General features: G+C 36.2%; 1 protein-coding gene across 2 annotated transcripts; it reads right to left on the reverse strand.

Annotated features, from left to right (window-relative positions):
• Window positions 1-5,975: 5,975 nt before the first annotated feature.
• On the reverse strand, window positions 5,976-60,196 carry LOC113118443 (protein jagged-1b-like). Of its 2 annotated transcripts, none has more exons than XM_026287605.1 (14): window positions 59,634-60,196; window positions 54,466-54,783; window positions 25,206-25,263; window positions 20,605-20,859; window positions 18,403-18,463; window positions 18,127-18,257; window positions 15,469-15,588; window positions 14,850-14,963; window positions 12,568-12,678; window positions 10,555-10,668; window positions 10,229-10,275; window positions 9,950-10,117; window positions 8,508-8,658; window positions 5,976-8,427 (listed from the first exon to the last, which is right to left on the reverse strand). In XM_026287605.1, the coding sequence occupies exons 1-14, from the start codon at window positions 59,859-59,861 to the stop codon at window positions 7,988-7,990; spliced, it is 2,316 nt and encodes a 771-aa protein (XP_026143390.1). In that variant the 5' UTR covers window positions 59,862-60,196; the 3' UTR covers window positions 5,976-7,987. The 2 variants fall into 2 exon arrangements, with proteins under 2 accessions (XP_026143390.1, XP_026143389.1); XM_026287604.1 differs by having other exon boundaries at window positions 12,568-12,681.
• Between the last annotated feature and the right edge of the window lie 3,917 nt (window positions 60,197-64,113).

Genomic DNA, 64,113 nt, shown 5'->3' on the forward strand with positions numbered 1-64,113 from the left:
CTATTCACCTACTTTGAACTATTAATGTGTTATATATATATATATATATATATATATATATATATATATATATATATATATATATATATATATATATATTCCTGTGATGCAAAGCTGAATTTTCAGCATCATTACTCCAGCCTTCAGTGTCACATTTAACATCCAGTCTATCACATGATCCTTTAAAAATCATTCTAATATTCTGATTTATTATGAGTGTTGGAAACAGTTCTGCTGTCTAATATATTTGATGAATAAAAGGTTAAAAAGAACTGCATTTATTCAAAAAAAAAAAATAAAAAAATATATATATATATATATATATATATATATAATTATAATAATATATATTCTAATAATATATTTGCTTTACTATCACTTTTTATCAATTTAACACATTCTTGCTGAAAAAAAGTATAGATTTTATTAATATATATATATATATATATATATATATATATATATATATATATATATATATATATATATATATATATATATATATATATATATATATATATATTAGGGGTGTAACGGTTCACAAAATTCACGGTTCGGTTCGGTTCGATACACTGATGTCACGGTTCGGTTCGGTACGGTTCGGTACGTTTTAGATACAGCAAAAAGAAAAAATTGGCAGATAAATTTCCTTGATTTTTATTTAAATGTTTTATTTATTAAAACTAACAAAGTATGTGTTTTTTGTTTTTTTTTTACATTGAACAATGATGGAGCTATTCTTTACCCATCTTCTATGGTGTTTTCTTAGCAGCATACTGTATAAAACAAAAATAGCTCCTTATAAAGATTTTTTACAAATTAAATGTAATATTGTTGTAGTAGTTATGAACAAATACAAAGATGTAACTCTTTTTATATTGAACTCTATAACTCTTTATATTGAGTGTGTTTTTACTCAGTTGGTTCTCTATTTGGGCTTATGTTTTTTGGAACAAAGCAGGAATTACGGTCTGGCTGAAATGGGCTCGTGAAGGAATATTGTAATGGGGCTCAATTACATTAAGCATGTTCTTAAAACCTGCGTTTTCCACTACAGAGTAAGGTCTCATATCCGCGGCTATAACGTAAATGCACCATTCGCTGCGGTGATGTCCGTATACGGAGCCCAGGACGTCACCTGTAGGAGAAAAAAAATCAATCCGTGGCGACGATTTTGCAATCCGTCCCCTCAGTTTATAAACCGTACTCACGAATTCATAAACTGTTCACTCGATTTAACAAATCGTGCCCACCAATTTCCAATCCGTGCACTCAGATTTTGTAAACCGTATCCTCGGTTTTTGAATCCGTACTCACGAATTCATAATCCGTGCGCACGCTTTCGCAATCCGTTCCCTCGGATTTGTAAACCGTACTCACGGATTCATGCAGCAAACTCCTACGTGTTAACATACAGTTTTATTGAATATTATTATGTGGAATAGGTTTACAGCAAAGTGTCTTAAGTGATTCTCTATCAAGTGTAGTACGAGGTGGAATACAAAGATTTAATAAGAAAGATGCGCATTAAAATCTTGTTCAATTGCTGATAATCTATAATAGCACTTGATTATTATTGTGCAATAAACCTGGCATTGTGACTGACTCTGGAGTAATTTTTTCCTCTTTTGTAAGTTATTTTGGATAAAAGATTCTTATGCATAACCTGTTTAATAATATATAATAATGATACAAATAAAAATAAAGTTATTTTTTATAATTTTAATTTGTAGGCTAAATAAATGAGTACAAGACAGTAAAAATGTTTGTCATAAAATAATTTGTGAATTGCTTTATTTTTAAATAACCTTTGACAGTTTTGGAAATGCTTGTGTACAATTTTTTCTTAACATGAAGACTTATTTTTGTGATTTTATTATACTAAGCTCCACCCACCTCACCCCACCTGCCGGAGTTAGATGCATGTTTCACTGTTAAGTGTAAAATGCGTGTCAGTTTTCAAATCCGAGGGAACGGATTGCGAAAGCGTGCGCACGGATTATGAATTCGTGGGTACGGATTCAAAAACCGAGGGTACGGTTTACACAATCTGAGCGCACGCATTGGGAATTCGTGGGCACGGTTTGTTAATCCGTGGGTACGATTTGTTAAACCGAGTGAACAGTTTATTAATTCATGAGGATGGTTTATAAACTGAGGGGACGGATTGCAAAACCGTCGCCACGGATTGATTTTTTTTCTCTCCTACAGGTGACGTGCGGGGCTCCGTGGTACCGAGCCTTCAGCGCGTACTGAGTGAGCGAGCGCCTGACTGAGTAGCCTAACATAAACATATAAGTGTGTTTTTTTTATTCTTCGGGGGTGTCAGGGGCGTTGCCTGTTACGTCGTTTGGGTTATTGGGCTACCTTGTTGAACGCATAACATTATATTTCACACACCTTTTTTATTTTCCAAATTTAATTAATTAGTCCAACGAACCGTTCGGTACATAATGCGTACCGCGTACCGAACCGAAAGCCTCGTACCGAACGGTTCAATACGAATACACGTATCGTTACACCCCTAATATATATATATATATATATATATATATATATATATATATATATATATATATATATATATATATATATATATATTACATGATAAAAAAAGCTAAAATCTTTGTTATTTCTGTTGTTATTCTTTGTACTGTTAATGTGTTTTATTAAAGCGTGATCATAGTCTTTCCTGTGAAAATACTTCAGATCAAACAGACATAAAAATGGTGGACTAAATCAACCCTTAAGCTTTTAATATTCTAGTTAAAGATTTCAACTTGTCTTGCCAGTTCTGTAGAGCTCAAAGGCTCTTTCTGAAGCAACCCAATACAATGAGAAAAACCCTGACGGCTTTCCATGTACCTGGAGAACAGTTCTCCTCGAATAACACATTTCATAAAGAAATCGTGTCATTACATATATCTTGGTATTTGTAATGCAGTGTCATTCTCTGGTAAATGAGAGTAATATTTCGGAATATATTAAACTGTTAAAGTTTCACACCCTGACAGACATGCTTTTATCTTGTGGGAATGAGAAGGAAATGTAATAGTATCTTTTAAGGTTAAAATACCTCAGCCAACCACTAAATGTCACTGTGGAGCTGTGAAATACAGCTGCCTTCACATCTACGCCTCACTGACAGTAACTACAGCACAAATGCTCACACATGAAAAGCTTATTAAATAGAAAGAAAACATGCCTTATAAATCCATTTTCACAAAGTTTTCATATAGTGTGTTACGTCTGCATTGTAAGTTATGTGGATATATCCATTAATTGTACTTCTTTGTCTGTTGCTTCGGAGCTTTGAATCCTTTTCTATTCACTCTTCATGTTTAATGATTTTTGCTGGTCTTATTGTCAATTATTAATCAGTACACACTATCCCAAAGACAAAAAAGCATGCTCTGCCTCTGAGGACAATTTCTTTTTGGCTGACATCTCCCAGCCCTCTTATTTTTCTCAAATAACATTGTATGATGCATGAGATAAAGCTGTGCCCTACCTTATTTTAAATTGAATATACTTTTTTATTCAGAAAGTGTCATGTTGTGGGACAGTTAGTTTCATATGCTGCAGTGTCATTAGCAAAAGAAGACAAAACTCTTTGAAAATCTGAATCGATTAAACTAACCTTACATGATACTTTCAGGGTTTGAAATTAACTACCAGTTTTTCAGAATTTATGCTGAACCAGATTTTCTTAATCATGCCTTAGATTTAAATATTTTTATTATTATTAAGTTTTGAAACACTAAATGGCTTTCAGTTTTACAATAAATCATTGTTTGTGGATAGGATGAAAATAAAATGGATAACACTTTATTAGTTGCGTATTAGCATGCATATAACTAGACCATTAGCCATGTATTAATGCTAATTTAGCATATAATAATGCCTTATTCTACATGACCTCATTCTACATCCCTAATTCTACCCAATACCTAAGCTTAACAACTACCTTTTACGACCTATTAATAAGCAGCAAATGAAGAATTTATAGAGGTAAAAGTCATAGCTAATCATTAATGTATTACCTATTCTAACAAAACTTCTCTGACTTCTCTAATAAAATCACATTTATTTTATTGTAATTTTCAAATATGGCTTATTCTAAACTGAATGTATGATTGCAAACGCATTGAAAAACATAGACTTACTGAAATCGGTGTATTGAAGCCCCTCTTCCTTTAAAAAAAAAAACTTTCCATTGATGTATAGTTTGTTAGGTTTGGATAATATTTGGCCGAGATATAATTATTTGAAAATCTGGAATCTTAAGGAGCAAAATAATCAGAAGTTGTCCAAATGAAGTTCCTAGCAATGCATATTACTAATCAAAAATTAAGTTTTGATATATTTACTGTGGAAATTTACAAAATATCTTCATGGAATATGATCTTTACTTAATGTCCTAATGATTTCTGGCATAAAAGAAAATTCGATCATTTTGACCCATACAATATATTTGTTGGCTATTACAAATATACCTGTGATACTTATGACTGGTTTGGTGCTCCATGGTCAGATTGTTTCTTTGTTATGCTGATGTTGGAAGCTCCTGGTTGGACAACATCATTTATGCATCATAACCCACTAAACTGGCAAGAGTGTTCATATGCATTTTCTGACATGGTTGAATTTCACCTGCTTTCTTTTATTTCAAATTCTGGATACTATTCTGTCAGATTCTGCTATTCTGCTCTTGTGACTGTGGTTTACCACATCGTTGTCTCTTTTAGGGCACCTAACCGAACACCCCATGTCACTGTTACCTCATTCTGTTAAAGACAATTGACAGCTAAGACAGGAAAAGGACGAATTCAGATGCTGACCTGCTGGTCTTGAGTACAATATGCAGTCAATGAGGGGAGGGCTGGGTATCCTGTGACACAGCAAGTGTGGAGGGAGGGGGTCCCTGCTTTGTCCCTGTCAGTGTGCAGAAGACAGTGTGCTCATTTATGTGTTTTAAGAGAACTGAACTTCCTACATTTCCTCACGGACGGGTGGGAACAGGAAGGTAGAAGTTATATCCGCCCATTCCCTGTCTGTAAGAGGTCAAAGTCACATTTGTCATACCCACGAGTCTGGCACTCTCACTTTCTGCTGACCTCTGACTCACTTTACCTATATGCTAATAGACTATAATGCACATTAGTACACGTTTTATGTCTGTATCCTTTTCACCTTGGTGAGTAGTGAGGATAGTGTATTGCTTATTTGGACCAATTTGCAAAAACAAATTCAAAAATACATGTTTGTATTTTAATTTTTTGTTTGTGTTACCGTTTCACGAAGTGTTAGACCATTTGACTGTTTTTACTTAGTTTAGTGATAACATTTATCACGATAATTAAAAAGAGAAAAAATCTAATTTAAAATCACTAAAGTGATTTAAAGTGGTGATAAGTGATTGTGTAAAACTTTATGTACTGCAAGTGTTATTTTGTTGTTCTGTTAAAACGAAATATTTACATTTGCAAGGAAATACATTTTTACAACAATTTCATGTAGATTTAAAAATAAGTATCATGATTTAAATCTTTCTGTGATTTCAAAAATGCCTTTGATGTCAATCATTTGATGTTTATGTAAACAATTGCTTTTTTCTTTTTTTTAAATACTAAGTATTAATTTATTTATAAATATATAGGTTGATTGTACAATTCATTTTTATGTTGGATTAGATACTTAAACTTTAAACTGAGTCAAATTGTTTAACGTATTTGTAATTTAACTTATACAATTTCTGACTACTTTTTTGTTTGTTTTTTTAAGTACCACATTTGAGTGATGAATCCATAAACAGTTCATTGAATTTAAGTAACTAAGCAAAAAGTATTGTGTTAAATCGGACATACTAATGCTAAGTAGCAGACTGGAACAAAGAAAATAAAAGAATTGGCGCTATAATATTGGTAGTGAACATGAAAGTGAACACTGACTCACTGACACATATAGTAAACTGCTGTTAGGAGCAGGACACTGTGACCAAATTTCCTTTTATTTACTTCACACAGCTTACCAAATGGCAATTAGACAATAAAGAAGCATCAGTAATACAGAACAAGATTACCAAACACACACACACACACCCCGATATACTAAATGCTGTACAGCATACACGCACTGAAACACATGCTTTGGTTAATAAATGCACTTTAATTCCACTTAAATTTTTGATCTTGTGGCAAATACCATCTTGAGTGGAAATAGTGAAACCAGGAAATTAAAGTGGGGATATTTTGCAAGTAGTCGGCATAGAAAAATGGCAAAAAAAAAACATTATGTACAAAATATGTACAATGGCGCTATATACATCCAAGTAAAATATAAAAATCATACATCTTGTACATCTCCAACATGACAATTTTTAAAGATGTCAGCTGGCACTTTTTCAGTCGGTGGTGCTATCTTTCGCCATAATTCCTTCAAATGTCAATCACAGACACTAATATACTGTTTTTACATGAGTAAAAAAAAATAAAAAATCAGGGAGTTCCAATAATGTGCATGGCTTTGTGGAAATTTATGGCAAACACAGTCATACATATAGACTTACAAGCTCACAAACACTCGCACACTAACAATCAAACAAATGTGTACAAATATATTGGGCACAAATGTAAACACAAGAAAACACAATTAAATATCCAGAATTCAAAGAAGTTGAATTGCTGGCCTTAAAAACACTTGCTTTTCTTTCAAACACATTTTTCAAGGAACCAGACAGGGTCCACAATTAATGCTTGCCAAGTGCAAAATGTGGGGGTAAATAATGTAAATATTTTAAACTGATGGAAATTACGTGAGCGATTAAAATCAAACGGTCTAAAAAATAAGCCTCAAAAACGCAATTTATGAAATGACCAAAATTTTGTGATGCTATATATGGCCCTTGACCACAAAACCAGTAATAGGGTTAATTGTCTGAAACTGAGATTTCTACATACCTTATTTTTCGGACTATAAGTCGCACCTGAGTATAAGTCGCATCAGTCCAAAAATACGTCATGATGAGGAAAAAAACATATGTAAGTCGCACTGGACTATAAATCGCATTTATCTAGAACCAAGAACCACGAGAAAAACTTTACCGTCGACAGCCGCCAAAGGGCGCTCTATGCTGCTCAGTGTACACTACAGGAGCAATGAGCCACATAGAGCGCCCTCTGGCGGCTGTCGACGGTAATGTTTTTCTCTTGGTTCATGTCAAATTAATTTTGATAAATAAGTCGGGCAAACTATGAAAAAAAGTGTGACTTATAGTCCGGAAAATACGGTACAAGGTTTCCATTGATGTATGCTTTGTTAGCATGCTTTGTTGAATCTGGAATCTGAGGGTGCAAAAAAAATCGAAAAACTGAGAAAATCACCTTTAAAGTTGTCCAAAGAAGTTCTTAGCTGTGAATATTACTAATCAAAAATTATGTTATTATATATTTACAGTAGGAAATGTACAAAATATCTTCATGGAATTAGATTTTTACTTAATAATCATAATACTTAAAAATCAGTAATTTTGACCCATACAATGTATTTTGGCTATTGCTACAAATATACTTGAGTTACTTATGACTGGTTTTGTGCTCCAGGGTCACATATTTTGTAACTTTAGATTTTTATGTGCAGTATCATCTCATGAAAAAAAAGTTAAATAATACAAATGGGAAAACGTATATCTAAAAACATATTCTATTAGAATAAAGGAATTTCATGAAAATAAATACAGTGTCATGACTGATTAAAAAGGTTTATGGCTATTAAATATTCTCAGTTTACCCACCATTGGCAAGTGTGTTAAAATTTTGGACCCTGTCTGTCAGTTTCTTCAGCCCGTGACTGTGCCAAAATTCCCTTCCCAGTTTCAACCCCCTCAGATCTCTATAACTCCGAGGTCAAGGTTCACCAGCAGAGGCATCAACCACGACAGATCCTCCGAACTAAGAAGTCAGGTTCCTTCCCAGCAGTCAAAGTGCGGTCACACCTCCAGTTCCTGGTTCTCTGCATAGTGGAAACGGTTTAGTTTTTCCCGTTCGCGGTTGCAAATGTCCAGCTTGGGCCCGTGGGCTTGTTTTAGAGCTGGAGAGGGCGCAGGTGAGGGATGTGTAAGCTCAATCTCTTCACTGCAGAGCACTGGCATGGGCACAGTGGGCACTGAGGTGGGCACCGTTTGGGCAGGAGGCAGCAGGGCCACGCTGTGGTCGAGGTTACGGATGAGAGTGCAGAACTGCCGCTGGTTGTTGATGGCGTTGTCCTCAGGTGCTGAAGTACGTAACTGCGCTTTGGTCCGGTGGCGGCGGTGCAGGCGGGACAGCAGTAGAGCACACACAGAGCAGCTGCCTGCCACAAGCAGGGCAAATACCCCCACCAACACCATATAAACACTGAACCCACCTCCACCTGGGTCTGACACTGCACCTGAATATAAAGAAGAGAGGCAAAGATCATGCTGAAGAAGTGCAAGTCAACTTTTCATGCTCAATATTTATGCTCCTAACCTTGGCAGTGGGGTTCATGGCATGGATCCTTCAGGCTCTGGCAATCATTTCCAAAGTAACCCTCAGGACATGTGCACTTGTAGCCCCCTTCTGTACTATGGCATGGCACCCCCTTGGGGCAGGGGTTGGGATTACAATGATCAAGTTCTACCTAAAATATAAGATTTTCTGGGTTTATACTGATTGAGTCTTAATACTGATTGATTTAGAAACTATACACAAATCACAAATTTACTAATTAGATTTGCATTTCCATGCAAAGTTAGCATTTGGAAGGCAGTAAAATCGAAATGGTAATGATCAAATTTTAGGTGTAGCTATAGATGACTACATAGATGCAAGAATTATAATTACCATTAATATTCAGTATGCAAATATATGCCTCTGCCTGTTTTCCAAGCAATTACAATGAATCTCAAGCCTTAAAACTACAAGATGAGTAAACCATAGCATAATTGTCTATTTTTTTCAGTGCATCGGCCTAAAAGTTAATAATTTGATGCATTGATTTAAATAAGTGTGCATTATTATTATTATTATTATTATTATTGTTATTATTATCATTATTACCACAATAATTATTATTGATATCACTGTGCCATATGATAAAAGTGTTATCATAATCGCCATCCTTAGCATTACTATAAGTATATATATTTTTTTGTATTACTCTATTACTATTATATTACTATTATTATTATTATTACTATTGTTGTTGTTATTATATTAATATTGATATAACTATTGCAAGTGTACTTTCAATACAAAATATTATTATCATCACCAAATTTAGTATTACTATTATTACTGTTATTATTGTTGCTATTATTATTGATATAAATGTTGTTATTATTATTATTGTTATTATTGATTTTATCAATATCAACATCACCGTCACCACTAAATATAATTATCATTATTATCATACATGCTATTACTATTTAAATACTATTTAATACTTCTACATATTACTATTATTATTTGTCGTTGCTGTTTTTTTTGTGTGTGTGTGTTCTGTTGTTGTGTTATATGTTTACCTTATGTATAATAAAAAAATAAAATAAAAAATAAATAAGTGTGCATTGGATAAAAGTTGTCATTGTTTCTAACATACTTGCATCAGTAAAAAAACATTTCTTTATTTTTCATTATTAGTAGATGCACTGTAATTGTATTATTTAGGAAGTTACCAATATTTTAGATTGATTTCTCCTCTCTAAATGGTTTCTCAGGTGCATTCCCTCATCACTGATGCTTTGTGAATATGAGGTATCACAACACTGCGGAGTTAACCAATACTACATTCAGTTTGACATTTCACTCTGGAATTCGCCAAATTACTGATGTCAGTCGCTTCCAGCTTCCAGTTCATGTGGATGTTAAGCCTTTTCCGCTGAAAGAACTGCTTATAATGTGGTGAAGAAAAAGCAGCAAGATCTCACCTCACAGTAGGTGCCAGTGTATCCCAGCGGGCAGCTGCAGAACATGTCTCTGCCACCCTGACGCTCCACACACTGCCCTCCATTTACACAAGGGCTGCTGTCACAGGCGTTTACTGCTGCCTGGCACAGTTTACCAGAGAAACCCGGCAAACACACACACTGAGAGTCCTGCACATAGCACACACAGGTTAGCTGTACTGAAAGACTACTGCTTAAATGTCAAAGAAACTTCACATCCTGAAAGTGCAAGTAAGCTTATCGAGGTGAATCACTTCTTACCTTACAGTGTCCTCCGTTCAGACAAAAGCCCTGGCAGCTACTGTTCCCTGTTGAATAGATGATATTTTAAAAAATCAATAGCCAACCAAGTGGAAACCCACAAGTTTCACTGAAGAAAGAGACTAGCTAACTACATTCATCAATAAAGTATGAATCTACAATGATTGTGTGAGCAGACCGCGGTGGGAACAAACTCACATCCAGTTCACCCTGAAGTCATTTCCCACCAGCACTGGAACTGTCATGTTTGATTTAAAGCTAAATCATGTTGTTTGTTGTTTTGTTTTGTTTTTTCTGGTTCTGTGAAAACCATATCTAATACTCACGGATGTCACAGTTTGGTCCCGACCAACCGGGAAGGCAGTCACACAAATATCCTCCAATCAGGTTTCGGCAGGAACGGGCATTGACGCACACACCAGTCTCACATTCATTAGTGTCTGAGGAAGAGGAAGAAACCATAGTGATGAAGTAAGCTATATTTAACACACCATACTACCATTTTTGCAGTACATAAGTATAATTGGCATAGTATGCAAATTTCATGAAATGCAATACCCAGATGACCTTTTATTTGCCAAATTGTGCAGGATACAACAGAACATAATGAGCTGGGTACATGTATCCCACACTGCCATGCACTCAACAATTTACAGTATAACTAATGAAGTGAGAGTAATATTAAACACACATTTTTGCCTTTTTTTCTGAACTGACAAGATATTTTATGTACAAAACATTTTTATTTCCTCAAAAAATTTAATGTGCATATAATGAGGTTTCACATGGTATTTAAAAAGAAAGAAAGAAAAATAATAGGTAGCCGGGAGTGACTTTACTATGGTTAAAAGATTCAATTGGTACAAAATTAAGTAGAGTTCAATAAATAATTGCATGTTAATTATAATTAATGAATACAAATAAGAGTTAATTGGCCAAACTTGTGGCTAAAATTAAATAAAAAATAATTAGCTTGACAAATTAACAAACATTTCAGTTAATATGCAGGCATATGCATCAACATAGCTCATCCAAGCAAATTTTTGTAGTAATAATAATGATATACACTACCACTGAAACGTTTGGGTTTGTTAAGATTTTGAATGTTTTTAAAAAAGTTTGAAAAAAAAAAAAATAAAGCAAACGAATATTTTTAAATAATATTAAATTATAAAATAACTGTTCTCTGTTTTAATATATTTTAAAATACACTGTATTTCTGTGATGACAAAGCTGAATTTTCAGCAGTTATGACTCCAGTCTTCAGTGTCTCATGGCCATTTAGATTCTGATATACTGACTTGATTACTAACCATGTTTAAAACAGTAACGGAAACATCATTGTGATAACTGATGCATTTTATTCAGTATTCTTTGACGAATATAAACTTCAAAAGAACTGTGTTCTTTACTGTCACTTCTGATCAATTGAATGCATTTAATTCACAATTATAAATTTATATATATATATATATATATATATATATATATATATTACTGACCCTAAACCTTTGAGTGTGATTGTATATTTTTAGTAATTAGGACAATCTGACCTTTAGGTTTTCACTTAAATTGTTCCTAATAAAATACTTTAGTAAATATTGCTTCTATCCACAGCTGCCATCTCTGTACGGCTCCGTTAAAACACACATCTCACTCTCAAAGACAAATCTCTTTGTGCTGATGCTAACGGCTGTTTTCTGAGGAGTCACTTTGACACATGACTGCATTTCACAGAGCATCAACAGTTCAGAGAGACTGATACACTCCAGAGAGCCACAGCTGATTTGGGCCCCGGGGCAATGGAGTGTGAGAGAAACTCTCCCAGCAGTCAACAAACATCAGCGACAGACCCAACCACAGGTCCTCTTCAGTCAGCAATTAAATCCACTGCACACTGTAGCATGAAATTGTCTGATGTGGTTTAACGGATAATGGTCGGTGGAGCACTGATGCTGCTGAATCATTTCAATGTGGCTTGTGCTGATATGGAATTTATAAACATAAGGTGTGTTTACTTTCCCCAGAAAGCTGAGTATGATTCGGTGGTTTCAAATGGCAAACATGGTGGTGGTCTCATGGTTTCTGTAATATTTTTACATGGTGACTTTCTAGTCCATATACCCAGAGAGCGAGGTGAGGAACCCGGCATAAACAAGAATGAACAAGTGTTCACATTGCAGACAGGTAAAAACAGACTCTGACAAGTTTAGGCAGGTAGAGGCAGGTTTCGTCAGGTGAGGCTGTGGATGGGTACGAGCGTAAGGCCGAGTTAGGCATGTGTGGACATGTATGAACAGCTCAGGACAGGTGAAGAGTAAGAGTTTTTTAATGCTTACCGAGCTGGCAGGTTCTGCCGGTCCAGAATGGAGGACACACACACTGGAAACCCTGCGTCGTCTCTTGACACGTGGCTCCACGCCCACAAGGATTGGAGTCACACTGCAACACTGCTGCAGACCAAAAGAACTTGTTCTGTATCATCATGTGATTTTACTGCCTTTAAATTTACTGATCTGTCCATCCATCCATCCATCCATCAACTGTATATACCCATCTTCCTGTCTGCCTAACTATCCTGCTATCATCTATCTATCTATCTGTCTGTCTATCTATCTATCTTTTTATCTGTCCAGCATTCCATCCATTCCACTGTTTCCGTCCGTCCTCCTTCTGTTCATCCATTCGTCTGTCCATCCCTTGTATCTATCCATTCTTCTGTCTGCCTATCTATCTATCTATCTATCTATCTATCTATCTATCTATCTATCTATCTATCTATCTATCTATCTTTGTATTTATCATCTTTCCATCTGTCTGTCCATCCAATCTATTCTCATATCTAGCCATCTATCTTCTTGTCAGTTTGTCCATCTGATCATCCATTCATCCATCCGTCTGTCTAGCTATCTGTCTGTCTGTCTCTGTCTAGCTATCTGTCTTTCTGTGTCTGTCTGTCTGTCTGTCTGTCTGTCTGTCTCTGTCTATCTCTGTCTGTATCTATCTATCTATCTATCTATCTATCTATCTATCTATCTATCTATCTATCTGTCTGTCTGTCTGTCTGTCTGTCTGTCTGCCTCTATCTATCTCTGTCTATCTCTGTCTGCCTCTGTCTATCTGTCTATCTGTCTATCTCTGTCTATCTCTGTCTATCTCTGTCTGTCTGTCTGTCCGTCTCTATCAAATTCAAATTCAAATGAGCTTTATTGGCATGACTTGCACAGTATTGCCAAAGCATTGTACATTACATGAATAAGGAATAAACAATTATATAATACATAAAACAAAAACAGATTCGTAAAATAATTAAGTATATGTATACTTTCTCCTTTTTTCTTCAAATGAGAAACAAGTAAAAGACAACAACAAATAACAAAAAAATTAAATAAAATAAATAATAATAATAACTTATGCATAACAGTACATGTAAGAAATGCTCTTGCTTCAGTTTTGTCCACTGGCTGACAGTCTTAGTTTGTGACAGGCTGATACATATCTTGCTGCTGTTGTGATCAATATAATATAATCGTCTCTATCTATCTGTCTGTCTCTGTCTGTCTGTCTCTGTCTATCTCTGTCTATCTTTCTGTCTTTCTCTGTCTATCTATCTGTCTGCCTGTCTGTCTGTCTCTGTCTATATATCTGTCTGTCTGCATGTCTCTGTCTATCTCTGTTAATCTGTCTGTCTGTCTCTGTCTATCTGTCTGTCTGTCTCTGTCTATATATCTGTCTGTCTGTCTGTCTCTGTCTATCTCTGTCTGTCTGTCTGTCTATCTATCTATCTCTCTGTCTGTCTCTATCTCTGCCTATCTGTCTGTCTCTGTCTATCTCTCTGTCTGCCTCTGTCTATCTATCTCTGTCTGTCTGTCTGTTTCTGTCTATCTATCTGTCTGTCTATCTGTCTTCACATCTTTCTTGTCCCTTATACAGTATGTCTTGGATAACTAAGTTGCTTTGTTATTGTTTTAAAAACTGGTGATTTACATCTAAATCACTTCTAAGTCAGTTCCTTCTAATCCCACATTCTAAAACGATTTTGCTTTAAACTGAAATGTCTTTCATGTATCTGCTCTCATGTCAACCAAAACTTGAATGGATTTATCCCTGTGAAACATTTTTGAAAATGCCAAAATCTTTCAACAAACCGTTTTACTTTATTAAATGCATTTATTAGATTGCAATTTAAAGCCAGGTCTCCTTGCATACTAAACACATTTTTACCACTAATACTGTTGAGTCTTAAAAATAGTTTGTGTTCCATCAATTTAAAAACAGGCCATTTTTGGGGTGTATTAGTGTCAGCCTTAATTCACTTAATGAATTAGGCCATGTCTAAACTGACAGGACCATGTAAAAACGCTGCACTGGTCTTAAAACAGTCAACCAATGTCCTCAAACCTGAGTAGCTCTTACAACCTGATCTCTGAGACACATTATCACCTGTGCATCCTAGATGTGCGTTTGTGTGATTGCTGATTGTTCATGCTCCAGTTAAGGAGCATTATTTTGGTGGAGATCTGACTAAAATTGGCTGCAGCAGTAGAGGAAATAGCAGCTGCCTTTGATTGGTGCTGATTGCAGTCTGTGGAGGTGTGTGTGCGTTTATATGCTTAACTACCGGAGGCACAGGAAGGTCCCGTCCAGCCCGGCGCACACACGCAGCTAAAGCCTGTTGGGTCTTCAACACATGTTCCACCATTCTCACATGGAGAGGAGAGACAGGCGTGCTCCACTGTAAATGGAATCAGAGGAAATGATACACGCTTACAATCCCCATCACATCTGTGTCTTATATCCTGTGCTATCACCACCTGTATCAAAAGTGCTTACTGTATAGCTAGTATTTGTTTGGAGCAGAAAAGAATCACTTCAACACTGAATAATAAGAGTGTGTATTTTAGGCTGTTGTTGTCTGTATTTGTCATCTTACACTTGATGCTTCAAACTCCAGAGCAGTGTTGCTGTAAATTTATCTCTTATCAACACCTCACAGAGCTACATCAGAGATCACGTTAACACACTCAAATTATCATTTCTGAGGAGATAATTGGTCAGACTCATGCAGGGTGGCACAGCAAAAAATAAGAGCTGATAACATGCCGTGCTTCGTCTAAGAGTGAGCTTTGACTATAACATTCTGCAGATTTTATTCTCGCACAGCACATCTTTGAGGTGTGCTTGTAATAGTCTGTCAGGGTTGGCAGACTTTATGGTTGTGTTTTATAGAGTCATCTCACCGATGTCACAACTGCGGCCACGGAAACCCTCCTGGCACACACACAGATACTCGTTGGGTTCAGTGTTGGTACATGTACCCCCGTTCTTGCATGGCTGATGGTTACCACAATAATTCAGATCTGCATGCAAAAGAGAAAGAGACGTTTATGCGGTTAGGAAAATCTGTCAATTTATTATATTAAAACTGATGTGGTTTAAAAAGGCAAAATCAAGTCAAAAAAAAAAAAAAAAAAAAACCTAAATCAATATGAACTTTTCTGAAAATTTCATTGTATTGTATTGGTGCTCATATAAAACATTTATGCATTAAGAAAAAAAACTGTGCTTTTGTAAAGGGTTTATCTGAATGGTGTACATTCACATAGGTCGAACACTTTACTGAATAGTTTTCAATAGTACTAGAAATAGTATTTTGCCATGATGAAATGATCTGTCGTGAGAATCCTAGTTGTGTAGTGTAGTGTTGTTTTGTGTTATGAAGAGCAAAAATTATGAACTATGGAACACACTTATTATTGTGCTTTACCAGCAGAGCCACTTTACTCTCAATCTGTACAGCGGTGACTGCTAAATTTTCATTTTCCATGATCCAATCAATTCCGGATAAAATCAAGTCTCGTCACACATTTCTTCTTGGTAAATATTCTTTCACCAAATGTCACATTTTGGTAATACACTGGGTTGTTTTATATTGACATAAGAAATCAAAAACTAAATTGTGGTAAGGACAAAACCAATGCAAATTTATCATCATTTAATGTTTCCTTGCAGCTAAAAAGAAGAATAAACAGCCCTCCAACAAACTTGGCCAAATTAAAACCACATGATTCAAAGGACTGTATTCTTGCTCGAATTAAACAAAAACACCTACACCCACAAACACAAACAAATCATTATATTATACAAATGATTTGTAAGAACTATTATTATTAAATTTGAAACTAACTCAAAAAGCTATGTGAAAGCAGACGGGATCCAATCCTGATCCACATGCCACCACTTCCAGCGATACAAATATACCAACATCTATAAGATAATAAGAACACGTGACCTGCACTTTCACCCCTCTTTCCATCCATATGGCACTAAAATTTACATGTACCACTGGGAGCTGTTGCTTGAAAGAAAAAGATTTTCTAAACAATAATTTCAAGCTCAGACTCATGGGGTTACACAAAATGCCTGTTTGGTCTAGACACAAATTGAGTTTGACGTCTCAGACTTTGTATGAATGTAGTTTACATCATAAATCATACAAAATCTAACCAAGAATTCCTGCGAGGTCATGCTTGAAGGGATGAGTTAAACTCAAATGGATTGTTTCCTGTAGATTTACCCACAATAAACAAGCATGCTTAACTGGAAGAATTATAACCACAACATACAAATAGACACACAAATGAAAACCAGTGCTATGATGGAAAATGATGAAGCCTGCATACTGGCTCCTGAGATCTGAGTTTAGAGGAAATGTGTTTGTATGTGAACGCCATTGAGATCAAGCTTGTATCTATAGTTTTATGACCTCGCTTTATCTTTCTGCAAGACATAGTCCTTCGTGTGTGTATTTCTGTGTGTGTTAGGGTGTGATAGTACCATTCACATAGCTGCTGAATGGCAAAAGCCTGTTTTGTTTACCTGAGACTATCGGTTTACACCTCTACAAAGCCCTGACGAAACCCCTGCTAACCTGGATCTATTTCAACAAACCTTGCCTAGTCAGTAAGAGGTTAGCATGTCTTGGAATCAATTAATCTATTGACTTTTGGGCATGTGTGATAAAATATAGTGTCCGCTTTTCATTTTATTAATGCCATTGAAATATACAGTATATATATATATATATATATATATAAGAAAGAAATAAAGATGCATTAAATTGGTCAAAAGTGACAGTAAAGACTTTTTTTAAATGAAAATAAAAAGGATTTCTGTTTCAAATACTGTTCTTTTAAACTTTCTCTTCAGCAAATAATCATAAAATTCAATTTATTAAGCAACACAACTGTGTTCAACATTTATCATAGTAGACTGGAGTAATATCTGCAGAAAATATATTTCTAAAATGTCTTAAAATAGAAAACAGTTATTTTGGATAGTAAAATTCACAATATTACCATTATATAGTATTTTTGATATTTTTGCCTTGGTGAACATGAGATATTTCTTTAAAAAAATGAAAAAAATCTTACAACCCAAAACTTTTGAAAGGTATGTATATTTAAATTATTTCTGACTGTCAGATGAAACCATTTTGTGATATTTTGGGTCTTTGGTCTACTAATTTTAATAATATTTTTTTTGGTAATCAGTCACAGTTGTTCAAACATTTTAATAATGCTTACACAAGTCCATTTTTTACTGTTTATATATATATATATATATATATATATATATATATATATATATATATATATATATATAAAGCATCATCTCTTCCATTGTGAACAGGGTGTGAGAAAAGTGTAGAAATCTGCTTCTGTCTGCTGTCTTTAAATATGTGCATATATTACAGCTACAGCTAAGGACAACTAAGTGTCATCCACATATTTTTTTCCCTTTAAAAGCAAATCGTTGTGTTGCACGTAAGATAGAATAAGAAGAGCCATTTTTGCACACACACACACACACACCAGCATATTTCCTTGTCATCTCACCTTTGTCACAGAGCAGGCCGCCCCAGTTTGTGTCACACACACACTTCCAGGGTTCAGTGCAAGTGCCGTGATCACACCCAGGAAACGTCTCGCACTCATCGCACAGTTCACCCCTCCAGCCATAATGACATCTACAGAGAGAGAAATTGGTTACAGCAGACAGGAAGTGAGAAAGAGACACAAACGAAAGCAAGTAGGTGCTGAAAATGGCATGCATCAGTGTTTGGTGGAGCTTGTAGAGAGGGTGTGATATTTCTGAAATCTGAACAGACTCACTTGCAATCTCCAGGCAGATCGCAGGAGCCGTGTTCCAAGTGACATCCCTGCTTACACACAGCTACAAGGATAACCATACATGCAAACAGAAGATTGATTCAGATTAGTGATGTGATGACTACAATTATCCACTAAAGACATCTTACAAGTGCAGGATCATTTTCATTACACACAACTTAATTAGATTTTTTTTTATATGGACACATAATCAATTGCCAAATGCAACAGGTCATGATGTGATGCTCCTCTAACTCAGCTGTTAACATAGTGCTAGCTGAATGTTTTAATTTAGGATATGGTAGTATTAGGGCTCTTCCTTGATCATCTCAGGGGAGACGTTTCTCCCTTAAGTCTTTCTCTGCTGGAAAACGGATTTGGCCTCAATGGAATGTTGGGAAAGCATGTGAATAAATAACCCTGTGGTCTAATTGTCATGTAAGGACAGAGTAAACGCCGGTTCACACAGAACGCATTTTTGCTGTGAAAATGGTGAGACATAAGAACACCTACTGTATATTTGCATTATAAAATAATAGAATAGAATGGAAAATAGAATGGGATAATTAATCAGTTTCACTTCTTGACATTGTTTTACTGAAAGTCACACTTTATAAACAACATTCTGTAAAAATTGTCTGAGTGAGCAACCAAGGTGGGTGGAACTTAAAGGGCTAGTTCACCCAAAAATGAAAATTGACGCAAGATTTACTCACCCTTGAGGCATCCTAGGTGTATATGACTTTCTTCTTTCAGACAAATCCAATCTGAGTTATATTAACCCTTTAACGCGTGTGATCACACAGGTGTGATTAGAACTTTCAGTGCTTCACGTCATCAACTGCTTAATTGAAATCCGCTTCCGCGCTTTGGCTGGATGGTATGCGCTGAACGCTGGTCATATTATCACAAATATTCAGTGTTTTCAACCATATAATGCTTATTTTCTGTTTCAGACATTTAAATACACATAAGTACTAGCAAAAACATACATTTACAGTTTGTAAAATACACGCTGTTGTCTATGGAAACTTATATTGACCCTTACAAATATAATCTGACTACATGATTTTACTGATATCATATACAGATTGTGAAGGTAATTATAAAGTTTACTCTGCCCTTCTCAGAGTATACCGTAGACCTAATTCAATTTGCTTCGGAAGGAGAGGATAAATTTGTGGGCGGCACCCATCACCTGGTATAGATCAACTAACATATTAAAAAATCAATATAAAAGTGTTTCAATTACCACATATATTTACTTGCACATATTTCAAAATTGGAATATCAGATATACCATAATATAGTGAGCATGTTTGTGAATATTTTGAATAAAACAGGTCACAGTATAAGCATGACGCGTCAACATGAAAACAATAAGGCGGTGCACTCTAAAATAACGATCGCCTGAAAAACTCACACCGGGGTCTCGGCTAGAATATTTTAAAAACGTGCGAAAGGGTTAAAAAATGTCCTTCCTCTTCCAAGCTTTATAATGGCAGTGAATAGGTGATATTCATTAGAATAAGAATAAACTGTGTGCATTCATCAAACAAATAAAGTGCCTCATGACTCCGGTGGGTGAGTAAAGGACTCCTGTAACGAATCAATGTATTTTTGACTAGCTATGCTAGTCTCGTGGAAACCAACATTTGTTTACAGAAGCAAAGGAAGCAAAGTTTCCTTACTTTAGCAAAGGAAACCCAGTCTTCTCTTGGCTTAAATCGAAATCCTCTAACATTTTTCTTTACAAATCGTCGTTTTGTACATCTAATTTGTGACCGGCATTTTGTTTTGCTATCTCCTCTTTGCTTCTGCATTTGTCACTTCTCACCGACACATGCGCTACGCATACATCCTATATCATATGAAAAGCACTTTCCCTTGAACAGGTGTATGACAGTTTTTTTTCTTACGAAAAAAGCATGGATTCACTACTGGAGGCCTTTATTCACCCCCCGGAACCATGTAGAGCAATTTTTATGATGGATGGACACAGTTTATTCTTATTCTATTGCACTATTGCATATTAACACCCATTCACTGCCATTATAAAGCTTGGAGGGACATGTTTTAATTTAACTCTGATTGGATTTGTTGGATTTTTGGGTGAACTAACCCTTTAAACAATCATGAGTTATATTTGTGTGTGAAAAGCCTTTAGACTACAGTACATAAAGACAATGTGCTGAAGCCACTCACCCTGTCTGCACTCTGCTCCAGTCCAGCCCTCCTTACACACCTTAGTACCAGAAGGATCACAGTCGAAATGGCCAAAAAAGTCATCTCGTGCTCGACAGAGTTTGTTGCAGAGTGGGCCGTAGTAATTGTTGTCGCAGCGGAATCGTAGGCGGTATTCCAGAGTGAATGTGCGGCCGTGATGTCGGAAGGACTGCCACTGCTCACCTGGGTTCAGCATGGAGGACAGGAGCACTCGCTCTATTAATTTCTCCCTGCCTGTGGGGGCAACAGACAAAGTAATGCATATATGTGTATACAGTTTACATAAAGCTTTCTCATATTTTTTCCTGCCCAAAAGGACATTGCTAAGCTATCAGATGATATGTGTCCGCAAAAGGCTCTTAAAGGAATGTTTAGGGTTTTGTACAATTTAGGATTCAAATGTAAATGTAATGTTTTGTGGTGGTGCTTAATTTGACTTGCCCCTTGTTTTTTTTTTTTTTTTTTTTTTTTAAGCAAACTAAAACTTTTTGTTGTAGTAAGGCACTTAAAATAGTAGACGTGAAACACAGGTGTTTTAATAATAAAAATAAAGAAATAAAACAACATTATACAGTACCATTTGAAAGTTTGCAATCAGAAAGATTTGTTAATGCTTTTGAGAGAATTCTCTTATGCTCACCAAAGCAATTATATGATAAAAATACAGTAAAAACAATAATATTATAAAATATTAATAGAATATAAAATAACTGTTTTGTATTTTATTATATTTTAACAACTAATTTATTCCTGTGATGCAAAGCTGAATTTTCATCAGCCGTTACTCCAGTCTTCAGTTTCACACGATCCTTCATTAATCATTCTAATATGCTGATTTATTGCCTAAAAAATATTTATTTTTTTATTTTTATCAATGTTGAAAATAGTTGTGCTGCTTAATATTTTAAGCCACAACATATGTTTGTCAGAATTACCATGATATATCGCGACAGATTATTAAAAAGTTCAAAAGAACATAATTTATCTGCAATAGTAAAGTTTTGTAACATTATAAATGCCTTTACTGTCCTTAACTTGAATGTATCTATGCATCTAAAAATCATATTTAGTATTATTATTTAGCCTATTTTTAATCTTACTGACCCCAAACAATTGACTGGTGGTTTACATATGATCATGAGATTCCTATGAATCATATGATGGTCTTTGTGTTGTATCTATTTTTAGCTTCACACATTCTGTTGTCATGACAATTTTACACTGGTGTCCAATTTAAACTTTACAGCTAATAATACAAAGGCTTATGTTGAAAAAATAAAGTATGTACTTTGTGTATTGTACAAAAATATTCAGAATTGTGTGTTGTGTGTACCCCTGGAACTGTCTTTATTAACTTCAATTTAAATGTATTTCTATGATGTTGTTGTCTTTTTTTAATTAGTCAAAATTATTGTCTGTGGTAATGAACAAATGCTGTTGACAGAGTTTGAGTTGTGCATCGAGGGTTGATGAGACATTAGATTTGTTCATCTATCTCTCCCTTTTGTCCCTGGTGTACAAGAGGTTTCCCGCAGAGACTGCTAGCCTGCCTCATCTTGAATACTGTTACATAGTGCATTATCTCACAAAGCACTGCAGAAAGAAAGGCAACTTGCCTAACATATGAGATCATCTGGGCTTAAATACAAAGGAATGAAAACAGTGAAGAGTAAAGGTGTTCAAACATAGATCAGTTTTCCTTAGCAACCCCACACACCCAATAAAAATAAACATATCAACCGCATACAGTGACCCCCTAAAAGTACTTGGACCCTTAGGCAGGTTCACACACAGATTTGGACTGACTGTCTCGTCCTCTTCTGTTAATGGACTGCAGTGTAAGCACAGTCAGTAATTAGTGCTGTTTTCTATTTAAATATCATTCTACCACAGTCCATTAGAGATGTAAATGACTACAGCAGAGCTGCACTCATGCAGATAACCTTGAGCTCAGTTTATCACTAACATGTTAAGGCACATGAATTTACATGAACATAAGTCTGATCAACACACTCTCTCTCCCAACTCGTCACATATTGACGCTTGGTCATTTTTCAAAGCACAGGATCCTCCATAGTTTTCAGTTGTTTGTTTTAATTTAATGGTTTTCATGCATTTGTATTAAAGAAAAATAATTTTAGATAAATGCATACTCTCATTGGAGCACATACAGTAAGACTTGGAATATTAATTTTTTTTTTTTTATATATATATATAAATTATGATGTAGTTGTATCTGCCTGTTATATATTGTATTTTATTGACAAATGGTAGGATTAGGGGCAGGGGTTGGGTTACCTGTTCATAAATGTGTAAACAGTGAAATATAAATAAAACTTTTGTGACTGTTTACATTGAAAAATCACACCCCAACATATACAGTATGCAATAATGGCAATATTATTGCCCAATATATAATTTAATCACAAGTCTTTTGTTTCAGCATATTGATGCTAAGGGTTTCTTATTTAAAGCAATGGAGGACCCTGCACGGTGAAAAAGTATGCTTAAGGGGTACCCTGTGCATCAAAAAGCAACGCCAATGTGTCCTGACCAATCATCAATATATGACGAGTTGGGAGTGAGACTGTCATGGTCTGATGTCTCATTCGGAGATGTAAGACGTAAGATAACTATCACACAAGATCCATCAAACCCATAAGAAAGAAATTAAACACTCATTCTCAAAACTGTGATCAATGATTTTGGATTTAGAGTTTACTTTTCTTACATACTTTTTTATGCAAAGAAAACAAAAATAAACAATTTATTCCACAATTTATACCCTCCAAGCTACATCTTCCATCTACCCTAAAATGTAATCAAAAAAGTTCAGAAACCCAGCTCCTCAAGTTGACACTGGACAGCATCTTGTTGTCTTCAAAGCCATATTTATCTTTAGATTTCTGCATAGACCTGTGTTTGCCACCCTCATTAATTCCAATACATTCACGAACTGATGGGCGGGGCTTAACAGGCAGCGATGTAGTAGCAGGAGTTGATCTTATTCTAGACGGAGGTGGTGTTTAGCCGCACTAGTATGCCATAAAGTGGCACATCCCACAACCTGTCATTTTGGTAGACTGGCTTCAATATAAGCTGTTTTGAGACTAATGAGAAAGTTTTGAGTTCTGAAACTTATAGGATGTTTTTATAGTAGCGATAGATCAAGGGAATTTTGGGGTGGGTCCGTTTTCTATCACATTCCGGGGTGGGGGTTGGTTTCTTTTGATCATTTCTCAAATCATGAGGCCCCCTCAAAGCACTGGACCAAAGGATGACCCTGCTCATGTTATATAAAAACACTGTATGTTCATGGCTAATACATACCAGATATATATATATATATATATATATATATATATATATATATATATATATATATATATATATATATATAAATATATATATATATATTAAATTACACTTTGAGGGTTACCCCATTTTAGTTATTTTACCATGAATAAAAAAATATAAATTGCTATTTTCCAGCATATTTGCTCAGTTATTCTGTATTTTATTTCCAGAATTTTTCTAAGAAAAAAAAGAAAAAAAAATAGCAATTTAAAATAATTTTTCATGTAATTCTTAATGGCGCACAATCCTGGAAAGAAGATGTTTTGAAGATGATGAAATAAATGAGAAACTGAACAACGTGTCCTTGCCCCTCTCTTTCTTAAGTCTTTTTCAAGGACATAATGGGTCAGGACGGACTTTGTTAAAGCTTGTTATAGCTATCTGGCACTCTAATACATGGATGTATAATAATCCAGAGTTGGCAGGAAAAAAAAACAGCTCTACAATTCCAAACCCACGTCATTTCAACTCCGGGATCATCCCACCTAAGCCTCACCTCACCAGAGACAAGCTATAAATCCAATGAACGAGAGAATGGATGGGTAAAGTAAATGAAAAGACATGACAGGAGCTGGAGGGCAGTGAGAATGTGAGATTTAGAGAGAGGAGAGAAACAGACAGATTTAAAAGAGAAACGAAGAGTAAATTACAAGAAATGACAACAAGAAATCAAGAAAAAAGACAGAAAGTTTATGAGAAAGACCAAAAGAGGAGATGAGAGGAGTAGATGTGCCTGCATATTTGCGAAACAAATTAAGTTTGGTTACTTATGAATATGAAGTGGCAATATCCAAGTGATTCAAATGTATCTCAGTGTTGTCTGAAGCATGCACATGTGTGTAATTTATTCATTAAATAGTCAACCATTATTGTGCATGAGAACATAATTGGTGCGTGTGATTGTGTGTGTGCAAAATGCAGCAACAAATTTTCAGTCATGGAGCTTTTCTTCAATTATAAGGAGAAACAATCAGAAAGCAACACAGGAAATGAAAGAGTCATGGAGACTGACCCCGTGCATTACTCAGTTCTCTTGTAATCCCCAGAAGACAGCATGAGGGGTAAATGCGGATTGGCTGTCTGTTGTTGGTGATGTCCTTCTTTTCATTTTTTCTTTCTCTTTGCTATTATATTACAAATCGTTTCTGTGAGGACACATATGATCCCTGGATTTTTATTTTATTTAGTCACTCACACACACAGACACACACGTATCATCATACCTGCCTCTGATGTTTCATTGTCATGGTCCAGAGCTTCGATCACCAGAGAAAACGATTTCTAGACAAAGGAAAATAAACAAGGAAATGCATGTCAGTGCTTTTTATACCGCAACATGTACAGAATACACCAAAAATGCAAAAACAAAAAATTAACAAATGCAAAAGAAATAATACATAATTCATACATCAATCATATAAAAATTCTAATTTAGATTGCTTAGAAAAGTAACAGTGCAGTCTGCAAACTAAATTACATGAATTGAGCAAATAAGGGAGAAAATTATGTGCCAAAGCTTAATACTTAGCTTGTGAAAATGAAGTGTGCTTAATTGTACTGAATATGCACTTGTGGTGTATTTCAAATCAACGCAACTGTAATGTTCCCAGACCCAGAAACATAGTAAGGACATCGGCAAAACAGTCCATGTGACATCAGTGGTGCAACTTCAGTTTTGAAAAGCTACGAGAATACTTTTTGTACGGAAAGAAAACAAAAACAACATAATTTATTCAACAATTCTTCTCCCCCGAATTACGTCTTCCTTCATTTTGAAGAGTTCCCTAAGTACGCAATCAAGAAGTACTGTTGAATAAAGTCATTATTTTTGTTTTCTTTGTGCACAAAAAGTATTCTCATAGCATTACAAAATTGAAGTTGAGCCACTGTTTTACCAATGAATTTCCTATGTTTCTGGACCTGGCAACATTACAGTTGCTGTCTATGGAGGGTCAGAGTGCACTCCGATTTCATCAAAAATATCTTAATTTGTGTTCCGAAGATGAATGAAGGTCTTACAGGTTTGGAAAGAGTTAATTTGGATTAGTAATTAATGACAGAGTTGATGGCGGTGGGGTTGAATAGGTTTATATCGATGGCTTGAGAATCAATGGTCACTATATATAGGAGCTATTTCACTGTGTTATACAGTGGGTAAATAATTGAGAAAGTGATGTTCATTATAAAGAAAACACTTTAGAAATATTAGAAATTGCATAATCCAAATTTCAATTTTTTTTCTCAAAAACACAATCAATCATGTACATACATGCATCTTACAGTGAGATTAGACTGTATCCATTTAGATATTTACAAGAAACTGAAAAAAGCACAAATGTCAGGGCATGTCAAAACACACACACACACACACGCATATATATATATATATATATATATATATATATATATATATATATATATATATATATATATATGTGCTATCACTTCATGCCTGGCGAAAGGCATACATAGGCATATGTAATCGGTGGCGTGACAAAGCAGGATATTTGTGACTGAGTGAACATACAGCCACACCGAGGTCTTACTCAGCCCATATCCATCCCAAACCACCTCCAGAAAATTCCCCACAGCATAAAAACAAAGAGTCACCAGCAGCTGATTTTTGGGGCTTAGTGGGTAGCTCCGTCAAGTTTGTCTCAACAAAGTTGGACCAACAAGATGTAAAAGCTGCTGAATTTGCTCCCATGGCAGGCAATTTTTTTTGACATAGTAGCTATTCTGACATTCTGACACTTTTATGAAATTGTACACACTAACTGGCTCTGCGGACGCAGCCATCTTTGATTTGGGACAACTATTCTCTGTCTCGCTGCCATAGTTTGACCAAACTGCCCATCACATTCATTCCCTTTAAATAGACTCCTAATTATTTGCTGCCTAATGGTTTGCCAGTCCCATCAGTTTAATGACAGTTTTATTTTTTGCATAAAAACACTTCAATTAGATGAATACTAATTGAACACTGGGTGTAGTAGAACTTAAGACTTGTAATATTTATTTGGTTCTGCACGTTTTCTTGCCACAGAATTTAAATTGTAGTGACTGAAATGTGTAGAAGCTTTTTGCACAGTGGTGGCCACTAGTGGAGTGAACTGTGAACAGTGATATGGTATAGCTAAGAGTGGTCCAGACTACTGTTTCGAACGAATGACTTACAGAAAGAACGACATAGTGTTAAGAAGGTTTTCGTAAAAACGCAGCCAGAAACAATTTATAAGAGACATGCCACTTCCTCAATTCTCAATACAACTATATAAGGAAAACCCGTAATGGCAAAGATGGTGGTTGTATGCACATGTCCCGCCCCTCCCTCTGGAAAGCCAATTATCTGCTTTAAACAGTCAAGCCGGGAAACATTTAAACCTATCGTCTGGTTCCACTGACGTATGCGCACAGTTGAGGAACCCTTGCGCATGCGTAGTAAAGGTATAACCTGTGGGGAAAAAGTCGTTTAAAACCTTATTTTGGGGCAAAGTCATCAAAAAATTTCAGCGATTTTTATCATATTTCACTGCTGTTTCTATACGTGCTGTTTTTATGTCCCGGTGACCAGTGAAAGTGCAGTTCTGACTCTATCCCGAATCATTTAGATAGGAGCTTGGTCTTGTTAGTCTGAAATAGCTGCCCGGAGGCGTTGCCAAGATGGCGGCCAAGTGGCACGACTTGCCTAAAAGGACTTTGACGCAGCCCAGATGTGTTGGTGATGTGCTTTACTTGCTGAAATTAGTTACTGTATCTCATGGTTTGAGCTTTTCCTCTGATAGCTACATCTCTGAAGTCCTGTGGGGGAACAGATGGTGACTCTAAAAACAACAGAATACCCAGAAAACAGAAGAATGTCATCACTGATTCGCAGCAGCACTGAGACCAAGCTTCTATGCAGACTAAGTACAGTACCAATCATCCCCAGACAACTGAGTCACTAGTTCTTAAGCAAATAGAGCATTTCAAACACCATTGATCAAGTGGCTGCAAAATCACAATGTGATTTAAAATGGGAGCTGACACATTCATGAGAGCATCAACAAGACAGGGACAAAGAAAAAAAAAGAGAGGACAATTTTCTTCTTCCTCTATGTGTCCCCTAAATGAATAATTCAAAGCTACACTCTCGTTCTCCAGTGAGAGGTCCAAACCCTGCCATGCAAATGACACAGCTGCAGCATTCTGGGTAGCGAAACTCTAAAAGGCAGCGTGGATGTACGGTCACGCCTGTCTCTAAGTGGCCACCACAGAGGAGAGGAGTGGTGGAGCGGAGCGATGGATGGAGAGAAAAGACATGAGAGGTGTAGGAACGATTGGCAGGAGTGAGGGAGCTTGATAAATTTGCTGTTATAAGGGTTGAGAGAACATGATTCAGTGATTGAATGATTCCATTAGCATTTCCACTCTTCTCCATGGCAGGTGCTTGACTAGCACTATATTTAGGTATTTTTGTATGAAAATATAAATATGTAGCTTAGATGTATATGTTTCTTGCAAATACATTTAGTTAAATAAGGTTTAATCAGAATACACTGCTATTTTGACATGATTATCTATGCTGAAATGTGTTTCATCCCTGAATGGTGTAGTAATAGTTACTCACATTCAACATAATGAGGTCAAGTGACAATGTAGCATTTGAAAGGTTTCTCATGGAAAAATGCCTACTACTCACTGTTTTAAAGATTTATTTAGTGATTCACAAGTCCACACTTACATATAATTAGCTGAAGTATTGTAATGCATATTTGGTGTGCTGTCCGGGGAAGGGCTCCGAGCTCGGGAATGGCCCAAACCTCTTTCCCCCACTGAATAAAAGATAAAAAGGTAAATGCGAGTTTTTACTTTTTTTTTCAGAATTGCATAATACAAACTCACAATTCTGACTTTTTTCTTGCAAATGCAAGTTTATATCTTATATTCCGACTTTTTTTCTCTGACTTAACTCGGAACTGAATTTTATAAAGTCAGAACTAACAATTCTGAGAAATTGTCACGATTGTGAGATAAAAATATATTTCTCAGAAATGTGAGTGTAAATCTCGCAATTGCAAGTTTTTATCATGCAATATTGACTTGCAACTGTAAGTTTCAATTTCACAATTTTGAATTCTGAAACGTAAGTCCTCATGCTCATTGGCTGCTAACAGATAAAGAACTACTAAAAAAATACCTTCAAAAATAGTAGGCATTATGCACAGTGTATACTATTCAATGCAGTGTTACTGCTCCACCTACAGTGAAATCTCATTGGTCTAAAATCCTGCTCCGCACAATTATAATCACATACACATCCATGTTGTATCACAGCATTGCAGAGCACTTTTTGCTTTCTGTGTGGACAATTAAATTACTTGTTGCTAAAACCTCTTATGTATTTCCTGGTAAGAGCACAATATACAAACTAAGTATAAATCAGTATAAAACAACAGTAAAACAGGTATGTGTTACCTAATGCTATCGTATAAATGTTTTTATCTTATAAATGTTTCATATATCAAGCTAACAGTCATTACACAATGTAAACAACATGTTTCCCAGCCCTAATGCCCACTACAGAGACAAAGGCAGCGCAGAGATAAAACTACATTTGCACTTCATTATTCCAGAGATGTGATCTGCGTTGTAACAGCACATACACACTCTCTCTCACACATATTTGCTCACTCAAATGGGTAATATCTTTCAACAATTGTTCTTCACAACAGCACTCTCAAAAATAACATCCAGCCCTACATACACTTACTTTTTCCTCTTAACACACACACACACACACACACACACACACACACAGCATGCCCTCAGTGCCCTAACAAGCTCGAAACATTCACAGCACCCACACCCTTAAATAAACAACCAGAACAAAGGCAAATTTCTCAGACACACAAACAAAAATGTCCACCTACAGTGGTCCCCTCTTAGGCCCTTGAGCCCTCTCTCAGCCTCCTGCAATGAGATAACCCAAACCACTCAAGCTCAGTGTTTGACAACCTTACACACACACACACACACACACACACATGCAAGCACAAGCAAGCCTTAGATGGATATCCAGCTTCGATTCAGCATAAACAGCCACTAAGTGCAGACCGTCTATCCCCATGATCAAAAACATATTTCTCTTTTTCTCTAAATTGTTTGAGTTTTAACAATGGTGCTAAAGGGTAAAAAAAGAAAGAAAAAAAAGAAAAAAAAAATTGTGTATCAATATATAGCGGTGTGTACCCCAGCACACAACACATAGCTTCACATAAAACTGAATTAATCAGCAGTTTTACATTTATTTGGAAAGCCAATGGAAGTCAGTTACTTCATATCTTAATTAATCAGCCATTTGAATTAATCAGTTGAATAAATGACTCAATAATTAAAAGAGTGACTTGGCACCACTTAATGGCAGTTTTGGTATCACATTGAGAGTATAATTATATATATATTTTTAAATGCTTTCTTATTTCATTCATATTTAATATTCATCATTAAAAATATTATTTACCTTTCTTTGTCATATCTTTGGATATAATTTTAATTAGATTAAAATTGTTATTTGCTTCTTGTATGATCCTGGTATTCTTTATATTATTGGGCCCAAATGCCCACATGGATAGTAATGCCAGTAAAATTTGACATTTTGGTGACATTTTTTGAGAGGGGTAGGGAGGTAATCTATGAGGACACAAGCTTATTAATCATACAGAATGATACATGTTCCATGCATTTGTATGTGTCATGATCCTGCCTTCATGTCCTGACTTTCCTCTAGTCTTGAGGCAGGATCATGACAGACCTGTGTTTGATCTGTGGCCTTGTCTTTGGGCCATGTGTTTGTGTTGTCTCGTCCCCTTGCCCCGCCCCCTTGTTATCCTAGTCTTGTCGTGATTGCCTTATCTGTGCCACCTGTTGTTTCTTAATTAGTTCCCCTATTTAGATCCCCTAGTGTGCTCTGTCTTTTGTCGGTTCATTGTTCCACATATGTGTTCCTACTGGTCAGCCTTGTGAGAGAAGTTTATCCTTGTAACCCCCCCTTTGAGAAGTCTTTGTGTAACCGTGAGTGTTTATTTGTAGTTAGTGTTCTTGTGTTTTGAGTCTTTGTTTATCTCGTTTACTCAGTCCTGTTCAGTAACTTTGTATTTACCCTAGTCAGTGTTTTCCCCCTCGTGGGTTTTGTTTTCCCCCTTTTTGTATTTAATAAACCCTGTGTATTGTGATCCCTGTCTGCACTTGAGGTCCTCCTTGCCAAACCCTGACAGTATGATGGCATATCAGCTTGTATCAAATTAAATAACTACAGTTTACATTATCATTATAGTAAAGTTAATATAAATTATTATATAAAATTAAATCATGCAATTCTAAACAGTGCCAGACACCACTGAGTTTTATTGTACAAACAAACAAAAAGATTAAAAAAGATTTTAAGAAAATTCTAAATATCATCTTTTGTGTTCCTCAGAAGAAAATCATTCAGATTTGGACTGATACAAGAGTGAGTAAATAACAACATATTTTTTAGTTTTGATTAACTATGCCTTTAAATGCATACAACATCATATGTGGGCTCTAATTTTAGATTTAATAAGTAATATTTCAAAGTATGGTCAATTCAAACCTCAGTCACTTGTTGACAGGGTCCTTATAACTGCACACCTGATGGGAAAATAAGATACTGATAAATATAAGTTGGCTGTAATATATATTTACTTAAGTGAGGCTGATCCGTGTTAAGCCTGTCATGTTTGTGTGTATCTGAGTGTGTTTGTACTGCCAGTGAGTGTAATGCCTGTTTTCTGTTATGTGTGTGGGTTTAGGGAGCCACTGATATTCTTAGCACAAAGACTGTGTTTTGGCTCTGGGGCATCCTGGCAGGAGAGATGAGGCAAAAGAACAGAGAAGTTAGGAAGTGACGCTCTCTAAAACAAAACCAGCCATTACATCAGTGTTGGTCAGTCCCCAGACCTTTGTCTCCTCTTTCTCTGTTCCTCTATTCTCTGTCTATCAGGCTGCATCAGCACAGGGTAAGCCAACAGCAGTGTCAGTGCCAAGGTCAGAGACAGGCGTATACACAAACACACAGGTGGGTGAACCACACACGTGCAGGAAGGGTGTGCGAGTGTTTCTTGTCACAGGTCAAGTTCGGAAATCTGCTAAATCACTGTTCCCCTGCTCTATCACACCCCTGGCTCCAGATCGACTACTGTCATCTCCATTCTAGCTAATTTATCTGTGATGCAAGTTTTACGTCTTCATGTTGTAATTAATGAGTCATGAGTCACTAATCATCAAAACAGGCATAAGAGTTTTGACAAGAACTTGCATTAACCAAGGACCTTACTGTAAAGTGTTACCAAATATTTTGTGCATATTGTACTTTTATATTTGCCATTATACTAAAGTAAATTATTAAAAAAAATATTTGTGCATATTGTACTTTTATATTTGCCATTATACTAAAGTAAATTATTAAAAAAAATATTGGGAAATATTTAATTGTATTAAGGTAACAGAATATGTTTTTTCTGTACAAACTGTTAAACGTAAATTGATAAAATTATACTATTTTACTACCATGACACATTTAAAAAAAACACAAATATTATGTAGTTATTATTATTATTATTATTATTATTATTATTAATTTAAACATTTATTTTAATTAAAAAAAAAAGTAATGTACTAAAACTAACTTATTAAATATTAATTTAGTTCTTTCTTTTTCATTTAGCAGGATTAAAGATCAAATTAAGCTTTAATCCACATTCATACAGTGTGCTCATATATATATATATATATATATATATATATTAGATATTATTATTCCTTTTTGCTCATGCAGTGATCTTGAGACCTGTGGGAACCATCAAAACCAAAAAAAGACTGTCCCGTTTCAAAACACACACAAATACCCCATATCCTGTTTATGATTTACCCTTTTCTCACACAATCATGCCTAATCACACACCCAAAATTCAATAAACTAGCAAATGAATGAAAAGACAAACAGATGCCGGAAAATCCAGTTGTAAACAGCATCAAGCAGATAAGATCAGGCTCAGAGACAAAACTCTCCCGTTTTTAGCACTCAGGACAATAGCAGCAGAAGTGTGTGACATCACTGTCTCTGTGCACAGGTGAGCATCAAATGATTCACTTCAGCGCCCGTTGTGTCTCATCTGACATTTTAAAAGCACTGTGTCCCAGCTCCTACAGTGGCTGTGCATAAAAAAAAAGAACTACAGGAAAATTGTTTCACTGAAAGGCATCAAAACCCATTATGAACAATCACAGTCTGTGATAATGAATAGCTCCCATAAACAGACATAAATAAAGTAAGGCTTTATATGCAGTCTAACTCTCCCTCTGAAATGACACGATCAGTATATGCATATGCTTTAGCCTAATTTTATTACTAAACAGGATGTTGTGTTTGTCATTTCAAAAACCCTTTAGCAACAGAGCTATTTGAAAGTCTAATATGCTTGGATGCCTGCATATGAAAGAACTCCATTCACACTTAAGGGGAAAAGAGGCACAAATGCACTGCAGTGAATTCATAATGAGCTAGCACTGTATTTCACTGCATCCGGCTCCTCAGAATAGCAACACTTCATGAGGGGGACTCGAAACTCGCTGGACCTTCTCAATGTAGCAACAGTCTCTGTTCTCTGAATTCATAAAGCAGCAGCACATCTGCAATCTATCATCCATTTAGTAACATTTAATAAAAAAGTTTGGCTAAGATTAGAATCAGTGAACAGTGGGGGGTTAAGACAAGGATTAAGACTTGTTTTAGTCTGGAACTATGTAGAGATCAGTCTTTGGACATAAGCAGTCTGTTTCTTAAACGAGTTAAGAAAGACATTATTAGCCAAGAAACAGCTGAATGTGTTTTTTTTTTTTTTTTTTTTTTTTTTGTCACAACATAATGTAAATAATGCAAATATATAGAGCGAATGATTTTTGACATTTGGACATTTATTACACAGACTCCCATGATGCTCATGTGTTTTGGGAGGAAGTCAGTATGCTATGCAGTTGCCGAGGTGTTCTGAATGGTTTTATCATGTTGCAGTATAGTTGCTCATTATAACTAAAGAGCTAAAAGAGTCCACCTTCAAAGTCTCTATGATCATGTCAGAAATCATATCTGAACCTTTAGAAATTAACTCATCAACAAGACACATGATTTTTGGTATAGCACAAACAATGCAGGACAGGTTATGGTTTAACCTATTTATATATTCTCCTCATTCTAACAAACTGAGCAGTGAATGGTGTTCATTTTAAAGCAAGCAAATCAATATATATCCCTAACCCTCTTCTATGAGAAAATATTGGTCTGGAAAACACCCTTAGGCTGACAAGATTAAACAGTTATGAAATATCTAAATGGCTTTCCTCTCCTTCTCTCCCCTCCCCCACTTCATCAAAAAAATGAACTTAAGCTATGTTCAGAATGTACTAGCTTATTGAATACTACATAGTATAATGAATATATTACCTATAGTATTATTCATTCAGAATAGTAAGTAAAACCGTAAACATTATTCTATGCTAAACATTTTAGTCATAATAGCAGAACTGTAAGATTAAGTTGAATGCATTGCATTTTGAGATATATTATTACATGCAGTAATATTTAACATTATTTTTAATAAGAATGCAGTGTATGTAGGATTGATCTTTGTGGACTAGATCTGCTATGCTGCTGACGTTATAATTAAAAATTTAAAGAATTTGCCACTGATGATTCAAACACGAGTATTAAGCTGTGTGTAGTAGCTCTTGTTGTTTGTTGTTTTGTCTGATCACAATTGCAGACATTGTTTTAAGCTTATGTTGCGTGATATGCAACGCAACTTGTAAAAACACAGTATGTTGCTGACATTATCTTACTGTTGAAGCATGTTTGGAATAGCAGGGATTAGGATACATTCTGCGGCTGCAAAGTAAAGTAGGGAGAACCCCCCAGCAGCTCTAGACAGGTGGTGCTGGGGAGGAGGAGGACTAAAGAAAAATTCTCATAGCATGCAGTACTGAGCTGGACCATGTTGGGAACTTGGGATGTAAATAAATAAGGCTGTGTAGATATAAATAAAAAAAAGAGTAGTAGATATATAGGAAAAGTGGGTGAATATAAAAATCTTTGTCTTTATTTTATCTTTGTTAATAAAAAATAGGAACAAAGATATACTTTACAAATACACATAATATACAAATAAGTCAAGTCAAGCTTTATTGTCATTCTGCTACATGTGTGAGCATATAGTGGAATAAAATGTAATGTCTCGCAGGACCACAGTGCTACATACTAGTTAATCATAAATATAAACATAAATATAAACATACAACAACAGAAGGAAAGAAAAACAATTATAGACCTATACAACAGTTAACTACACATACACAAACTGAGACTGTAAAAAACTTTTGAGTAAATACTGTACATTAAATTGTGCAAAAGAGATATTTTGTACATGAACAAACAGTGCTTTATTTCTCAAGTACAGGTTCAGATGTATTTGTAGCATTCAAGGAACTGAATTAACAAATATAAACACTATATACACGTCAAGAGCAGAGAGTGATTTTTCTCTTTGTGTTTTGATGGTTTATTAACATTAACAGGGATAGTTCACCCAAAAATACAAATTGTCATAATTTACTCACAAGTGGTTTTAAACCTGAATGAGTTTCTTTCTTTTGCTGAACACAAAAGATATTTTGAAGAATGTGAGTAACCAACAGTTACACTCAAGCACGCAGTGTGTGACGCTCTGTGACGCATTTTATGGAGGACTGTTTCTTCATCCTGCAGAGTAGCCTACAATGCGTCTGTGCTCAAAGGCTGTTCTACAAAGTGGGGCAGTTCCAGCTTTGCATGGACAGTTTGGTGCTCCTGACTCACAGACTGTAAGTACATTTTTATGTTTAAAGAATTTGCCACTGATGATTCAAACATGAGTATTAAGCTGTGTGTAGTAGTGCTTGTCGTTTGTTATTTCTCCGATCACAAATGCAGACATTGTTTAAGTTTATGTTGTGCTATATGCAACGCAACTTGTAAAAACACAGTATAAATCATTATAATCTGTAATTATATCCCCACTGGATGCAACAAATGCCTTGTTTATAATGGGTTTTATTGGTTTTGTCTGGTCGTACCGGGAGATGTCATCACAGTAGGTTAAGGGGCATAACATTTCCATCATATGCTTGAGGTATTCAGCCAATCACAATGCACTGGATAGCTGGCCAATCAGCGTAAAGGAGGGGCATAGAGGAGCAACAATAATGTACATTGTGAAAAATTATAATGTTTTATAATTATTTTTTACCTTAAACCGCATAAACCCATTTCAATACACTAAATACACAACATAATGTTCTTTTTAGCAATTTCATATGCCCCCTTTATTATTGAGAACGATTTTTAGAACTATATCTTTATCGTTATCTTTAACGATAAAGCTGCTGGAGCTGCTGGAGCTGCTGAAGCAGTTCTACTCCACCATCATTGAATCCATCCTCTGCACTTCAGTAACTGTCTGGTTCAGCTCAGCTTCTAAATCTGACCTCAGAAGACTACAGAGGGTAGTCCGGACTGCTGAGCGAATCATCGGTTCAACTCTCCCATCTATTCAAGAACTGTACTTATCCAGAGTGAGAAAAAGGGCTGTCAAAATCACTCTGGACCCCTCACATCCAGCACACTCCCTCTTTGAACTGTTGCCATCTGGTCGACGCTACAGAGCACTGAGCACTAGAACGACCAGACACAGGACCAGTTTCTTCCCTCAGGCAATCCATCTTATGAACAGCTGACAATAATGGCGAACACACTACACTTTATATTTATATACACACACACTTTATTTATCTAACACACATACTTAGTATACACTTAAATTTTGCACACAATATATATGTACATACATAACTTCACTTTGTAATATACCTGCCTACAATTGTCATTTGTATATTGTCATTCACTGACATATTTATATACATATTTGTATTTTTTATTCTTTTATTATGTGTTTTATGTTCTGTCGCTGTCATTCTGTTGTACTGCGGAGCTTCTGTCACGAAAACAAATTCCTCGTATGTGTAAACATACCTGGCAATAAAGCCCATTCTGATTCTGATTCTGATTCTGATAGTTATCGTCCTTAGTGTGAACAGGCCTTGAACAGGCCTTTATCCATTAATATTACACTATTATTAAATATTTTACCTATTATAAATAATTTATAGACAGATACACATACTGCAGCAACAGTAAGAACAGTATGTTAGTATGCTATTCTGGACCAGTCTTCTTTTTCCATTTAAATCTGATGATGGCTTTAGTTAAAAAGCCCTTTATATTTTCTCTCTCTCTCACTCACTCTCTATAAATATCTGTCCATTCAACCATAAACATCTATATACCAACTTGAATTCATCTTCAAACTCCTTAGTAACACACTCTCTCTCACTTTTACACTCTGTCTGTCTCGCTCATATTCAGTCTAAGTCCCATATTAAGTCTGGGACCTCTAGACCTTTAGCTTTTTTCTAAGTATCAGCCTAACCGTTTGAAATAAAAGTTTAATTGTAACATAAATATCAATGTCAGAATGCCTTAGTTTAATGTTTAAATATTTGCCTTTAATGACAGCAGTTCTGAACAGATTTTTCAATGTGGTCTCAGTGTTTTGGACCCCATTGTAAATTGCAATGCTTATGCAGCACTTTAAAAGTTATGAAATAAACATACCATATGAAAAAAAAAAAAGTTATGAAAAGAAAAGGACTAATGATTTTCAAAACCCAATTGGTGTCCCACAGATGGGGGTGCAGGAGGATATCCCGACTGAGACAGCCTGTACAAACAGAGCTCATTCCAACAGGAAGAACTCCCAGCCCTCTGAGAGGAATTTCCCTCTCTCTATCACTGACTCACTATTCTTACATGCTGTTTTGGCATAACCCTCCATCATGCTTCTCTAGCACCCATTTTTACCCAATAAAATCCCAGTAAACACGATAGTTGCTATTCTCTATCCCTTGTACAAACTGTAAAATGTTTGTTGTTTTTATATAGTACATGCATAAGATGACTGAGCCCAGTGACATTAGAGATTAACAATAACCACAAAAACTATCTGTGTCAATGAACATGTCAGTGCCATCAGAATGACAAGTCCTTGTGTCATAGTTTACGGATACAGTTTTTCTCAGTCGCTTTGGTGCATTTCTTGAATCATCCTTACTATTTGCAAAGAAGTATGTGCATTTCTCAAAACAATTTGTACAAACAGCACCACAAGACAGATTACCAGCAAAAGCCTGTAAATTAATCGAAATCTTTAGTTCATCTCTCAAAAGCAAATATTCATGTCAATGAATAAAATCAGTGCCATCAGAATGAAAAGTCCTTGTGTCTTGTTCACAAACAAGATAGTCGAAATGCTTAGTGCACTTTGTTAGTATTACAGTTTTTCTCAGTGGCTTTGGTACATTTCTCGAATCATCCTTGAGATTTGCAAAACAGTATAACTCGTACAAATAGCAAAACACCATGGATTACCTGCAAAAGCCAATCTCTTGCTCAAAATCTTTAGTTCGTCTCTCAAAAATAAATATCTGTGTCAATGAACATGTCATTGCAATCAGAATGACAAGTCCTTGTGTAATAGTTTATGGATAAGAATCAAAATCAAATCACTTAGTCATGTTGTCAGTATAACAGTGTACTCTGGAGGGATGTTCTGATGTAAACTACTGTATTGAACAGTATGCCATATGCTTATGAATGCCATATATCCATTTCAAAAGTACAAATTTACACATTACTGTATGTGGGATATTGATTCAAAGAGACTGGATAGAATTCCCAGTTACACTTTTACTAGTGGTCTGACCCCCCCCCCCCCCCCCCCCCAAAAAAAAAAAAAATTATATATATATATATATATATAACCTTAAAGGGGGGGTGAAATGCTATTTCATGCATACTGAGTTTTTTACACTGTTAAAGAGTTGGATTCCCATGCTAAACATGGACAAAGTTTCAAAAATTAAGTTGAAAGTTTGAAGGAGTATTTTGGTTCCAAAAATACTACTTCCGGTTTGTCACAAGTTTCGGAAAGTTTTTTCCGAGTATGGCTCTGTGTGACGTTAGATGGAGTGGAATTTCCTTATATGGGTCCTGAGGACACTTCTGCCGGAAGAGCGTGCGCTCCCGTATAGCAGAGCACTGAGAGCACAGACATTCACTGATCAGAGCGAGAGCGTCGCGAAATGTCACAAAAGGAGTGTGTTTTTGGTTGCCAGGGCAAGAAAACCCTGCACAGATTACCAAAAAAAAAAAAAAAACAGCATTAAGGGACCAGTGGATGGAGTTTATTTTTACAGAGCATCAACGGAGTTGTGCAAGTGTTTGTGTTTGTTCCCTGCATTTCGAAGATGCTTGTTTTACAAACAAGGCCCAGTTGGACGCCGGATTTGCACATCGTTTATTTCTTAAGGATAATGCAGTCCCAACGAAAAAGGGTCACGATCGTGTGTTGGAACCGCATGCAGTGAGTAAAACTGCTTCAAATAGCTCTGTGTTATTAACTTAGCTATCAGCGCGTAAGCACATCAAGTAAACAACATGCGATGTTGGCATCAAACTGCACTTTCCACATGTACAGCTAAAAAAAAAAAAAAAAAACACATAAAGTGGAACTTAGTCATTTTACAAAACCGCTAAGCAAATATATACAGTTTCAGTACATACCACATAAAGACGTCGTTGCTGATGCTGCTCTTGTTCAATTTCAGCCTCTGGATCTGATTCTGGATCATAAATATACGCTGAATCTGACTGTTAGCCATGGTTTGTTTTGGATGATGTTTTTTTCCTCACGGTAATGTCACAGCTTCCAAACGCACTCAGCGCAAAAGCCTACTGGCGCTCGTGATTCTTTAGCTCCGCCCACATGTCACGCCTCCAGCTGGTCATGTTTTTCCGGGAAAAATCGGTACAGACTATATTTCTCTTATGAATATAATAAAACTAAAGACTTTTTGGAGTTATGAAGGATGCAGTACTACTCTATAGTCTATCCCCCCCCCCCCCCTTTAATAATGTCATTGTGACATAGAAAAGGAAAAAGAAATATGGGCACAAAGATGAAAACAAGTCAATTTTCAGAATTTGTAACTCTTCTGTTGTCCTCTGTCTATACAGTATAAACTTTCCAACTGAAGATTCATTAGATGAACCTTTGAGCTATTTCAGAGAAATGTTTTATCATTGGTTGATCTACATTCTCTTCATTAGTCAAGATTCACTTGCACAATTCATGCCAAACTGACAAAAAGTCTAATAATAATTTGCAAAAATAAATATAAAAAGTGTTGTTTGGCAGTTTATGACAACTAGATGAACCATTTTGAATTTAATGACTTATATAATCAACTAAAGACTAGATGTTTTGAGGGGTAGACTATTGCACAGAAAACTATATAATACATTTTGAGTAACGTGACATTAGCAACTGATAATGTAGGAAACTGCAGTGTGCGCAATCAGTTACATGAATGTACAAAAGCAATCGCAACTTGTTCAAAAGAATGAGAAACTGTTTTATGATGTGTATAAATGACTAGATGATGTGGAGGTTGTACAAGTAGTTTTGAGAATTTCATTTCTGAATTGAGAAATGCACCAAAGTGACTGTAACTGTAAAATATATTAAAATAGAAAACAATTTCAAAAATAATTCAAAGCATTACTGTTTCTACTATATTTTTATTATTTTAAATGTTAGTATATATATTTTTATATGTTATATTTTTAAGGATTTAAATGCAGCTTGGGTGTGCAAGAGACACTTTAAACAATAAATTATATTAAACATTATATCCTGTATTCTTTATTTGCTTCTACTGTGAGATAACAAGGACAAATGAATCATGGGTGCAGGCCTACACTTCGTCCAATGAGGAAAAACAGTCTCTTAAAACATCAATATAGTAATTATGCACATTCACACACAGACACACACACATTTTCCAAGCCCATAATAACTACACTCATCCAATCCTCTCCCGCTCTCACACACCTGCAGAGAGCAGGTGTTGCCATGGAAGCTGTAGCGTCCACCTAAGGTGTTACCAGCAGAGCCACACAGGGTTTTTAGAGAGGAAGAGACTAAATTAGAACAGCTACATTAATTATCTTTTTACTTTACCCCCAGTGACCTCAGAGAGAGAGAGAGAGAGAAGGGTCTACTCCGGTGTTTGTGTGCTCTAGGAGCACTATGTAATCTCCTGTATGAATTCTGTCTACAAAACATGGACGCCCATCTCCAAATCAAATGCCTAGTATTTTTTCATTGCTTCTCCTCCAAAACTATTTACTTGTTTTAAATCTGTTTAGCATTCACTGCTGCCCCTCATCCTACATCTTCTGTCTTCTTGTTATTCTCTTTGTGAAGGATGTATGGTTTCTGAAAGCCTTTAGGCAGTTTGGTATTTGGCCGCAGTGCGGCCCACGGGCATTTACTTGAATATTCATAAACATACAACAGCACTGACAAAGAAACTAAGATTACTTACATGCACAACTACACATGGGAAGCTTACAAATTATATGGATATGCAACCTTTATTTGTATTCAAAATACAATATTTAGTTTACATTTTATAAAAGAGCATTTTTATTGCCAATCAACATTTTAACTGATTTATTTATTTTCAGGTTTATTCAGGTTTTCAATCACATGAAAAACACATAAATGTACAATGTGCCAGGATTGGAATTTTCCATTTACTGATGGTAAAATTGTCACCCTACAATATAAAATAAATAATCTATACCTAATATGTACATGCACCAAAATACATATAAAATTTACACTAGTCCTAAATATAGTTGTATCCCTCAAAATTGCCTTTTCGTTTTTTTCTTTTTTCTTTTTCAGTACACTGTTTTATTAATGTAGTCTTGCTAATTCATTTTTAAAAGTACAAATGAAATTAAATGTCTCTTAATAAACATGATACTTTAAAAAGAAATAAAATAAAAGAAATAAAAACTGTGATCATTTTAGAAAAAAATTGGTACGATAATTAGAAGGGAAACAAAAACGTACGGTAAATGGTGAAACATCAAAGTCTCCAAACCAAATTCATCAAAGGTTTATTATTTAACTGTTATTTAAATGCTATTACAGTATTTATTGTTTTAAATCAGTTAGTTGCCTCTAATTTTGTTTAAATGTGTTTTTAATCTTATATTTATATTTTCAGCTTTTATTTTATATCAGATTGCAAATAACAGAAATTATTTTTAATAGTTTAACAGCACTAGTCCGGATAGCTTTTCATCAACACATTTCACACTATACTTGTATGTTCTGGAGTAAACAAACTTTGTCAAATAATTGGCCTCTCAAATTCAATTTGTTGGTCAATCTCCTCCAACTCTTACATTCTCTGCCACCACTCAACCAGACACTGAAGGGGTAAAGGGGTTTATAAAAAAAAATGTAAGCACATATTACACATTAGAATGCAAAAAACATGATGGCATCTATAGTGAAACTCTGACCGCTATTTCTCTCTCTCTCTCTCTCTCTCTCTCTTGTTTTTCCTTTCATCACAGGCATCCCTCTCCCACTTTCTCTATCCCTTTTGTCCCACCCTCACATAATTTCCCCTGTCTCTCAAAGTCAAATTCTTTTTGGGTTAATTGGTTTGACAAAGGTATGTGATTTCTGAGCACTAAAAACAACAGGCCTCCTCGAGTCATTCTCCGTCAGGGCCCAAGGCAGGGCGGGCGGTCCCTTTTGTCTTTCAGAGGAAATTACCCCATCTGGCATGTTCACTTAAAAACATGGTTAGCATGTGTTGCTCTGTTCAAAAATCTACTGAACTACATGACGACAACATTTTAAGGTATCACAGGCTTGCTTACAACATGAAGGCAATTTGGACAAATTACTGTAGAAGGCAGAGTCACTTTTATATCTCATAAATCCTTGCATATATATGAGTGGGGGACGCTAACTAAGTCATCATATCATTGCTTTTTCCACTAAAAGGACCATTTCCAGTTCAAACAGTCAGTGTTCTGAGATACACACATTGGACTGAATGTGCACTACCTTCCTAATACACTTTAAACACCATTTGAGCAAAAGAAACAAACATTGATGGGACAGTACATGTTAGATTTACTTGAAATTTATTTGTTTACTTGAAATATATTATATTAAAAGCAGTATCTAATTTATTTTAATATTTCATTGAGGTGGTTAGGGATTGGTCTTGAATGCCATGAAACAGCTGCACGCAGATCATTGCAAATATGGCTGTGAGTGAAGTGACTTTCTCAGAAAGGGACTATGGACGAGTTCAGTAAAAAATCCATGATGCCTGACTAACTGACTAAACTGATTTATTTTCTTTCAGTGCTGAAAATGTTCATTAAAATATAATTTTACCCAATATTTGCCTGCATCTTTTATATTTATACATGGTGGAGAGGGCAAAACAAGAAAAAAAATGGAGAATTGTGATTGTGATAAGCCAAAAGGAGACTGGTTTTCCTTTGCTAAAGAAAGTAAACGTTGCTTCCTTTGCTCCTGTAAACACACCTTATGAGACTAGCATATCTCACAGACACATGTATTAAACATATGTCCAACATCATCCACCCGGAATGGTTTGTAAGTATTACATTTACTGAAAGTGAGAGAAAAGTGTTTATAACTTTGTAAATATGGATATTATCTTACAAAAGTGCATTGATTTGACACAAGAGGACATTATTCACCCTAGGAGCTGTGTGAGGCATGTTTTATTATGGATAGATGCACTTTATTTGACTTCTTTTGGACGAAAACACCTGTGAAAAAAACACCTTCCCTCTGCCATTATAAAGCTTGGAAGAGCAAGGACAAATTTTAATATAACTCCGACTATATTCGTCTGAAAGAGGGTGCCTTGAGGGTGAGTAAAACATGAGCTAAATTTCATTTTTAGGTAAACTAACCCTGTAAGGCTAATTCAGACCAATATGACAATCTCCAGATTATAGTATCTATTGTATCATTTCTTAGACATTCCACAACCCAACAAATGGCAATCAACCATGAAAAATGGCAGATGCTGATGGGTTAACACACTGATCCGGAAAAAACCTTACCAACCAGTTGGTGTGTGTTGATGCAGTGTAAACTGGCCTTTAGAAGACAAGCTTTGGAACAGAGCTAGTGTATAGGTGTAAATTCATCCCTATAACTTAAATGATTTATTTTACATACAAATATAAATCACCAGAGCACAAGAGCAGACACATGCCTGCCATGCTGTGTCCTGTAAGACTGATTGTGCTCAGGCTTGTCATCTGCACTCAGCATCTCTTTCATTTCTCTGAAGGAGCCTTAAGAACCGGTGAACAAATGAAAGAGCCACTAAAAAAACAGAACAGTCACACTCCTACCAATCAGAACCACAGGACATCACAATGACCTGCCCCATTAAGTGTGGAAATAACAGCCCTCAGTGCATGAGTTCATTATGCAGGACACCAAAACCTGTATTTCAGGAGCTGAGGGAGAAATGGAAAACACTTGAATTCGAAAAAGAAACGAGAGGGAGCGGTTTGAAAGGGATAAATGGTGATGGGCGATGAAATGACAGGAAGAAATGACAAGGCTTGTTTGAATCAGAGTAGCCAATTAAAGTAACCTGCCAGTCAGAGTAAACTGAGAGTAATTCCACCGACTCAAACCTGTGTCTGACTCCCAGCTCTTTAATATGTAATTGTCTTGGCGTTAGACAGAAGACAGTCTGATAAAGGAGAAATAATTGTGGGTCTGGAGTAGATAAGACAAGACAGCACAGTCCAGCTGACAAGGCAGCACCCAAGAGTGAGTAGATGAAAAGAGAGAGAGAGAATGAACATGGGAGGAACGTTATGGATGAGTGACTTTTGGAAAAGGACAAAATCATGAGGCCAGGGAGTAGAGCGGAAGGGTGAATAAAAGATACAGAATAATAACAAGAATAACAGAGCAGAGCATTAAATTATCATAGCATTTATCAAATCAGTGAGCCAGCGAAGTGACAGTCTAAATGTTTTTCTGTGTTTCCTTTATCTTACCAGTGCCCTTGTAACCTGTTCCCTTTTATTATATCCAAAAAAATGTATGTCTACAGTCTTTCTGCCTGAGCTTCCAGGACTCACTGTAGTCTTTCACTCTTTTTTCGATCAACCCCATAGTTCTTCATAAATGTGAGACTCTATCAACCATTGCAATTCTGTAGTGGCTCTAATATTGTGTACTCCAACAAAATATAGAGGATTTAAAAAATGGTTAATTTATAAGGCGTTATCACTCGCAAAAATCTGTATATACAGTTAAATTGTGTTGCGTTTTGAATGAAGGTGAGTGGAGAATGAGACAAGCACCTCTTCCTTTATGCAAACTCCCACTTCAAATCCAATTTGCACACAAATGAGAGCACAATGTCCCGGTGTCCCCCAACTCGACTGTCCCAAGGCTAGGATCTTATCTTCAGCACATACGCGAATGAATGTTAATGGAATTAAAATGGTGTCTCGATGGGTAAAAGCTTGTGTTTGTACATGACTGCTGTCTTTAAAGGTGCTTTCAGTCACTGTGAGTCTGCATACAGATGTACGAAAAAATAAAAAAAGCCAGCACATCACAGAGAGACAAAATGTTTTTGAAACAATTGCACGGTATCCATTAGTCTATCTGCGTGACTGCACAGGTATGCGGTCATAGGAGTTAACAGAGAGAAAGAAAGGCGGAAGTCTCTCTCTTTGTGTCCCTGTAGTAAATGAGTTTCTCTGGTTCCCAGGCAGCAGGAATGTCCAGGTAACTGAGTGCTGAAACTTTCCAAAATACAATATGACATAATAGAAGGGGGATCAGTTTACAGCTCGCCCTGGAGACAGACTCTCTCATACTCTCTCACACACATATACACATAAATAATCCAAAAACTGAGCGCATACATCATATTACACATGATAAAGATATGTAAGCACTGCTTAGATGGAAATTTAGAAGAGCCAGTCGATATTTTTTCCCATGTGCAATTGCGTCGGCTCATGGGTGTGTTTTTTCTGCTTATGACAGCATGTCTATAAAGCGTGACCTACTCAAAGAGAATGCTGGCATTAATTTAACTAGTATGAAGTCAACATTTGTCAACATTAGCCTAAGTTAACACACAACAACTATATTAATAACTGTTTTGACTATGAAACCCCATCAACACAGCCTCTGAATGCTCTCACAGCTCACAGAGCCATAGTTTCAGGACAAATTTTAATTTGATTTTCTTCTGATGAACTGTTACTGAAACATTTCCACAGAAACCTACGGATGGATTTTCTTTCGTTCAGATTCAATCTCCTGAATTTGCTCTTTGGGATTGACAGAGTCATGGATAAATTGCTTTTTACATTTTAATTGATGGATGGGACTCATAAGCCCAGGCAGGGATCATGTCTGGACATGCCCACTCCATTTAGCCAGCCGTATCCCCTTCAGGTACATTCGATTGCCCATGTTAAAGCTCAGGATTACAGGTTTAATGGAAGAGGAATTGAGGAAAGAATTTAAAATGGTGGTGGAGATTTTGTGGCAGTGTAACTTTGTGGTTGAAGATCTGGACTGGAAAGTGGAAGATTAAAGGTTAAAACCCTGCAAGGAATGCATGAGCTAACAAAGACGGTAAAAAATATTATTTGGGTGGTTGAAATAAAGTATATTTTGCATAAAGAAGCTTAACTGAAGCCAAAATAGCATTAGCATAATATTTTATATATTATTTCAAGTGATTATGCACTATGGTATGGGGTCAGCAAGATTCATTAATGAAAGAAGTCTCTTATGCTCACCAAGGCATCAAACTTACAGAAAAAATATATAATTTTGTGAAATAATATTAACCATTTAAAATGTCAATTTTTTTCAGAAGCCATTATTCTAGTTTTAAGTGTGACATGAATCTTCAACAATGTTTTGAATATGTTAATTTGGTATTTATAATATATATATATATATATATATATATATATATATATATATAGAAATTAGTGCTGCCAAACAATGAATTGCAATTAATCACATTCAAGATAAAAGTTTGTTTACATAATACAGTATGTGTGTGCACTGTATATTTATTATGTATATATAAATACACAAACATGTATATATTTAAGAAAAAAGATATATAATAATGCTGATATATAATAAATGCTGTATGTGTGTGTCTTTACATGCATAATAAATTCACACAGTACAAACACATATATTATCTAAACAAAAACTCTTATTCTTGACAGCAGTAATATCAGTATTTGTTATTTTCACATTAATATATACAGATACACTTACAGATCTTTATGTCCAAACATGATAAAAATCTATTGACTACTATCATTGGTGATAGTGAGGCTTCATTGTCTTTATGAATAATATAATTTATAATTCTTTCCTTTTGATCTTAGGGTGAAATTATGACCCAGACATGTTTCTGTGAGACTCATTCATTCAGCCATTCACTTAACCCCAGGTGACCCAGAGAAACTTTCCCTGTAATAAGCAAAAGAAAAGTGTCAGCTAAATGTCACATCACTAATTTTAGTATCCTAGTTCATAAAGGCTGTGGGCCTCTAATCAATCTGCTCTGAGGTTGATCTTAGGTGTGGGTGATTAATGAGGTTCAGGGTCAATAGGGGACAACGTGTGTGACCTCAGGCTGCTACTGGGAAACTGTTATAATAATAATAAAAAAGATCAATTAAGTAATGATGTAGATGAACTACAACCCAGTTTGGACCAGAAGCTCCAAAAACTGATGCGAGTGATTACAGACACCCAGAGTATTGCTGAGACAGTGATAAATGGCTTCAAATATCTCAGAGGGATGAATCCAGTCTTCATCAGATAACCTTCAGGACTTGGTTATCACACTCACTTAAATTCAGCAACATGCAGGAAATTAAACACACAACAACTGCACTGTAAGAAAAAAGCAGTAGAAAAATGTATAATGTGCTTTTCTGTTCTGTTCAGTATACTAACATTGCCTTCAACCCTTAAACACATTACAATGCAATACATAATTGAATACAATTTTGGATGCCACAATTACGTAATCATTCAAAGCGGCAATTATTCGTTCAAAGTACACTTATGTAGAAAAAAAAAACATTTTCTTAAGCGTGCAGAATAACACGTTATCTTAAAGGTCCCGTTTTACACGTTTTTTTGAAGCTTTGATTATGTTTACAGTGTGCAATATAACGTGTTCATGTTTCACGTGTAAAAAAAACTGTATTTTTCACACAATTCACCTATCTGTATACTGCTGTTTTCACTGTCATAAAAACGGGCTCATATCTTCCTTGTTCTATAAATTACCTCCTTCAGAAATGCGTAACTACTTCTGATTGGGCCAGCGGTTCCTGTGTTGTGATTCGACAGCAGCTTACAGCATGCTGCCCTCCTGCAAACGCGATTGGACTAGTTTTGAGAAGCAAGTGGGCAGGAGCATGTGCAGGAGATGTATTTATAGTCACAGGAGCGTTTCTACTGGCGAGATGCGCATGAAAATCTCATTCGTTTTTTTGCACAGCCCTAACATCTAGTTAACAAAGCTAAACAGTGTTGCCCTTTGTGTAATAAGTTACAGAAACTCTTGAAAGCACCAACTTAATAAAATACACTTACCGGTTGCGGTCCATAAACAATGCCTTCTCCAGACAAAGAGGGAACTGCTCGATCTTTCAAGAATAATCTTTGTGCGAATCCGGCATTAAACTGATTGAGTTTGAGAAAGTTGTCCTCAGCAAGCTGTCCTCAGCAAAATGTCCCTTTATGTGAATTCCTGTGGGCGGAGGTTAGTCAAAAAACTGTTGTAGTGACGTCATTACTGCAGGAACTAGAGGGATGTAGTCCAAACCGGTCGTTTTTTGTAGGCGAATTCTGTTAAATCAAATATCCCGCTTGGCACTGAACTTTGAGCTTTAGAATTGTACAGATATAATATATACTCTAACAACAACATTACACACTTACTAAAGTTTAAAACATGGAATCACGAAGAAGGGGACCTTTAAAGGTTTTTCCATTGTTTTTGTTTTAGTTTAACATACCATTTAGTTTATAATAGCATTCATATTTTTACTTTTTTATAATTTAAGAAGAAACAAATCCGATGTATAGTTGACATTTGAGGAATACTATGGAAAAACGCTTTAGTGTTTTCAGCTCATTTATTTTCAGATAAAAATACGCCATGCAGTTGCATCAAACAATGGTATAAACCATTCTGTGTAAATTGTGATTATCGTCATTAATAATCGCACTTACAACTTCAATGGAATAATCACCAATTATGATTTTTGTCATAATCATGCAGCCCTAATCCCGATGTCAATTGAAAATGGATTTGGACAATATACTTTACATGTGTCTATATGTCAAATATATTAGGTACTTATAAATTAAAATTTTGGTCATATTTCCCAACCTGTATGTTATTCGATTGGCTTGCTTTGTATTCAGATGAGCTTCAGTCACCTACAGAACTCCAATTCACCTCTAGTTTCAGATCATCTGACGCTCTGCCTTGTACACACCCAGTGTTTGTGGCATATGATGAAGGTTATAACCTCGCAACTATAGCCATCAACTAACAACACTGCTTTCCAAACCCCACAACCTAGAGTTCCCACACATCCACTTCCTCTCCATATCCATTCATCCTGATCATAGACGCCCTCATCTCTTCTTTTCTTGTCACAACGGAAGAAAGGGAGAGTGATGATCTCATTTACTGTGTGACCACAGGAAGGCCAACAGCTTCAATCACGACACCATTAATCAGGAAAAACTAAACAATGGAGGAGCCACAGTGTGTTACAGTATGACAACACAGTCAAATGGAGAAGCACACTGTGTGGGTCATAACTCAGGAACCGACACTTACAGTGTGAACCGAGAGGCTGGGAGGATAATATTAATAATGTCTGCACTCACCTGTTTGTCTCCTCACCTGAGGCTGTGGGATCCTGATACCCCCCTCCCTCCCTCCCTCCTTCCACCTGAACCACCACACAAAGATGGACAGATAATACGGTTCTTTCACTTCCTTGATGCCCACAGAATCCATTCACTCGCTCTCCCTCACCCTTCAGCCCTGCCCTGAAAGTGATCCAGACAGCCGTTTTCATCCAGAATTTTCTCACACTCACAGTTTAAACAGCCAGACATACCCATATACACTCACACCTTAATACATGCTTTCATACATCGAATCTACTCAAAAACTATATGTAAATAAATAAATGGGGTTGTATGGTAATCACAGTAAAATATTTATTTATTTATTTATTTTTCAATATCAGAGTGGCTCAGTTTACAGTTAATGTGGGATCTCTGCGTGGGCTTTTATGTGCATTTGGGAATGCACCCTGTGTAAGGTTTACTTTTTTTACACATTAACAAAATTTCAAACGTTTTTGCAGACAGAAGTTTACAGCATTTCAGCAGTAGTCTGCTGTCTTGTGTTGAAAGCTCAAGGGTGTGAATGTGGTTTATATAAATATAAAAAAAAAAAACTTTCATTTTTACAGTTCTAAATTTACAACAGAATCAATTTCTGTCTTAATAATAATAACAACAACTACTACAACAATAATAATAATAATAATTATTATTATTATAATTATTATTATTATATTATTATTTTATTCCATCTTTCCAAAAAAATCTATTTATGTCTTAATAACAACAACAACAATAATTATTATTGTTATTGTTATTATTATTTTATTCCATTTTACAATGTCAAAATAAATCGCTTACTAATTGCAGATTAAATATTTCATTCTTAGTGGTCATGTGATCATTAACTGACAACTATGAACTGTGTACATGTGAATGTGTCATTAAAATATTGAAATATTAATGTAAATGTTTGGAAAATTGTGACTTTTCAAAATTTCAATTGATTTCACATCTGCAAAATGCACATCCCTAGTGCACAATCCACTACAAAGAGGTCCATTTGCCGGAGGCTCTCAGACCTGTTCTTCCAAGCCAGGACAGCTGGTCTGCATCAGATGATTTCCCCCTACACCAGCAAAGCTCCATCTAGCTTTGGGCTTTATTGAAAACATTATTAGCAATTATAATTAATGTAGTTACAAAATAATATCACCTTTCTCACCCTCATTATTGTATGAGCAGCCAAATAGATCCTAAAACTTTCAGATAATAATAATCATTTTAAAGGAAACAAACAGAGGATTTGTTCCTAAATCTAGTGAGCCACCATTAGGGAGCATTTTATTGCATTATAGGTACAGGACCAACCATTCTAAAAAGTTAATTCTAAGATTCAGAGAACTTCATCATTCATTCAACAGTTTACCAAAAACCTACTTGTCCTGGCCTACCAGTCTCCTACAGTCGGCAAGTTATTTGGAAGGACTTCTGAGACCTGAAGCTGGTTGTAATGCAGCACCGTGGTAGATAGTAATTACAGCAAGAGAATAATGTAATATTTTACATGAGAGATATGTGGGTCATGAGACTCATCTTTCTTTTAATGGGGGTTTCTGTGACTCATCGAAGAGTTTGATATCCTTTAGATTCTGATGATAAGATTGGTATTATGTGCAATGACTTAGACATTCATGATCCCAACCACAAGACAACAATAGAGTTGGTTTCCTTCTTGGGCCTTGGGCACCTCTCTTTTATGTTTATGTTTTCATTGAATTTGAAAAATGGTCTCATAAAAAACCACACCAATGTTAAATCACAGTGGTCTAATTAAAGATTTGCTTTTAAGTCAACGATTAATGGTCATTTTGTAGTGATAGCGTCTGCTCTATTACTGCAGACTATAAAAACTAGTGATGTCAATTTGTCTGGAAAATAAGAGAGAATAAACATGTTTCACAAAAGAAAGAGCCAGAAAATGATGAAACACAGTGGGGGAGAAAGAAAGACACATTTTCTAGTCATGACAATTACTACAGACAAGATGAATTCAAATATAAGATAAACAAGCTGTAAATGATTATATATTCAGGTTTGATTTAACCAATCAAAAACCAATTGTTTTTTTTGTTTTTTTGACATTTTAGCCAAACTATTTTCATTGGTCGTGCTGATTCAGCATAACAGCAGGACTGCAAATGTGATGTTGCTTTAAAGACACTTCAAAAAAACAAGACAAATGCTGAGTAACTGATTCAGACAAAATATGACCAATAATTTGTTTATTTTTGCTCCATCAGTGAAAATGGTTTGGGTAAAATGTTAGTTTGGCAAACACAGTCAAGCAGCGATACAATGAAATGTCCCAGTGACATTATACAAAATATCAGCATGTATCTCTGGATGCAGCTTAGCAAATCAGAACCAGAACAATACTCATTATGTTTCAAAAGACTGTCATTGTGTTCGGCCACCACAACACCAATAGATCAAATTAAAAGTTGTGCTACAATCTTTCACCCTCATCTTTTTCTCTCTTTCTCTCTCACACACTCTATCTATCCGCTCTAATCAATAAGCGTGTAATCAGTTTAAAGACCCATGCTGGAAAAAACCAAACACTGACCGCAGCACTCACAGCGAGGTTCAGTAAAGATCACTGGCACAGCATGTCCACGGTCTGGCCAACAGTCAGCCAGCATTACTAACTCCATATGCTCGGCATAATGCCACTGAGGTCAGATCAAGGTTAAGGGAAAACTTCCCTATCAACAAGTTCATAAAATAGCAGGCAAGCTTATATAGCTTTAAGGAAACTATATAAACACTATATGCGATTTGGGTGTGATCCAAGTTTGTGGACTGTGGAAAACAAATGCTTCAGTACAACTCTTCTAGTGTTGTTTTTAACAAACCCCCATAACAAAACTTCTGTTATTTACTAACCATCAGTCATAAACCCATAAGACTTTTGTTCATTTTTGAAAGCACAAATAAAGATTATTTTAATGAAACAAGAGAGATTTCTGTCTCTCCGGTCCAAAACTTTGATGCTACAAAACATTTGTAAAAAAAAATAATAATAAATAAATAAAAATCCAAGTCTTCTGAAGACTGTAGCTATGATCCTGTATGATGAATAGACTTAAAGGGATAGTTCACCCAAAAATGAAAATTCTGTCATTAATTACTCACTCTCATGTCATTCCAAACCAGTAAGACTTTTGTTCATCTTCGGAACACATATTCAGATATTCTGATGAAATCTGAGAGCTTTCTGATCCTCCAAAGACAGAAAGGGTACTACCACATTCAAGGACCAGAAAGGTACCAAGAACATGTTCAAAATAGTCCATGTGACTTCCGTGGATCAACCATAATTTTACTTTTTGTGTGCAAAGAAAATAATGACTTTATGAAACAATTCTTCTCGTCTGAGTCACCCTGGCACATTTTTGGAGAAAATCACAGCGCAAGCTTCATGATAATTTATTCTCGTAGCTTCATAAAATTAAGATTGAAATACTGATGTCACATGGACTATTTTAACAATGTCTTTAATAAGTGTTTATGCCTTAACGTATATAGTTCTCTTGTTGTCTATGCAGGGTCAGAAAGCTCTTTGATTTCATAAAAATATCTTAATTTGTGTTCCGAAGTTGAACGAAGGTCTGGGGGATTTGAAATGATATGAGGGTGTGTAATGAATGACAGAATTTTCATTTTTGAGTGAATTGACCCTTAATATTTATTGCTTAAAGGGTTAGTTCATCGAAAAATCAAAATTATGTCATTAAAAACTCACCCTCATGTCGCTACAAACCCGTGAGACCTCCGTTTATCTTAGAAACACAGTTTAAGATATTTTAGATTTAGTCCGAGAGCTCTCAGTCCCTAGATTGAAACTGATTTCATTCAAAATATCTGAAGACAAACAAATCCTTCTGGAACGACATAAGGATGAGTAAATAATGACAGAACTTAACATTTTGATATCTCTAACTTTGATACCTCTTGACATCTTTAGGTAAGCTATTTCTAAGTAGATTTCAAAGTGGTATTTTTTTCTTTCTTCATTTTCCCACATTAGCTCAACCAATTGTATTTTTGGGGTGTTGTATTTTTTCATGTATTGTTCAACCAATGGCAGATGAGCGAATGTGTTCACATTATGTGTGGTATTGCTTTTGTCATTTTCCACCTGTTATATTTGTAAATTACAGTTTACCTTCAAGAACTGACATGATAAGGGCAGCAGAGATGAGGTCTTGGCAACCCAGACAGTTTAATGGTGACATGACAGCTGCTCTTTAGAAAATATCCTTCTGATACATTCAACCACAGCACAACAGATCAGAAAAACCAACACTTTATCCAAGTGTCTTCCAAGCAGACATATCAAAGGTTTCTACATCAAATGAGAAATGAGAGATGTACTTACTGGCCATGCGTATTTAAATGGGATAACAATTTGTCCATTTCTGCTGTCACTTCCCTCGTTTCCGTGATGGTGTAAGGTGTGGGAGTTGCCACCCAGGACAGGTGTGGTGCCAGTGCCATATGTACAGGTGCCGGTTGGTGCAACCCGAGCCTGGTACTCCTTCAGACAGGCCTTGAAGAAGGTGTCACACTGATCGCCTGATGAGCAGCGCTGCCCCCCGCTGGCCTGGGGGTCACAGCACTGACCATTCTGTAGAAAGCCCTGGGGGTTTACCCACTGTCGAAGCTGGACCTCGAATGTGCCCACCGCACAGACAACCTATGGAAATTCAAAACAGCGAGGTTAAAAAAAGGAAAACAAACAGGAAACCTGAAGTGACAAAGTGCATGAACTCATTAAGATGAGAAGCAGCACTTTCAGCTTCCAACGGTGTTTAGAATTTAAATTCTTTCATGATGCTTGTTCATATTCTCCACAGTTACTGGCTTCGAGAAAACAGTTTTATCACATCTGGACGTTGGCTGGTGCAGGTTAGAATGCTGTTGTCGATTATAAAAATGTATCATATTCTTTTGTAATGTAAATGACAAGTATATTGATTGTTATTATTAAAAAGAAATGCTAAAAACAGTGATTGTCAACCACCAAATTTGGTACAAAAAAATAAAAAATAAACTTTTTACAAATTTGACAAAGAGAAGTTGATATGCTCCGCTGGTATTTCAGTTGTAAAAAAAATATATAAAAAAATAAAATAAGGATATATGCCAGTTTAATTTAATTGTGATGATTGATAGCTTTATTTGCTCCACAAATAGAAAGCAACATTTTGATTATTTTTAGATTATTAATCCAATTTAAGGCTAATTAATCTACATACACACAAATGTGCACAAAATCAGTGCATGAAACGATGAACAAATCACGATTCAACAATAATCTGACGAGTCACTTCTCGACTTGTCTTACTAAATGAATTAAATGTTTAGGGTGCTTCAAGTCGTGGGTTTACGGAAAAACATGATGGCGAAAGAATGAAGACATAATTAATATTTTTTGGGTGAACAATTCCTCAAAATGTTAAAGCATTAGCAAAAAAAAGAAAAAAAGATACTGTGGTTGTATGAACACAGAAGAACTTGCTCTACTGTTCAGACTAAGCAAAATATGTGTAGTCAAACATATATTTATAGTGTCAAACAACACGAACACAATCCTCACGAGACGCCATTCATCCAGACAGATAATGACTCTAGCAGTCTTTGTATCTGAAGGCAGATAAAGACAGAAAGAACAGATGATAACATTGATTCAAAGTGAAATCCCTGTGTATAACGGACAGCTACAGTCCTCCTCTGTGCTGTAATCACTGCATGCTCACTTAACTTTATTACCTCCATCTTCTCCTCCTTGGGTTATTCACCTCCTCATGTCTCGCCTCTCTCTCACGCTTTCTCTCCTTACTCCCTTGTGTTAGTCACTTCCTACTCTTCAACCCCTTGCACTCTGTCTTCTATTCTTTCTCTACATCAATACCTCTCCCTTCTTTTCTCTCCCTCTCTCCCCAGAGGGGAACGCATTTACAACACAGCTCCTATCTTGCCCTCTCCGACTGTGTCGTTCTCTTTTTATCCACTTGGGAAGAGATCTCCTCTTCTCTCGTCATTATGTTCAGACTTTCCTGTCTTCATTGTTGCCATTCTTTTATTCACCTCTCTTTTTGTCACAAAGGAGTAGTAGACGCGCACACACACACACACACACACACACTGAAAAGGGATGGCTGGGCATTTTAGGTATTCTCAGTAGAAAAAAAAAATTCCCAAATAAATTCCTAGAAAAAAAAAAAAAACTATTGTAGACTATTTATTTATTTTTAGATCCTGAAGATGCACATACTCGAAAAATCCTGTTGTGCTTCACATACTTTCTCCCACACAAATAAACACACACACACACACTGTGATTATCCTGTGAATACGGCATTCCAAGCCGGGTCAGACAGTAAGACTCGGTGGTGCCTGTCCTCTCCCCGTGACCCCACGTTTGAACAGGACTGCTGAATGGCTGCACTGTCCTCCCATTGTTCCATCATGGCATGTCGTCCCATTCCTGCTCCTAAAACATGGACACATCAAACGCTCGGCAGATAGACCACCGGCCATCACTCTCCATCTCTTTTTCTTCCTCTCCCTCTATCCTCGGGCAGGGTCATTCCCAACATACCTGTATTTCAGCGGTCTCTCTTGAGGAGCTGCATCACAAGGGCTCATTACGAGACATTAAAACCCCACGAAGACTTGAATGCTAAACTCCTGCCATCCAACATCAGAGACAAAGACATGCTGCTATTTAAAACAAAAAGGATATGTGCATAACACACTTCTGAGGGGGCAGCTATGCATTTTGAAGACTAACTGTTTAAAGTATTATTGCTGTCTAACACAAAAGGTAACGCTTATCTGTTTTATTCTCCATTCCTGATTGGGACGTTAACCAGGAATCATCCTAATTTCATTTTTTAGTACTAGTATGGACAAACGCAACTGTTGGGTTTCATTTTGTTAGATTTGTCCCAATTTTGGGTTGAAACAACCCAGAATGTTTAATACAAATATAATCAATAATAATATTAGCAATAATGAAATTATGATACCATTTGCAAGTTAGCAAAAGTTGAGCATGAATCGAGAATTAATTGCATTACAAAAAAAGGTATAATGTAACTCCATGACAATCATTCATTAATACACTTTTTCTGGAAACAGTGGCATTTGAGAGATTACTTAATATTAATTATATAATCTACCCTTTTTATACTTATTTCATGAATTTATATAGATTTAATGAATAATAAGAAATTGTTAATTTTATTGGACTGTTGTAACTGCCCTACTTTATATAAACAGACAACGGCATTATAAGCTACTTTCCCAGGAGACACTCCTCATCCTCCTCAAAATGAATATTTGGGTTGAATACAACAGTGTTGTAAATACAACTTAACCACTGATTTCTAGTTGTGTCCTCTTTTAGAAGGCAAAACAAAGTAACTTTGCTTTCACAACGAAACACACAGTGTCTCCACAACACGGTGCCGGCTACAGCAATAGTGAGAATAAAAGTTATGCCTTCTTTCTTTGCATGAACATATGCAACATTGTGATGTAGACATGTGGGGGCACGTTAGAATGAGACATTTTAGGAGGGTCTGGACAAGTCTTAACTTTTAGAATATCTCTTTGCATTTGAGGCTTTTGTCTTTGCAACTTTACAGATCTTCTTTATACACCAAGAGCTTGTTACACTCCAAAGAGAAAGGAAAACTTGAAATCACATCATATGCCCTAGTGAGCATAAGAGATTTCTCTCAAAAAACATTGAAGTTGTACCGACTGCTTATAGTATATTCCATATATACTGTACATTCATATACTATCAGAAGTTATAATAAAGTTTTAATAAACCTCATCTTTGTTAGCCAGCTGTAACTAACCTCACAACATATACATTATTTTTTAAATAAAAACTTAATGTTTGCCAGAGATAAACACATATTCGTGATTGATGAACAAAGTTCATAAGTAAGCGCAGTACTGGCCTTGAGAGATTAGGTGACATTTCCATTAACTGACCAAAGGCCACGAGGCCATCCTTATTGTTGAGCCCTGTTATTTATAGCCCAACTAACAATACAAAGCTGTTGATCACTTCCCTCTTCATCTCTTTTGACAATAACATAAAAACCACTACATTTATTTTCTCTAGAAATTTGTAATATGCACGCTTTAGATCTTCCAAGAACCATTAAAGCATCCAACGACCAGAGTTCAAAGGACAGAACTAAAATGTTAGGGTTTTCACACGCCCTCGGTGTCAGGACAGGTATGTGCATCCAGCAGTAACCCGCCAGAACACACACGCTCTTTCTGCGCTCAGGGTTCTCATACCCTGGATCTGCCCTACACAGCAGGTGAGTTGTCATCTCCACCATACACCAACAACCCCAGCGGAGACCTCAAAGCCTGGGATAACAGGTGGCTGGGCTGGGATGTGTAGCATTGGGAGTAGATTCTGAAATAGTGTGCCTTCTTAAAGCCAAATGTGTTTTAAAACTTCTCAAACCACAAAGAGAGATTCATATTTTGATCAAATAAAATGATGATATGTGTTCTCTAAATACAGCTAAGCCATTTGGGTGGTACAAATGGATCAGCATAAACAGAGTGACTGAGTGTTTTCTGGGAATGCAAACAAAAGCAAAATCACAAGCCCGCAAAGAGACCCATTTCTCTTTATAAATCTCCATGGCCGCTACTTTACTGCCTGATGTAAACATAATGCAATTAAAAACAAGTCTTGCTCTAAATAGAAAAGCTCTGCAATGTCCCCATTTATACTAGAGCAAAATGATGCTTTTGTTGTACAAATAAACCAGCACCAGGGTGCATTTCACACACAAATATGTTGTGCAAATAGTCGTACAGATAAGCTTTACAATAACAAATTGTCGTGTGCGTCAGATATATTGTTGTATATGAACCATAGCTGACATGAGACATTCATATCAGCATGGAAATCAAGGCAACACGCCCAAAAAGAGAGACAAGTCCGGCGCGCAACAAAGAAAGACGGCACAACAGGTGTCTGCAGACGGTCACAGCACAGGTCTCTCCTGCACACAGGTGTAGAATGTAATGCACACCAAATTAAAAACATAAAATACGAAGGTTGGGTGTGTTTAAAGTGTGGATTGTTTATATAAATAAATAAATAAATGCTATCACAAAAGTTTACAAATCGTCTTTGCTTGAGGAGGTAGCCATAGCAACAGCTGTCAATTTCAGACGGTGTCGACAAAAACATAATTACTATAATTATTTATCACATAATTATAGATATGCACAACATAAATGTATTAATACATCTTTAAGATTACGCTTTGTCTGCGCAAGATGAGCCTCAACCGACTGCTTTAAAAAGTTCAGCTGCCTGAAAGTCACTAAATCATTCGTGTCCTGGTGCAAACCACTTGTAACCAGCGCTAAAGACAAAACAGCACTGCGCTTAATAACCACCGAGGATTGTCCGTGTAAAGCTCTGAAGAGAAAACACCCGTGGAAAAAAAGTGACAGCAGGCTGAAAATAGCGCGTAATGAGCGGCTTACCTGCGGCTGCAGCGCGAGCGCGAGCAGGAGAATGACGGTCCAGTGCTGTCCGCGCTTTACATCCCTTCTCATCGACCGAGCAGCACTCCTTCTGTCCGTACTCGAGCTCTCCCAGGAGTGCCAACTCTTTCTGTCTCTGTCCATTCTCATAGCAGACATTTGCGCACTTGGTCTGTGCGTGCGGAACAGCGTTCCCCTGTTTGGTGACGCTTTCTTTACGCTGTCCATGTGTCCATCGTGAAGACACAGTGCGAATACGAGCAAAGTAAATGTGGCACAGGTAAATGAAAAGACCACTGATGTCTTTCCACGCTCCGCGCGGAGTCCAGGGCGCTCCTCCTCCTCCTCCTCCTTCCACCTGCTACAGTTAAGAAGCTTTGAATGTTCGACCTGCTGACCCAGTGACTTGAGCTTTCATCCCATTTACATTCCCACTCACTTAAAGCAGCTCTTTCCCTCACGTCAGCTGGATAGGCTTTCCCGATGCCCTCCCAAAGCACAGCGCGAGCGATGAGAGCGAGACTGCGCATCACCGTGGGAAGCGCGAGCGGTAAAGTTGCCAGTAGAGGGTGTGTCCTCCGCAGGGGAATATCCGTCACCTGTATCTAACTTGAATACAATATCGACATATTGTTACAAACTGATGTAGACTGGTTTACAATATGTCGATATTGTTACAAAATGGGGTTGTAACCGCAGCATTCTTGACATAAAAAGTGTTACAGTAGAATGCAGTTATTTTGTGCTTTGTGAGTCTGGCAGAAATGCATTGTTGCAAAATATGAAACGATCCTCGTCGTCTGGTCAGACGTCTTTCTAGTTTTAAGATCTCAGCTCACAGGAAACATTCTCAGAACATTAGTACGATTCGGGCAAGGTTCTGATTCAAAGTTCAAGGTTCTCTCAATGTCACGCAAGCAATCTTCCAGTAACATTAATAGAATGTTCATTCAAAATGATTGCAAACCATTAAATATTATGGATACATTATTAATGGATTTTTTTTTTTCTGAATGTTTTTTTTAGGTCCCATTTTTTTATATTTTAAAAAGGGAATATTTCCAATTTTCAAATAGGCCTACTTAAATAGGAAGGTCACCAATTTTCTTAGAAAATATTTTTGTTCGCTGGAATGTAGGTTATGAAAATCTGTTGTGGATAGCTAAGTCAAATTAAACAGTTCTGTCAGTTACCACGAATTAAAGAATCATTATAAATCATTAAAAAAAATAATGGATAGTCTACTTACAGTTAAAAAATGATGGTGTGTCCTTTGAAACCTTTATATTTCACAACTTTATATTTTTCAAATACACCTTCTACTGCCACCTTAGGAGGGTGCTGGTCATGAATAAATTTGTACAAACCTTTCTTGCATAGATATGATGCTGGATAAAAAGAAAATAATAATAAAAAAATCCTTCTATTTTTTTTTAACAATTACTACAATTTATAAACGACAGAAAAGGGTCCATCCTCTGCCATACAAAACAAAATCACCCAGACTCTACAATTCTATACTGGTCCTGTTTCTGAAGTCACAGTATCATTTGTAACAAATAAATTGTGAAACTATGCTATCCCATAATGCACTGCTCTGGAAATTCTCAGAAGGGTTTCTTTTCATGTGTACTCCCATGGCGGTTCAGAAATAATAGGTCTCAAGCTTCACTTAATCTCTGAGCATGATCAAAGTGTTGCGGCACCAATTAAAAGACCCCGTCAGAGGAAAGAAAATAGACAGTGAGGTTGTTGCATTCAATACTCATGCACATTTACATTACTGCCTTGTTATCACATCATGGGATAAAAGAGGAAGCGGCATGCTTTCTCTGACTTAATCATTAGGTCGTTGGGTGAGGACAAAGCAATAAACCCACAAGGTTTGGATGCCAAATAGTGTTTGTGGGGCCCTGTTGCACCCAAATTGACTACGGATATGTGAACATTGAACAAAGACTAAATATTTTTGTGTTTACTGGAAGATTCTTTATTGAGGACCACACACATTAGTCTTATATACTGACTGCAATTCTACATTGCTGAAGAAATAAACAAACAAACAAAAAATGTAATTATAGAAGTATAGTGTCTATTCTGGGTTGTTTACTGTTTTTAGAGTGGTTTTGACCACTTTTCAGATGGTCAGGCAGAGCCAGAGATCTTTTTAAACCAGCTCAGCCTATAAAAACCAGACTTTTGACTTGAGGCTAATATTGGGGAAATTAAAAGCACACCCTGCATTTCGGTGTCACATTGCCACTTCCCAGATCTCCATATCTAGAATGAATGAACTTTCCACTGTACAGGCATGGAGGCAGTTACAACGAAACAAAGCATCCGTTTTATGCTGAAAATATAATGAACCGATTTTATTGAGTCGATCCTGTTTCCCTCCACTCATTCGCGATGGGATGGACTTGTTGACGCGCATATCCCTGGAAACTGGTTATTTCCCAAAAGTAGAGTGACCCATGGTCAGAACAGAGGGCTCTTCAAGTCCGTCTGTGATTAGCATAGAGTGGCGCTGACCTCGACACATTTGAATGTTAATGGCTCTTTATTCTTACTGACTCTAAAGCCGCGCAGCGAGCTGATGTTCAGAGATAATGACATCAGTTTTCAGCTGTTGGCGGGAATTACCTGTACGGCTGTGTTCTGGTGATTTTTCTTTTCTTTTAGTAGGCTACTTCATTAAATTGCCATTTCATAATTACTGGATAAACTAACAGCAGTGTTACAAATACCATTACAAACATTACAAACCATGAACTTTTGACAATTAAAATCATTTTTATAAATGGTTTTCTGTAGGCCTAGTGTAGGCTATTATTTAAAGACATTCCATTAGGATTTAGTGGTTTCAACAAGCCACCAACAGAAGGCGACCAATTAGTAGATACCCAAAGGGTCAACAGTTTCCATCAAAACCAGTACCACTATAACCAATAAAACCATTACAAATTTTGCTATGGTGTCTATCGTTTTGTTTTGTTTTTCATCAGGCGTTGCATTTACGTGACAAATCATACCATAAACCATAAACAGTATGTTACACCAGTAAATGTCTCCATCTGCTGCACTCATTGTGAACTGAAAGTTGGTGATTAACATGGAAAGGTAAAGAAAGCCAGTCCCTATGGACTCACAAAGACAACTTACGTCCTCATATTTGCTCAGAATTTGGAATGGAAATAAAGCAACACATACTAAACAAAGAATAAACTAAACCTACAGTACACCTATATCTAAGCTGGAGACCATTTTGGGGTCAGTTTGTGGGCCTATTTGGATTCCAGACAAAGCACAAAGTGATTAAGCATTGTACTATCGTTTTCTCAAACCGACCAACCTGTGGTTTAGTCATATGATCAGCGTGGGGACAGCTGTCCCACACATTACTGGCATAAGAAGTGTCTGTTCTGTGACTCAAAGGGGGTAGTGTTGGTGGACAACAAACTGCTAGGCATGACGCCAATTCCATAAGACACACACACACAGCACCAGCAGCAGTTAAGGTCAGGTTTTTCTCAAAGCAAAACAGCGGAGCATGCAGAGGCTTGGGAAAACTGCAGAAGAATGCACGTTTTTGTACACAGAAAAAAAGTTGACCTAATCATTTAGGTCACAACACAATGTAACTCAAGGCGGCCCCTATTATACAGCTGACTGTTCAGAGTCCCTCAAACTTAATTGAAGAGTAAATTACCTCTATACTATATTCACAAAGACTCCCAGACCACGAGAGGGTGATTTCACTTCAGCAGAATTCTCTCACTGATCGAGATTAAAGAGACTGCGTATGAGCTCAACCAGGAGGATCAGTTTATTATGAGTTTGTGAATGCACTGGCATAAACCAAATCTGATGCCTTCTGGACGTGATTAATCTCATAACAGAACAAAATGTTTGTCATTCACTCATAATTTTGGGTTTATACATTTGAGTAGCCAACAAATGGGGAATAAAGTAAATTCCTAAGTAATCAGACTTAAGACTTGAAGTCTGAAGATCAATAAACCACTGAATCAAAGAGTCACATACACTTATGCATGATCAAGGCTGCTTATGTTTTTAAGGATTTTGGAATGTTTGATGTCAAAGGAATAATTGTCCCCACTTCTCCCTGCCCAAAAGCCAATTTGGATGTAGACTGTCACTGAGATGAGAAGATGCCCGGAGTTTGCTGGCTTCTACTTCAAAAGGATGAGTGACAGACAAGGACAACCACAAGTAACAAGGACTGGCGCAAGATGCTGTGGAAGCACACTAAAGAAAGACTCAGGCTCAGGATGGCTGACATCTTCATGAACTATGTGAAGTTTCAGAGGAAATCATGACTGATGGATGGTTGGACGAACTGAACTACTTCTAAAAGCTTGCGAACAAGGACACGTGTCATGAAAAAGTGGACTTGAACAGTAAATTGTGGCTCAGTTCGGTTTCATAAAGACACACAAACACTACTCTTCAAACTGGA

The sequence above is a fragment of the Carassius auratus genome, chromosome 18 (genome assembly GCF_003368295.1).
Source record: "Carassius auratus strain Wakin chromosome 18, ASM336829v1, whole genome shotgun sequence".
Classification (NCBI taxonomy): Eukaryota; Metazoa; Chordata; class Actinopteri; order Cypriniformes; family Cyprinidae; genus Carassius; species Carassius auratus.

Coding starts and splice junctions, on each gene's coding strand:
- LOC113118443 (XM_026287604.1), bottom strand. CDS start 59,861: ATGGACAGCGTAAAGAAAGCGTCACCAAACAGGGGAACGCTGTTCCGC. Junction 15,589..18,126: donor CGGCCTGCTCTGTGACAAAG/GTGAGATGACAA, acceptor TTTTGCATGCAG/ATCTGAATTATTGTGGTAAC. Junction 12,682..14,849: donor GGGACCTTCCTGTGCCTCCG/GTAGTTAAGCAT, acceptor TTTGGTCTGCAG/CAGTGTTGCAGTGTGACTCC.